The 69,774-nt window shown below is 40.1% G+C and overlaps 2 protein-coding genes and 1 pseudogene across 3 annotated transcripts; 1 reads left to right on the top strand and 2 right to left on the bottom strand.

The window, feature by feature from the left end:
• The first annotated feature begins 11,645 nt into the window (after window positions 1-11,645).
• On the top strand, window positions 11,646-13,983 carry LOC132099222 (vespryn-like). The gene is made up of 3 exons (XM_059505664.1): window positions 11,646-11,782; window positions 13,563-13,589; window positions 13,658-13,983. Exons 1-3 carry the CDS (start codon window positions 11,716-11,718, stop codon window positions 13,981-13,983), a joined length of 420 nt encoding a protein of 139 aa, XP_059361647.1. The 5' UTR covers window positions 11,646-11,715.
• Window positions 13,984-21,099: 7,116 nt separating this feature from the next.
• Window positions 21,100-23,392, bottom strand: LOC132099209 (E3 ubiquitin/ISG15 ligase TRIM25-like; annotated as a pseudogene).
• A 2,210-nt stretch (window positions 23,393-25,602) lies between these two features.
• On the bottom strand, window positions 25,603-41,102 carry LOC132111412 (E3 ubiquitin-protein ligase TRIM39-like). Of its 2 annotated transcripts, none has more exons than XM_059518684.1 (7): window positions 40,990-41,102; window positions 38,035-38,651; window positions 37,184-37,279; window positions 35,338-35,571; window positions 34,762-34,909; window positions 34,627-34,653; window positions 25,603-26,473 (listed from the first exon to the last, which is right to left on the bottom strand). In XM_059518684.1, the coding sequence occupies exons 1-7, from the start codon at window positions 40,994-40,996 to the stop codon at window positions 25,929-25,931; spliced, it is 1,674 nt and encodes a 557-aa protein (XP_059374667.1). In that variant the 5' UTR covers window positions 40,997-41,102; the 3' UTR covers window positions 25,603-25,928. The 2 variants fall into 2 exon arrangements, with proteins under 2 accessions (XP_059374667.1, XP_059374674.1); XM_059518691.1 differs by lacking the exon at window positions 40,990-41,102 and adding an exon at window positions 39,487-39,504.
• Window positions 41,103-69,774: the final 28,672 nt, after the last annotated feature.

The raw sequence follows: 69,774 nt of genomic DNA, 5'->3' as shown, positions 1-69,774 counted from the left end.
AATAAGTAAATCTAGGGGGAAAAAATACAACATTTTGGACCACCAACACTCAGTTCTGACCATAATGTGATGTATACGATGCCAGTTTATAAATGTCAGTATATAAGACTAAGCTAAAATGGTGAAAACTGGAAAAGAAATTAGTTTGATTATGGTCAAATTAAAGCAGAGTGAAAGCTTGTTTTGATTACCCAAACTGGGAAATGTTTCATGAAGTATCAATAGATGATAGAACTGTAAGTAATTAATGACTAAATAATTTTTTGATATTGAAGTTTATCCAAATAATAAATCTCATGTTACCAGGGACACAAAAATAAAAACTTTAAGGGACTTATATTGACAGATAAACAACTAAAAGGTAAAATGAAGAAAGCAAATTAAGTTCATAAATAGCACCTATAAGAAGCCTTTAGAACTAAAAACAACAAGAAGGACTGGGATGGTGTGAAAAATATGACCAGTTTATCATCATCTAATAAATCTATTATGACAGATAATGAAGTTAAATTTGCCAACAAAATAAATATTAAATAATGAAGTGGAGAATCCCTCATTTCCCATCATGCATTTGCATTTACAATAAAAACATGAATACAATGAATTGTTGTAAAATCTATTGTAAAAATTAAACAATTGCTAACAGTGCACAGCTCTAGCATCAGCAATAATGACATGTTTAGAAAGAAAATTACTTAAATAACTGGTGAATAAAATTAAAGGAAAACTTGATCAGAATCAGTTCGCGTATAAACAAGGCTGCAGTGCTAAAGACAAGTAGCTGCTCTAGTGCACATAATCTACAAACTTCTAGATAAAAGTACAATGTTAAAAACTTATTGTAATTTTAAAGGAAATTTCTGACAACTAATTACCATGTATTTATAGTAAATAATATACAAATAAAGTATGTTTACACAACAATGCTACTGTGATTACAGTAGCATTATAACACTAAAATACTGTATTTTCTATTATTGGCATACAATCCTTAACAATGGTGACAATAAAAAAGAAAATGCAACAAGGCATACTGGGAGCCATGAATGTGTTTTGTATGCTGACATGAAGCATGTCACCGCTGATGTGTTTCATATGCCAAATGTTGATGTCTGTGACTGTATATATCACTCAAAAGATAAAAAAAAAAAAAAAAAAAAGATTTGTACTCTCTTAAAAATTAAGTATTTTCAACACAACAGCAGCTCTTTTTTATACATCTGTTAAGCTATTTGAACTTCTTCAATGTAGTCATTTGGCTGTTATAAAAGCAGACACGTAAATCTACTGTAATTGAGACAGAAATGTTTTCTGATAACAACTGCAATATCTGCAAAAGGAGCAACTTAACAGAATTCAATGATCAAGAGCTCAACTGAAGCAAATGCTGATCTCCATGATGGTGATCTAAAAAAAAACATTTTCAATTAGACATCGACATATAAACCTCAATATGACCTTATTTAGACATCTAACAAAAATAAAGTCAATCTGGTTACTAATAACTGAAGCTGGTATTGCTGTTTGCGGAGTTGTTAAATCAGATCTTGATAATTGTAAAGTCTTGTATTTGCAGTTCATCTAAGGCTGTGACTGAAGATAGTTGTAGTGTGTGTTCTTATTTCTCTTTCTTTCAGTGCTTGTTCACAGCAGGTGTTTGAATGATTGAATTAATGTTTTTCAGAAACATTATAATAACCTATAAATTACATTCTACTAACATTAAGGAAACTGGACATTTTTATGTTCTTGGTTACAAATCAATGTTCCTAGAATGTTCAATTTTAAATCAAAATTAAGTTGAAAGAACATTTGAGGAACGTCATACCTTTTAAAAACATTCCTTTATGTTCCCAGAACAAACACTCAATATGTGGACAATGCTCTTATAACAAAAATATGTTAGCTGGGAAAGTACCAATTTTAATGCTATCCCACAATGCTATGTGGTGGCTGTAAAATAATGCTTCTACATGTATTGTAAAAAATACATCAATTACTAACAGTGTACCTATGCTAGAGCTTTATTTCTTGAAGATTCTTCTTAATTCGACACGATCCAATTTAATGCTCTTGTGTCCAAACTTATAAAGTTAGATGTGAATCCATGTCCGATTAAATGGAACATTTCCTTTTTTTTATTAATAGAACTCAAAGAGTTAAAGTGAATGATGTTTTGTCAACAGAAGTAAAAACTAATGTGGGTGTACCTCAGGACTATGTAAGCCCTGTTATTCACTTTGTACATAGATGACTGTTGACTTTAGTGTGCTTTTGTTCGTTTTTCATTATTTTGAGTGAAGTGACGTGACATACAACCAAGTATGGTGACCCATATTTGGAATTCGTGCTCTGCTTTTAACCTATCCAAAGTGCACACACACAGAGCAGTGATAACACACACACTGTGAACACACACCCAGAAGAGTGGGCAGCCATTTATGCTGCGGCGCCCGGGGAGCAGTTGGGGGTTCAGTGCCTTGCTCAATGGCACCCAAGTCATGGTATTGAAGGTGGAGAGAGAACTGTACATGCACTCCCCCCACCTACAATTCCTGCTGGCCCAAGACTCAAACTCACAACCTTTTGATTGTGAGTCCGACCCTCTAACCATTAGGCCACGACTTCCCACACAAATTGTTTATTATCTGTGGCTTTTTGAATGTGAAAGTCATTAGCCCTGTTCCTTTTACTGTCCTTAAAGATCAGGTTTTCTGAAGTGGGGTCAGAGGCACAAAGAGCACGGAAGGAAGTGACAGGATTACAAGTAATCTCTGCTTCCATTGAAATGAAGGTCACAAAGTCTATAAACTTTGGAAAGTCATGAATCTCATTCAGTGTCTATGTGACCTTACGGTTCCAACGTGCTGCTGCCCAATCTGGTAATTTGTGTACAAGTTTCTGATTTCCATCACAATCATTTAGTATTTCAAACCCTTTGACATGAGGCATAGCTTGAGGACATGCATTCAAGAAGTCAAAGAATTTTCGGAAACCTTCAACATCCCTAGGCTGAATCTTAGGCCAGTTGGCTAGTTTTCCCCAGAATGCCTTCTTTATACCAAATGGCCGTCCATACCGTTGGGTTCAGCTTGTTCCACGCATCATTATAAGCCTCATTATCATTCCTGTAGAAGATACCATGAAGAGACTTATGAGCTGGACCACCAACTTACATTTTTAAATAGTGCAGCTTGTCAGCAGAATAAATGGGCTTTCCATCAATGAGCGACTCAAATGCAGCCTTCCTCTCAATCAACTGGACAGGAACACCGCTCAAAACAGATGGTTCTGTTGCAGACAACCTGTTCAGAGCTATGCTATTTTGGACAGCTTGTGCAAGATAAGATATATCAGATTTTGGAGTTGAGGATTTTTCTTGGATGTTGGTACACTTTTAATCTCTGTAAAAAATGTTGACAGCAATATGCTGTTTTTCATTAAGACAGTGCATTCTTGGTATTTTTTATTATTATTTTATTTTTTATGCAGACTTTTATACTATTTTTACTTTCCTTTAGTGATTCTGTTTGTTAATAGCAGGTGTTCATCACTAATGCTCAATCATCAATTAGTCACAGAATTATCTAATTATCTTTACTGATTCAGTGTTACTCTAACACTCTGTAGTGTGCACACATTATAAGTGTTCATTTAAAACTGAGGATTTTGTAGTGGGGTTTAAAGGGTAAAATATTTAAGATGAAGAAAAATTAATTAACTTAATTAATTTAGAAGAAAAAAACTGTTGAAAAAAACAACAGTTATTTACTGGCACCCGTGCTGCCAGTAAATAACTGTTTTTCTACAGTTTGTCACCATAAATTAAAGAGGGGTTGTTGCGTTGGCGCAGTGGATAAGACACATGCCTTTGGTGTTAGAGACCCAGGTTCGAATCCACTGTGAGACACCAATGTGTCCCTGAGCAAGACACTTAACCCCTAGTTGCTCCAGAGGCGTGCGACCTCTGACATATATAGCAATTGTAAGTCGCTTTGGATAAAAGCGTCAGCTAAATGAATTAATGTAAATGTAATGGTTGCCAGCAAATAACTCTTTTTCTACAGTTTGTTGCGGTTAAGTCAAGGAAAAAACAGCAATATACTGTAAAACATAAAAGTCAGATTTATCAAAAGATACACTGATAAGGATAGTAAATACTGAACTCAACAGTATTGATGTGTTTTGCACAAGAGATATCTGTTAGTTTAATGTAGTTTTGTGGTTCACCATTGTCCTGGAGAGTAGAGCCTGTGCTTCAGTCAATGATGAGCCAGTAAATTACTGTTATTTAATGGCACAATTTTTTACAGTGATTTTTTACAGACATTGAATAGGAAATGGAACGACGTGCTGTTACGGTGTTACACTTACATCCTGCTGTTCCTCTAAATTTGAATCTGAAGAATGAATTCTGTCTTCTTGTGCCATTTCTTGGTCATAGGCCCAGAGGCAGACTGGGACCAATAAGTGGCCCTGGACTTTCTGGCCCACAGCAGCCCACCACATCATAACCCATCTGCCCCTGTTTTGATGTCATTTATTAATTTAATATTTAAGTAAACAGTTTGGGGATTTTAACCAATAGGGCAACTGATCCTCCTAAATTTCGTGTGCGATTCATGCGCATGCTTCTCATCACGACACAAACAGTATTCTAGAACTCACACTTTGCATTCAGTTAACAGATCCATATGAATCATGCATGAAATATTAGTTTATAAACTCAAATGATAGCTTTATGTGCTTTACACATGAACTTCAAGTCTTTATTTATTCAAGATGTTCAATAATAGATCATCTTTGGCTCGGTAATACAAGTTCATGATCTGATTCATGAACAGATTATTCTTTTGAGTAAAATAATCATTTACGAAACCAGTGTGGAAACCAATGGTTCAGAAACTGGATAGATCTGAGGTGCAGGGTTCGTAAAATCGCTAGCCCAACGTCCCGGGGTTATTGTTTTCCAGTGGGGCTCCAAAATATATCACCGCCCTGCCCGACGGACTATCTTGAATAGTGATGTAAAACTCTTAACTTGATTTGCGTTGTTCACTGGCTTGAAGGGGTGAAAGGGATCGTAGTTGATTGTTTGCACTTGTTTCTAAATCTTGCCGATTTAAGCGTTTTAAACAATTCACGCACATTCGAAGCTTGTGCGCACTCGTTCAAAGCACGTGCTGAGAGCAGCATTTCAGACAATGCGCATACATATAATAAATTCATCTTTCGCGTATCGTAACTTCTGAATGAACACATACACACACAATTATCTCAAAATAATTGCCTCTGCAAGTATTCTCGTATTTTCGTAAACGCAGTTGGTTATGTTTTAAGTGAACGTACTGTATACAGTGGCCTGCTGCTCAGAGAAATTCACTGTACCGGATAAATCTGTCTCTCTCTCTGCAAATTAGACGACGTGAAAGGGGGCGTGTTTCAAGATACGCAATGGTGTATACCAAACTAAACCGGGAGGGAGGGCAAAACACTCACATGCAAACAAAACACACTCCTTGTTGGCCGCGGCCTCGCGTTCGACTCACACATCCATTTGCGTAGATGTAATATTATGATTTCCGTCATTTAAAAAAATATATATATATTTGTGTACCGGGTGGGCCGGCCCACATTGGCCAGCGTCCCACCAGGAAAAGTCCCGGTGCTCCAGATGGCCAGTCAGCCCCTGCATAGGCCTGCAGTCTGGCTTTAGCTGCTTTTAGATCCTTCTCTGCCTTTAGTTTTTCCAGTTCTAACTTCTGAGCTTCGATCTCTTGTATCGTTGAATATTCCACTTCTTTGGCTACTAATTCAGCTGCTGCATCCGCTTGCTTAGTTGCAATGGACATAACTGCAGACCTTGATGATGTGGGGTGTGAGACTGTGCATCTGTAGACAGAGCGAGCATAATCGTGATGGAGTTACTCACGAAGACTGTGTTTTAAACGTCCTCAAGGCATGCCATTGAATTCTGTCAAAAATGATCTTCAAAAGTATCTTTATCATTCACAAGTATCAATTCTGTGTCTAGTGTCACTGGATGGAGCAATGTGATCTCTGATTTCCAGGTAGACATGCATGACATCATTCATTCCCTTCTCAAGTGTATTAATATGTGCTACTAGTTGGCTCTCACTTACGTCTGCTTTTAGCTCTTACCTTGTGTCGCAAGCCAGGACCTTCCATTGTTCCATTCCGAGATACACAGTCGTTAGCTAATGTCTACAAATATAAAAGTGTAAATAAAGAAAAAAAAGCATATACATAGACCAAAATAGGAAATAAAACGGTTATCGAATAAGCATGAGTCCTATTCTGGGTCCTCAACTCCTGAAACATTGGTGTCTCATATTTTAAATATGTACATGTGTAAGAATATTCAGATGTAACTACCTTTGTAATCATTAACACATTCATAAGTATGCCTAACTATATTTAATTACACATTTTTTTCTCAGTCATTAACAGTTTACAGTAACATTTATTTTGTAATTAAATTATGTAATTTAGTTACATGTAGTTGGGCTCCTCCCCAACACTGGTCTGATGTTAAAGGCCCACGCATGGGTGACTGGATTTTTCAAGTGTTGTAATGGAAATGGCAGATGAGGGACGTTCGCAAACTGTCACGTACGGTGTTACAGATAACACAGGAGAGGGAACCAATTGCAGGTAAGTCCTTTATTTGAATTGTAATCCAAAGGGGTAAACAGTCCAGGCAGGGTCAAAACCAGAATATCCAAACATAACATAAACCAAACAAGAAGACAAGGCAAGGGCAAGAACTGACGGACATGAATTAACATTCAACAAGGAACATTAAACAAGGACTCCGTCACACAGACTCAGACAGACCGGGTATAAATACACAGAAGGATAATGAGGGAACAGGAGACAGGTTGGGAACAATCAATTACTAACAAGGAGGAAGGTGACCAAATAAGGGAACAGGAAGTGATAAGGTGACAGACACCGTGAGAAAGGGGGACATCTAGTGGAAACCCAGGGACACAACCCAGACACTGTGACAGTACCCCCCCTCTACGGAGCGGCTCCCAGACGCTCCACGACAGACACAAAACAGAGACCAGGAGGGAGGCAGACAGGTGGAGGCTCAGGGGGAGGGACGGAGGGCCAGACTCACTGAGGGGAACAGACAGAAACATAACAGAAACCAAGAAACACAAAACAGAAATCCATAAGGACATCATGTGGCGCCCCCCAGGGCAGAGCAGAAGACCACCACAACCGTGTGGTCAGGACGGAAGCCCCCCAGGGCGGAGCAGAAGACCACCACAACCGTGTGGTCAGGACGGAAGCCCCCCAGGGTGGAGCAGAAGACCACCACGTCCTTGTGGATGAAGCCAGAGTCCTCCAGGGCGGAGCGGAAGACCCCCACAGCCGTGTGGTCAGGGCGGAAGGCCCCCAGGGCGGAGCAGAAGACCACCACAGCCATGTGGTCAGGACCAGAGCCCCCCAAGGCGGAGCAGACCTCCGTGCGGCTGGACCAACGGGACGACGAAACTCTGGTAATTCCCTGGTGTCCTTACTGGACTCCAGAAGATTGGTGCTGGCCTGACACTGCTCATGAAGATCAATGGTGACTTGCCTTTGTTCATGAAGATCAGAGGTGACTTGCCTTTGTTCATGAAGATCAGAGGTGACTTGACTCAATCCTTGAAGATCACCGGTGACTTGACTCAGTCCTTGAAGATCACCGGTGACTTGACTCAGTCCTTGAAGATCACCGGTGACTTGACTCAGTCCTTGAAGATCACCGGTGACTTGACTCAGTCCTTGAAGATCACCGGGGACTTGACTCAGTCCTTGAAGATCACCGGGGACTTGACTCAGTCCTTGAAGATCACCGGGGACTTGACTCAGTCCTTGAAGATCACCGGTGACTTGACTCAGTCCTTGAAGATCACCGGTGACTTGACTCAGTCCTTGAAGATCACCGGGGACTTGACTCAGTCCTTGAAGATCACCGGGGACTAGCCCTGACTCTGGAGGATCAGCGGTGACTAGCCCTGACTCTGGAGGATCAGCGGTGACTAGCCCTGACTCTGGAGGATCAGCGGTGACTAGCCCTGACTCTGGAGGATCAGCGGTGACTAGCCCTGACTCTGGAGGATCAGCGGTGACTTGCCCTGACTCTGGAGGATATGCGGTGACTTGCCCTGACTCTGGAGGATATGCGGTGACTTGCCCTGACTCTGGAGGATCAGCGGTGACTTGCCCTGACTCTGGAAGGTCATCGGTGACTGGCCCTGACTCTGGAAGGTCATCGGTGACTGGCCCTGACTCTGGAAGGCCATCGGTGACTGGCCCTGACTCTGGAAGGCCATCGGTGACTGGCCCTGACTCTGGAAGGCCATCGGTGACTGGCCCTGACTCTGGAAGGCCATCGGTGACTGGCCCTGACTCTGGAAGGCCATCGGTGACTGGCCCTGACTCTGGAGGGTCATCTGTGACTGGCCCTGAATCTGGAGGGTCCACAAGCACCTGACTAGCCTCTGGAAGGTCAACCGGAACCTCACTCAAGTTCGCTGGCACCTGACTCAACTCTGGAGAGTTCACTGGCACCTGACTCGACTCTGGAGAGTTTGCTGGCACCTGACTCGACTCTGGAGGGTCCACTGGCACCTGACTCGACTCTGTAGGGTCCGCTGGCACCTGACTCGACTCTGGAGGGTCCGCCGGCACCTGACTCGACTCTGGAGGGTCCGCCGGCACCTGACTCGACTCTGGAGGGTCCACCGGCACCTGACTCGACTCTGGAGGGTCCACCGGCACCTGAATCGACTCTGGAGGGTCCACCGGCACCTGACTCGACTCTGGAGGGTCCACCGGCACCTGACTCGACTCTGGAGGGTCCACCGGCACCTGACTCGACTCTGGAGGGTCCACCGGCACCTGACTCGACTCTGTAGGGTCCACCGGCACCTGACTCGACTCTGGAGGGTCCACCGGCACCTGACTCGACTCACTGGCACCTGACTCGACTCTGGAGGGTCAACTGGAACCTGACTCGACTCTGGAGGGTCAACTGGAACCTGACTCGACTCTGGAGGGTCAACTGGAACCTGACTCGACTTTGGAGGGTCAGCTGAGACTCTCATCCTGTGCAGCGGCGCTGGGCAAGTAGCCATCTTGGGCCATGACTCTGGACAGGCGGCCATCTTGTACTGTGGTGCTGGGCTGGTGGCCATCTGGGGTTGTGGCACTGAACCGGTGGCCAATGTGGGCATTGGCGCTGGGCTGGCGGCCATCTTGTACTGTGGCGCTGGACTGGTGGCCAATTTGGGCATTGGCGCTGGGTTAGCGGCCATCTTGTGCTGTGGCGCTGGACTGACGGCCATCTTGTGCTGTGGCGCTGGGCTGACGGCCATCTTGGGCTGTGGCGCTTGGCTGGTAGCCATCCTGGGCAGTGGTGCTGGACTGGCGGCCATCTTGGGTTGTGGCGCTTGGCTGGTTGCCATCCTGGGCAGTGGTGCTGGGCTGACGACAACCCCGCCGGAAGAGACAGCAGTGGCTGGGGCATCCCACAGAAGCCGATGCTGCAAATAGTACACAAACTCCCAGAACTCCAAAGTTTCTAAATGCGCCATCTCCTCCTGAGAAACTGGATCATCTAGCCCGCTGTTAAAATAATCTTTAAGGGCTGCGTCATTGTATCCCATGCCCTCGGCCAGGGACCAGAACACCTGTGCCAGGGCACCCACCTCATTGCCCTCTTGGCGGAGGGCGATCAACTTCAGATACTTCGCCCTCCGCTCAGCCATCCTGGCTGGGGAGCGGGAAAAAGACATACCGCTGATTCCTTGCATGACGGAGTCCTTCTGTCACGTACGGTGTTACAGATAACACAGGAGAGGGAACCAATTGCAGGTAAGTCCTTTATTTGAAGGGTAATCCAAAGGGGTAAACAGTCCAGGCAGGGTCAAAACCAGAATATCCAAACATAACATAAACCAAAAAAGAAGACAAGGCAAGGCAAGGGCAAGAACTGACGGACATGAATTAACATTCAACAAGGAACATTAAACAAGGACTCCGTCACACAGACTCAGACAGACAGGGTATAAATACACAGAAGGATAATGAGGGAACAGGAGACAGGTGGGGAACAATCAATTACTAACAAGGAGGAAGGTGACCAAATAAGGGAACAGGAAGTGATAAGGTGACAGACACCGTGAGAAAGGGGGACATCTAGTGGAAACCCAGGGACACAACCCAGACACTGTGACACAAACTGGTTTCGGACGAATGTCCTCCAAAAGTCCGCCAATGAACGTCTAAAAGAGGATCAAACATCCTCAAATGTTCGCCGGCGAACGTTACACAGCAGACCAAATCCAGACGTCCCTCGAACGTTACAAAGCGGACGTACTGCGGACCTACACAGTCCAGGGGACGTCCCCTGTTTGCTGGGTATAAAGCACCAATGAAAAAAATTAATTTGAAACAATTGACAAACTTCTTTCAAAGTTCTAATATGACCCATTTGATTTTATAAATCACACCAATCTCTTTAATTAACTAGTTTTGGTACAACTGATGAGATCAATTTAGTGAGAAAAAAAATATAAAACATAAAATGACCAAATAAAGACCTGATTTACTCTAAACAATCTATCTGGAGTGCAAACCAAGACAAACTATAACATTGACGAGGAAATAATACACTGCGTTCTGCTTAAGACAGTAACAATGAATCACACTCTCTCTCTCACACTCACTATTTTTTGCTGCGCCACCTGGGGAGCAGTTAGGGGTTCGGTGCCTTGCTCAAGGGCACCTCAGTCATGGTATTGAAGATAAGAGAGAGCACAGTGCATTCACTCCCCTCACCTACAATTCCTGACTCAAACTCACATCTTTGGGTTAGGAGGTGGAATCTCTAACCATTAGGCCATGACTTCACCTAGGAATGTGAGGAGTTAGGTTTCAAATTGTGGTGCAAAAAAAGGGAAAAACTGGTATTTGGCCAGTTTGTCATAAGATTATCTTTTAATTTTTCAAGACATATGGAGTACAAAAACATAGATACTGTAGTTGAATGTCACCCATTTGTTATTTGGTCAAAAAATACTATATTTAAAGAACAATTTGAAATATTTGTTCAAAACTTAATGTTTCTTTGGCACTGTGCCCCAAAGGTACCTATGAAGTTTTGGGTCAGCACAAGAAGTAATTCTTATAGTTTTTATGAATTTCATCCAATTACCAAAAATCTCACTTCATTGGATCTTACAGAATCCAACAGTATATATATATATATATATATATATATATATATATATATATATATATATAGGCTCTACTAGAGAAATAGCAGCAAGAGATACAGGAGGTGTTTGCTGCACTGATGGAGAGGCTGATGGAAACAGAGAGGGTACTGCTCACTCCTCTGGAGGAAGGAAGAAGGTGTTTGGAGAAAGAGATGGATGAGAAGACACAACAAATACAAATATACATCCTCAAGTACAAGGAGATCATCAACACTTTGCATCACACTAAGCGTGAGGAACATGACATCCTCATTATCCAGGTTAGTCAAACATGATGCACTCATATTTTTACTATAATAATTTTAGTAAATATTTAATCCATGTTTTGCCCTTTCTCGGTCTTACCCCGGCTGTGCCAGCTGAGTTCACAGATGACTAGAACGTTTCCAATGACACCGAGTTAAACTTTGGCACAATGAGAAATGGAAAGACAGCCTTAATGGCAGCAATTGAGACGCATCTGGAGAAACTCTGCACTGTCGGTGAGTGATCATATCGGAGAGTTGAGATGTAATTAGAGTTAGGTGTTTGGACAAGCTTATTTGAACTCATACTACTCTTGTTTGCCTTAATGGAAAATAAATACACTTAAGCATAAATTTAGAAAGAGTACTTTTATGGAAATTATATACTTTCAAATATATACATGAATCTCAATAAATTAGAATGTGGTGGAAAAGATAATTTCAGTAATTCAACTCAAATTGTGAAACTTGTGTATTAAATGAATTCAATCACACAGACCGGAGTAGTTTAAGTCTTTGGTTCTTTTAACTGTGATGATTTTGACTCACATTTAACAAAATCTCAAAAACTTAGAATACATCATTTAAAAAAAAATAAATAAATAAATGCGTGGGGAGGTGCCAAATCCTGCTGGACAATAAAATCAGCATCTTTAAAAAGCTGGTCAGCTGCTCTCATCTGAAAAGAGGACTTTGCACCACTGGACAACTTCTGCTTAGCCCAGGTAAGATGTCTCTGACGTTGTCTGTGTGGTGGCTCTTGATGCCTTGACCCCCCACCTCAGTCCATTCCTTGTGAAGTTATAAATTTTGAATACATTTTGCTTGACAATCCTCATAAGGCTGTGTTTCTCTAGGTTGGTTGAGCATCTTTTTCTTAAACACGTTTTCCTTCCACTCAACTTTCTATTAACATGCTTGGATACAGCACTCTGTGAACAGCCAGCTTCTCTGGCAATGATTGTTTGTGGCGTACCCTCTTTGTGAAGGGTGTCAATGATTGTCTTCTGGACAACTGCCAGATCAGCAGTCTTCCCCATGATTGTGTAGCCTAGTGAACCAAACTGAGAACGTTTTGAAGGCTCAGGAAACCTTTGCAGGTGTTTTGAGTTGATCAGCTAATTGGCATGTCACCAGATTCTAATTTGTTGAGTTTTTGAATTGGTGGGATTTTGTTAAATGTGAGCTAAAATCATCACAATTAAAAGTACCAAAGACTTTAACTACTTAAATCTGTGTGCACTGAATTTATTTAATACATGAGTTTCAAAATTTGAGTTGATTTACTGAAATAAATGAACTTTTCCATGACATTCTAATTTATTGAGCTGTACCTGTTTACTGAAGTGTGAACTGACTGTTACATTTTCAGACACAACTGCATGTTAAATGCAATTAAATGATAATATATTGTAGTTTAAATTTATATTCAATGCAATTTTGTTAAACTTTAAAGTGTTTTGACTTAAGTATGACTTAAGTACTTAAGTATGATACGTCATTTCATATTTACTTTAAGTTTTTAAAAATATGGTTAAAGTCTTGACAAGCTGACAAACAATTATGATAAACTTAATATACTTTAATGACATTTCTATTAAAACTTTAATTTGTACTTTAAAGTAAAACCTTTAATCTGACATTATTACAAAGCATTATTGCTTTTAAGTGTACTTAAGTGTCTTTAGAAACAGTCATAAAAAAGTGTCTCGCTTTACTATAAGTCATTTAAGTTACCTTTTATTCTATTTATATTATATTATCTGCAAATGCATTTTTTAAATATACTTTTAAGATTTAAAGTCCACATTTAACACAATTAAGTGTGCTTAATTAATTGCACAGGCAAGAATGACACTTCAGATCTTGTGTTTTGTTGAGAAGAGGTGGACATACTTTACAGTAACATCGAACTATCATTGTTCATGAATATGGTTATTGAACAGTATCAGGACAGTCTTGTGATTGTAAATTTGATTCGTAAATTTGTTTACCATTTAATCTTTTATTACTACAGAAATTAGAAGGATCCACAGCTTCTCAGGTATGTGTAGGAATCATTTCTGAACTAGTTCTTCATGCTGCATATTTCTGAATCTTTCAAACACGCAGTGAATGTGACTCTGGACGCAGAAACGGCACATCCGAACTTACAGGTGTCCACAGACAGTAAAGAGGTGCGAGACACCGGAGAGAGTCACGTCATCCCGGGCAGCCCGCAACAGTTCGACCTGGTCGGAGGGATCCTGGGAAAACCACGCATCATGTCGGGAAGAGCTTTCTGGGTTGTGGAGGTGGGGAATAAGGTGGGCTGGGAGCTGGGGGTGATGAGGTATGGAGCGAATCGGTCAAAGCATGTATGGAGCTTTGGAAGACCCTCCCATCCAGCTTCAGCTCTCCTCCAAACCCCGGAAGCTAGGAGTGTTGGTGGACTGTGAGGAGGCTCTGGTCTCCTTTTATGATACGGAGGCTCTGTTACATATTTACACGTTCACTAAGTGCAGCTTTAATGGAGCCATCTGTCCATACTTCAATCCTCATCCCAACAAAGACGGAACCAACTCAAACCCATTGGTTATTTGTCCTCTCTGTGTGAAAGTGAGGCCTAATTTTGAGATTTTGAAACTATGAGGTATCCGAATATTAATATTTATTGACATGATTGTCTTTCGTTTGTAAAGGTTTTTTTTTTTTGTATATATATATATATATATATATATATATATATATATATATATATATATATATATATATATATATATATATATATATATATGAACAGGGTGCTGTCCTTCTAAATGTAATTTCTCCATATTTAAAGATAATTTAAAAAATAATTTATAGAAATATTTTATCTATCTATCTATCTATCTATCTTTAAATGTAACTTACATCTTTAAACAGACTACATTTAACTGTGAGATGGCAATTAAACTATTAAACTAGCCAGTTGTGTATTAATGTGAAATGTTGCATATATGCATTTATTTAATAAATAAATAAAAATAATAATAATAATAATAATAATAATATTGTGAAATAGTATTACAATTTAAAACTGTTTTCTATAATAATATATTTAATTATAGATGTTATATTTTAATATTTTTAGGCATTGAGAGGGAGAGCTTGTCTATACACACACACTCATGAACAACTCGAGATCTTCTCACCTTTCACATCTTACATGTAAATCACGGCCGAAATGATAGCTGATTAACAACCCTGTAGAAGCACCTAACTCTGATTGTATGCCTAAAACAGATATTTTCTGAAAAGTTATCCCTCAATTCTGATTGATTGGAATGTTGTTCCAGGATCAACAAGAATGTTGTTTTCGACTTACAGTACACATGCAAGTCCATAGGGAAGTGTTTTTGCTTGCTCCAGAGACTGGAGAAGAGTGCTGAGCATTCTCAAAAAAAAATAATGAATTTTATTTCTAACTGCTTGCATTAGTCACTTTCTGAAGTGTGGGCTTGAGTTTAATATCTGAATGAGGGAAAAAAAAATCTGTAATGTTTGATAAAACTCTGCTGAGGAAAAAATCCTGACAATGGTTTTTAAGATGAAAACATTTGAAATGTCAGCATTTGAGTGTTTCTAAAGACTTCTAACGACGCAAACTTCTCTCAGAAATGATGAGTCAGCCGGTGCCTGACACTCCTCGCAGAGTTATCTGTGGTTTCCTGGCAGCCAGAGTTGATGATGGGTTCTGTGCAGAATCTGTGTCAGGGTCAGGTTAGGTGAGACATTGTGGTAAAATTATCACATTCACTTTATTGGTTCAGTTTAAAGTTCACAGATTATTGTGTTTTTTGATCTCAGAAAAGTAGTATCATCAAAGCAACGCAATTTTAACCCTGTCTGTCACCCCAACCCAGGGGCAGACTGAGACTAAAACGTGGACTAACACACTGGAACATTATGCAAAGAGTATTTTTCAGCACCACTTACCAAATTAAAATCAGAACATAAATGATGTTTAACATTTTTAACCATATTTGTCCAGCTTTTAAAAAAAAACATGCCTAAGGTGAGCAGTAGTTTGCATCTCTGGTTATTAGAGATGGACATTTCTATAACCCCAAAAAGGAGAACACTTAGCGGGATACATGGCCAAGCTAAAAACTGAATAAATAATCCCAAACATTAAGCAGAGACTTCATTAAAAATGCTGAATCATTCAACAGCAAAACACCACTGTGCTAATCTGAGATGCAATCAGTCTTCTGTGATTGCAATTTGCTAGGATATGACAATATTTGGCTGAGAATTATTTGAAAATCTGGAATCTGAAGGTCCTAAAAAATAATAAATAAATAATGATAATAATCATTTGATAATAAACTATTGAGAAAATCTCAAAATTGTCCAAATGACATTCTTAGCAATGCATATTACTATTAAAAAATGAAGTTTTGATATATTTATGATAGGAAATTTACAAAATATCTTTATGGAAAATATTTACTTAATATCCTAATGATTTTTGGCATAAAAGAAAAAGCTATTATTTTGAACTATACTATGCATTTTTGGCTATTGCTACAAATATACCTGTGCTTCTTATGACTGCTTTTGTGTTCCAGGGACACATATAATATAAGCTTAAACTTAGCCTATGTTTTAATTCATTAACTTTATTTATTAATTATATAACATATAATAATGTGGCGGGGTTAAGAAGGACACGACGCGAGGATGCAGGTAAGTTCTCCGAAGGGTGGATTTTATTAAGGGTATGGTGGTGAAAGGGCGTGGTATGAGGCGGTTTGGTGCTCGGCTTCCTCTTCGATTGGTGCGCTTGTGCGGTGTGGGTCCGTGCTCTCCCATGTGCAGTGGTGCTGGCGGTCACACACTGCTCTCTGCAGAAACAATAGAACAAGGGGGTTAGCCGAGTCTTGTGGAGACATCTCTCACCTCTGTGTTCGTTTGCTGGGTTTATGCCAGAGCTTGATGGGGCGCAGGTGTGTCCGCTCAGACCATGACGAGCAGGTGCAGGTGTGACTGCTCGGTTTCCAGGGTGACGCTGGTGAGAGCTCAGGACATGTGTCACCCCCCCCCCCCCCCCAAGCTTCGACCTGTTCCTGTGGAGAAGCGGGGAGATTGGGGGAGGGTAGGGAGTGTACCCTGACAGACCTGCGAAAGCTGCCCATATCCTGGAGAGTCCGTTGGCGTTTGCGTTGGCCATCCCTGCTTGGTGTTGCACAGTGAAGAAGAGGTCCCGGAGCGCGAGGGACCACCGCGTCACCCTGGCATTCGTCTCCTTGGCCCAGGCCTTCCTGGTCAGGTCTGTCAGGGGAGAAGCTAAGGAGGAGAAGTTAGGGATGAAGCAGTAGCAGTACCCCGCCAACCCCAAAAAGTCCCGTACCTGAGTTTTGGAGGTAGGCTGCGGCATGGAGAGGATAGCTGCCTCCTTCTTCTCTTGCGGTCTTATGAGGCCACGGCCAGGGTTCTAAATTAACTTTTTTGATCACCAGCCAATGTGGCTGGTAACTTTCTAAAGTTACCAGCCAATCAGAATTTCCACTAGCCATTTTTTTTTCTGTAAAAATAACAAATTATGAGTGCCACTGAATGCATTTGATAATTTTATTAACATTGTTAGCATGAAAAACACATATAAAGTACAATGCATACAACAAAATATACACTGACTGAAATTTAAAATTATTAGTTCCCACCACGAAATTGCTTGTTTTTTTTTTTCTTTCGCGTAACTTACATGCGGAAATCCTGAAAAAGCATTACGACATTCTTGTGATCAAACACAAGCCATTCATGACCCGGATTAACAAACCGTGCCCACGAATTCCCAATCCGTGCGCTCAGATTTTGTAAACCGTACCCTCGGTTTTTGAATCCGTACTCACGAATTCATAATCCATGCGCACGCTTTCGCAATCCATTCCCACGGATTTGGAAACTGACACGCATTTGTGGCTCCGCCCCCACCGGCAGATTCATTTCTGTTTATTAAATATTATTTTTCATAGTATCCAACGAGACCACGATCAGCATTCACAAAATAGTCTTCTTTTACAGCCGCCTGTGTTTTATGGCCAAAAAAATTAACGCTAAAAAGAAGAAGAAAATAAGGGTAAAAAGCAAAAGTAAACAAATAATATGCCGATTATGTTTTCATTCCTTTTCTCTCTAACTGAATGCAATGTTATTTTTGGCCTAATTATTTAATAATAACATTAACAGTGAAGCATGCATCTAACTCCGGCAGGTGGGGTGGGGTGGATGGAGCTTAGTATAATAAAATCACAAAAATAAGTCTTCATGTTAAGAAAGAATTGTACACAAGCATTTCCAAAACTGTCAAAGGTTATTTAGAAATAAAGCAATTCATGAATTATTTTATGACAAACATTTTTACTGTCTTGTAATAATTTATTTAGCCTACAAATTTAAATTATAAAAATGACTATCTTTTTATTTTTATCATTATTATATATTATTATACAGGTTATGCATAAGAATCCAAAACAACTTACAAATAGGAAAAATAATGGCAGGTTTATTATACATTAATAAACAAATGCTATTATAAGATTATCACAAATTTAACAAGATGTTGATGCACATCTTTCTTATTAAATCTTTGTATTCCACCTCGTACTACACTCGATAGAGAATCACTTACGACACTTTGCTGTAGACCCATTCCACATAATAATATTCATTAAAACTGTATGTTATCACGTAGGAGCTTGCTGCATGAATCTGTGAGCACGGTTTACAAATCCATGGGAACGGATTGCGAAAGTGTGCGCGCAGATTATGAATTCGTGGGTACCGATTCAAAAACCGAGGTGCGGTTTACAAAATCTGAGCGCACGGATTGGAAATTCGTGGGCACGGTTTGTTAAACCTAAGAAACAGTTTATTAATTCGTGAGTACGGTTTATAAACTGAGGGGACGGATTGCAAAACCGTCGCCACGGATTGATTGTTTTTTCTCCTACAGGTGACGTGCGGGGCTCCGTAATATCCTCATCCCCTGCCTCGTTCCTCTTTTCGCCCCCAGAAATCTGCCCCAACCACCGCCGCATTTAGTTTAATCTTAATTTTTTTCTTTAATAGATAACTCCCTCCTCTTTCAGTCTATGTTCCCTGCTCTGGCTCCATTCGTTCTTCTTCCTTGTGTTTTCTGATGGACGCTCTATTCGTTTCCATGTATTTTCGCGCAGGTTTAACTGCAAACTGCGTGCAGCCAATGGGAATATGAAACGTCATCACGTAGCTTTACAGCACAGTGTTCATGGGAAATGTAGGAAGTTCTGCCAGGAGGATAAATGACCGAGAACAGAGCCTCATGCCATGGATCACCAGCCAAACTGGCTAGTAAGTTTTAATTAACACCCGCCAAAATTAATTTTAACCCGAATTTGGCGGGTTGGCGGGTGTTAATTTAGAACCCTGGCCACGACCCACCTGGTACCCCAGGTACTTAGCTTCGGCGAAGGCCAGGTGACACTTCCGGGGTTTGGCGGTCAGGCCAGACCAGCGTAGTTCCAACAGCACCCTCCACAGCCGCTCCAGATGGTCCTCCAAAGCCTCAGAGTGAATGATGAAATCATTGAGGTAGGCTGCCGCGTATGATTGGTGAGGCTGTAGGAGGACGTCCATCATTCGTTGGAAGGTGGCCGAAGGGAAGTACCCGGACCTGCTAGTGACGTTTGGAGTCGAGAAGGCCGTCTTCGGTTTGGCCTGTTCCATTAATAGGACCTGCCAGTAGCCCTTGGTGAGGTCGAGGGTCGAGAATAACCAAGCCCTTCCCAAACGGTCCAAAAACTCATCCACATGGGGCATTGGGTAGCAGTCAAACTCAGAGACTTCGTTAAGGTGGCGGAAGTCGTTACAGAAGCGGAGGGTGCCGTCGGGCTTTGGAACCATGACGATGGGGCTGGACCATGGGCTGCGTGATGGTTCAATAGCCTCAGCTCTCATCTCCTGTACCTCTTCATCGATGGCGTGTGGCCAAGCCTCCAGGACACAGTAGGGCTGCTCTTTGGTAAAAAGCCCCGGCCCCAGTCACCTGCTGGTAGAGATCAAAGTAGAGGTTAGGAGATGGAGGGGGTGACTCATCACCCCTGGGGCTGTCCGAGGCCAGCAACATGGGACGCCGTCGGGACTTCTTGATGGACTTCCAGTTGGGCGGTTCCCGGCGGGGCTGGCAGGCTGAGTGATGGCAGCGAGTAAGAGGTCAAACCTCGGCCAGGCGCTGGTTGGCGCAGCGATGGTAACCCAGTAACGGTAACGCAGGCACTTCTCGCGTGTCGCCATGCACACAGGTGATGGGCAGCTTTGATTTGGCTTTGGCCCGGGGGGGTAGGACCTACGTTTTGACTAGGCTGACCGCACTGCCGGAGTACAGAAGGACAAGGTATGGGCAGCCATTTACTTTCACTTCCGCCCACGGCGCATTCTCTGTGTGCACGGCGCAGCCTGCCAGCCAAGGTCGTCCCGGAGAGCGGGGTGCTTCAGTGGGCATGGGCTCATCTTGAGGGCCGGGAACCACCGGCCTGCTCATCGGTCGCTGGGTGCCCTCCGGCATGTGTCGCTCCTGGATCAACCTTCGGGGAAACTCTCTCCCCAACCTCCCAGTGTTGGGTTGCCTCTGCCAGCTCAATGGCCTCGACCAGCTCATCCACGTTGGTTGGGTTCCGCATACAGGCTGCCTGACGAAGCGGGCGGGGAAGGGCCTGCAGAAGGTGGTCGACCACGATGCGCTCCGCTACCTGGTGTATGGTGGGACCCCTGGCCAGTAACCAGTGCTGGGCGAGGCGGGAGAAGCTAGCCGCTTGAGCTCGGGCCAGCTGCCACAGGTAGATGGTCCACTCGTTGAAAAGTTGGGCGGCACTGATTGGTGATAGCCCCATACGGACCAGGATCTCCTTCCTTAATTCCTTGTAGGAAGCGCTTTGTTCCGGGGATATAAATATAAATAATATATAAATAATATATAAATACAAATATAAATAGTTTAATCAATAAAACTGTAATGACTCGAAGAAGGGGAGGAAGCAAGTTCGAGTTAAATGAATTTTTTAATGAATAGTTAGACAAAGTAACAAGAAGACAGGAGGCTGGGTGAGTGCTGTAGGTCTGGTAGCGATCCATGGAGTGACAATGTTCAATGATCAGGTAATGAGTAGCAGATGGTGAAGATGAACAATTAACGGAGACGCCCACATGAAACAATCAGTGCTGACGCGAGACACACACCAACTCCACCCACATAGTGCAAAACCCAAGGCCACGGTTTACCAACCGTGACAAAAAAAAGTAAAGGAAACTTTATTTGTTTCACACGTTGGATTTTACATAAGAATCTGTTTTACTGTTTCAGGCGTGTTTAATTATGGTTGGAACTATATTCTGCAGGACAGTGACCCTCCAGAAGCAGGTTTCAACAGTCTTTTAACAGTACAAGTTTTAACTGTACTGCTTGATGACAAAATATTATTATTATATAATGATGTAAAATGCTTTCATGTAAACTTTTAATTTGATATCACAAAGGGCACTTTAAAGTGTGCTTAATTGTGTCCGTTGGCCAAGCTCTCGGTTTTCCTTTGTTTCTCCTCGATGTCCAGCACCAGCTCTACCTGGGCTTTCTGGACGGCACGGATCAAGTCCGAGAACACCTGCATGCTGTCCTCGATTTCTGCCTGAGCACTGCTCTGTGATCAGAAGGAGAGACACAGAAATCATTTGCGGACAAAAAAAAAATGTTTGTATGAAATTTCTAGGACATGCATAACTGTGTTTACACACACACACACAAAATAAAAATCCCATAATACATTCAACATCAGAGACATCTCTGCTTTTCAGAGACAGCAACAAATCCAAGATTTGAAAGGATTTCAAACAAGCCCAGAAATTGCCTTTTCTCGCTCCACAGCTAAGATATTTCACAATCACTAGTTTGAAAGTCAGCTTTTCAACTTTTGTTGCTGTGTTTGTTTTAAAACCCTTGCTTTCATAGAGTCAGGCAACAGTGTAAGGCACGTGTTTACATGCTCAAAGGAAATTCAGATATTAGCGTTTATAGAGTATATGTGTATTGTCTTATGAAGCTAGGAGAATACTTTTTGTGGGCAAACAAAACACAAATAATGACTTTATTCAACAATTTCTTCTCTTCTGCTTCAGTCTCCACTGCATTCATGACAGAATGTACATTTTTGCATGAAGTAACCCTTTAAGTCACAAAGATCACTAAACTGAGGAAATGAAAGGCTAACATCTGTCCATGACAGACATAGAGAAATGCTTAAACTTACTTTGTTCAACTCTATGGAGTGTTTGATGTCATCAGCTTTCTTCAGTCGCTTGTGGATCATCTGCTGGAATTCAGCTTCAGTTTTCCTCAGCAAGGCCTGTCAATCAGAATACACAGTGTTAAACATTTTAAATCACCTCGCATAGCTCTACTTGGTGATGTTTGAATATGTGTGTTTGTGTGTGCATGTGTTTCCATATAAATTGTAATAATCTTCACTGTACAGCCCTGCTTGCCATATTGGTTTTTATTTTTTATTTCTTTTTAATTTTTGTAGCAGTTATTTACATTAAATGCAAATAACAATAGATTATATTTACACTATGTACAAATAGTAGCATTTTCTGTGCAATACATGTAAATAGTAGATTGATTTTCAGTATTTATTAAACTATAAAACAATATGCAATAATAATGTGGCGAGTGTAAATGTATCATTTTTATTCAAATTATTAAATGGCTGCCACCACATTGGGACAGTAATGCCCTCCATATACCTACTCCTAACCCTACCCAATAAACATCCGTGAGGCACTTTATTTCCACTTTTGAAATATGTACTTCATTTTATTCAAATGAATGCCTTTCTGATCTGATATGTGATGTGAAAAGGGAGAGGAACAAGCTCAGCAAATGGCGAATTTGAAATCAAGTCAGTAGCAGCAAAAGTTTCCTACATACACCTTACTCTATACTATTATTTCATTTTATACGTGTCATGCTCATCAGAGAGATACAGAGTGAGTATTTGTCTTTCCAGTCCATCCTGAGATTTGTAATAAATCCAAGCACCAAGCACATCCAAGATGTCATCCATCTGGTCTTTATATGTAGTGGACAAAAATAAGAGCATCAGCCACCAAAAACATTTGCTGTTGTCATGACACGTGACACAGCTACCCTTTTCTCGGCCCACTCTCGTTCAACAGGAATGGTATAATTTGCCCTGTGGTCCATCTCTGTGCACAGCACACACACTATGGTCTGATGCTTCTTACAAAACAGCTCTAGTAACCTCTCATTCTTTTTACAAATACAGTCCTCCAGATTCTGCACGGGTTCAATCAGCTTGTGTTTGGGGAAGCGGGAAGTGTGAGTCTTTGAGTGCTCCTCACAGTGAGGTGTCAAACAAACCAAGCAGGACTTTACTGCCTGTCGCTGAGGCCAGTGCATAAGTCTCAGGACACCTCCAGGGTCCATACTCCATTAGCAGGTATCAGTTTAGGCATTTCCGTGGGGAGTTCCACAGGGCTCTGTCCTGGCTCTGATTGTGTTCTCTTCTGAAGTCACACAACTGGGTTTGTTAAAATTTTCTTAAACTTCTCAGTGATTTCCCTTAGCACTGTGTTGATGCTGATGTGGTGCTGCTTGAAGAAAGTCTTTGGACACATGAAGAGGGCACTGGACTTCCAGTATCTGCCAATGCAGGCCATGCAGAAGTTGTGTCCACAAGGTATATACGTAGGGACAGGGTTGGTAAATACATCAAGACAGATGGAACAGTGCACCTGCTCCTCCACTAAAATTTTGGTGGGAGATATCATTCCTGTAAAGACAGAGGGAGAATCATGTGCCTTCCAAACAGATGTAGACTTCCAACTTTGAATAAAAATAATTTTTAGAATGTATAGAAAGCATTGAGGGGGTGTAAATATATATATATATATATATATATATATGAAAATTAGTTGTTAGACAAATAACTGATTTTAGAAAACTCTCTAAACTTGTTTATCCCTGAATAATAATAATAATAATAATAATAATAAAATAAGCTTCTTGAGATTTGTATATGGGAAACCCTGTATTCAAAATTGCTACTTTCGGAAGTTATATTATTAATATGTAACCAAAATCAAGCAGAAATGTGCTTTATCCTTTGTTGAATGTATTTCCTGTCTTTGAATGGCCAGAATATCACGTAATAGAATATTAGGAGCTATCCACTATTTAAAACTGTAATGTCTATGGAAAGAAGAGTGTCTTAGTCAAGCAAGTGCCAAGATACATAAAGTTTTAGCTGTTAAGGGCATAGTGTTTTAGTGAAGAAATCACTATTTAAACACTATCAAAAAAGTTATTTATCAATCCATGCTTTGCAAACAAGCAGAGACTGTCCAAACTATGTGTGACAGGGTCTAATGGAGTTATGAGGTTTATTTACAAGCTGTTTAATACTTTTCATGTGCTTTCATCTATAATATGTAATTATGCATGTATATTAAAGTCAAAATGAACCTGCATTCACAGCCCATTTTACTTCCATAATGATTATGATATTAACATTATGACAAAAATGGTTGATGTTTGAGATCATCCATCAGGAATTTACTGTATCGCGAGAAGTAGATGTTCCATGTCAGAACTGAGCAGGGCCTAAATGCAGTTTTCACAATCTAGGTAATCAACATATTTCAATGGAAAACAGTTATTTTAGCGGCTTTGCAGTCTTAGCAATATGCAGCAGTCTTTGACACAGAAAGACTTCAATATATTCATAGGACCTAAGATTAACATCACTCCAAAAATACCAGGCTTCCCAGACTCCTGCTCCTTTTTGGATCCATAACACCATTCAGTCTATAGTTTTTAAAAGTGGATTATTAAATACATTTTTGCAGACTTAGCAATAATTGTCCATTATTGTTTGGCAGCAGAAGAGATTCAAGATGTTTGAGCATGCTTTCATTAGCAAATAAGTCACTTTCTACACATCTTGGCTATGAATTTGCTAATATGACATGCAGAACATGCAGTTTCTTCATTCACTCTACATTAGCTTTTTTGACTTGAAGAGTCACAGTGTTTTAAAGAGAGACTCACCAGAGGTTTGCAGTAGTCTAATGGCACCGACCACAATGACTGTCCTGTTCTGGACAGCAGAGACACGCAGGACAGCTGACACCCTGAAATATCCCCCCTCGCCCCTCACCCATAGCCTAGTTTTGCTTTTACACCCCTGATTACATAGAGGCTCTTCTAGTTTCAGGAAATATTAACCACTCACTGACTGTTGTTTTTATTCAGCAGTTATTTATTATATATTCATTCATGGCATAGAATGACAAATTATTATTATATATTTTATTCAAAAGTTCTGAAAAACTCATTACAAACCTGTATCCAAACATGTAAAATTTAACCCAGGGAATATATAAGTGATCTGATCTATACTGTTGGTATATTCTCCATTTAGCTTATACATATCGTCGTATCACCCATACAAATTCATTACATTTTTCATAGAGTAAAACAAATTCAGATGGATAAATGATTGGTTAAGAGTGTGACTTTTTACAAGTTGTTACAATTCTATACTTTTATTCACAAGTTGTAAAATGGTCAAACTTCAATTTAGCGTTCATATTAATAGTAACATGGAGCCAAAGTGGACCAGGAACTACCATTCCAAGGTCTGGAGTCAATAACTTCAAATAATATTATATGAAAAAAAAATAAGGTAATGCAAATATATTGGAAACAATAAAGGAAAGGAAAGCAACAGACACATCAGATCAGAAGTTGGTTGCCAGTAAGATATTATGGTAACTAAGGCTGCATTTATTTGATCAAAGATGCAGTAAAAACAACAATACTGTGAAATAATTGTTTTCTGTGTCAATATGTGTTTAACTGTAATTGATTGCTGTGATCAAAGCTAAATTTTCAGCATCATTCCTCCAGTCTTCAGTGTCACTTGATCCTTCAGAAATCATTTAAATATGGTGATTTGCTGCTAAAGAAACAATTCTGATTTTTATCAATGTTGAAACAATATAAATCTTTTGTAACAATATAAATGTATTTACTATCACTTTTGATCAATGTAATGCATCCTTTCTGAATAAGACTACATTTCTTTCTAACTGACCCCAAACGTTTTAACAGTAGTGTATATGTATTTTGAAGTGTCTGTATCCTTCAAAGTAGCATATTGTCTTCTTACACTAGATGCATGCTGGTTCCCACACTGTGTTTTTCGATTTACAGATAAAACTTATAAAAAGTGTTTTATTTGTCCAGAATCCATTTTGAAAGACCATTTAGACAGAATATCATGCATCGGATAAGTTTGCCGGCTCAGCTGTGTTTAACGGCGGTGATGGCCAGCGCTCCGGGGTTCTTTCCATCCTGATTGATGCAAGGGCTGAAAATGGGATAGACACTCTCAGTGAACACATCAGTGAATGTGTAGAGATGAGAGCATGTCTTCACGTCATAGAAGGACACCTGTCCAGCTTCGTAGTCCAGGAAGATGCCCAGCTTCTGAGGCAGTGTGGCGAGATGCAGAGGAACTCTGTTACAACTGAGAGCTTTCACTTCTCCACTCTTCAGCCATAAACACCAGAAGCCTCCTTCTGGACTGAGGCGGATCTCTCCTTTGCGTCGCGCTGACCCCCGGGCCACTCCTACTGTCCAAGCGGTCTTGTGTCCCATGTCCACCTCCCAGTAGTGTCTGCCGGAGGAAAGACCGTCTCGCGCCAGGACAAACAGCGCTGGGCTGAAGCGGCGCGGCGTGTCTGAGTGTGTGGAGCTCTTACGCTGCTCATCATAGCGCACCTGCCGGCCGTCCTCGGACAGACAGAGATCACGCTGAGCTGTGGCAGGATCCAAGATCACTTCACCTAGAGAGGATACCCAAATCAGTTATGTCTCTCATTGGTGAACGCAAAAAATAGACAGAAATGAGTGAGTCATTGAATTATTCTTTCAACCAATTTGTTCAACAATGCTGGTACATTCAGAGACAAAACACCACTGCTGTGTTGCTCCCAACAGTGCATTGAACAGACATATATATATATATATATATTAGTACTGTCGATCGATTAAAAAATTTAACTAGATTAATCACACATTTTTTCTGTGATTAATCGCAATTAATCGCAATAAAAAAAGAAATGTTTTTGTACGTTTTTAATATATTTTTTATGTCATAATTTCACAGTTAATCAAATTAATGTAGAAACAAGAAAGACAGTATATTTTAAATACTTGTTTAAATGGCATCTTTTTATGAATGAAGGCCAGTATTACTGATATTAATACAGCTACTGATTTTTTTTATTTTTTACATTTATTATTAGGCTTGAAAAATATAACAGTTTTTAATTTAAGTAAACTTAAAACAATGCTAACATAAACCCATAATAAATGTCATGTTTACTCCTGCCTTCCTGTCTTAACAGTTAGGAAATATACAGAAATTTAATAAAGTTATCAAAGTTATATGCAGTCTGCACTGCATAAACTATAAAATTAAATAGTTAATCCTTATTAAAGCTACAAAAGTTATTTAGTCAAGAGCAGCGAGTCATTTTCTCTGTTCCCTTTGTTCTTTAACTTTACTGACAGGAAGCTTTATTGGCTGCTGTCCCTTTAAGAGCAGACAGACACGCGGATCTCACCGTTTATATACTGTCTATGGATCTCGCCTCATTCTCTCACAACTTTTTTTGTTCATTTTAGACTTTATATAAATCATTTAAGATTGCTCTTATGAGGATAATCGACAAAACTGGCACTTTGGGATGTTTATTGTTAGTTCAAGCGCTTAAGAGAACTGGATTCTGGTATGGAAGGCCAAGAGGGTCAAATTCATGTGAATTTTAACGCGTCAACAACACGTTAAATACGTGTATTTAACACGTAAACAACACGTATACACGTGAAGTACGCGTTAAAAATCAGTTTGAACAGGTCAATGTCATTGGCTGCTGAGGACTTGGGTCAAACCACTTCTGTGAGCTTAGAGGGGTGTACCATTCATAGACAGGCAACCACCATTTAACATGCTATAGATCAGCTTATTCAGCCTTATTATTTAGTCTTTTTTTGTATAGCCTATAGAAATACTATATTTAAATAGCAGTTTTATGAAATATTTATTTTTTAATAAATATTAATTAAAATTTTGTGGTGATAGTATAAAGTTTATAAAAGTTACAGTATTTTGTAATGAAACAGGACTTTTTGTTTAGCTCTTGACTCGCCGAAGTATACTATTTAAATACTGTTGCTTTCTGAGTGCCATTCACAAAAATACCAACTCATAACTCCACGAATATAGCAAGGAGAGTCAAAAGTTATAGTCTGATTCTACTGTGATGATCCAAGGGGCTGTACTTTATTTTGTCCAGCAGGTGTCATGGGGTAACACTTTTTGTGTCTTTAGGTTAAGTGCTGTGATGCAGGTGTGGAAAATTGATTGTGATTAACCATGCTGCTTATAAGATGCTGGCTTTCTTACCCTCGGGAGGGAAGGAGATTGGGGCTTGGTCTCTGCTGGTCTTGCTGTTTGGTGGTCAGGCGGACTTTCTCACGCTCTCCAGTCCAAGGCTTCATGTTGTGTTTTTGTATCTATATTTTTTCTGTTTTACCTTAATGTAGTTATGTCTGTTTTCTGATTAAAATACATATTTGTGCAAATTTGATTATGCTGTATGGACTCTCCATTCATGTTGCTCCTCCTTGAGCCAAGGGGTTGTAACACTATGTTCTGTCAAAAGTTTAATAGAGTTCTCCAACTGATTTATGACATACATATGAAAGATCGTAATGGATTGTTTTTATTTTGGACTGGAATCTGCTGTAAATAATGATATGTCATTTTTCACAATCAGAGCATGTTTCATGAAGTTATAAAGGTAAAACTATGAAAATATTGCTGCATGTGCGCATTTGGAGGTTTTTTTTTTTGTTATAATTCAATGACGAATACCTTCAAATCTAAATGACAGATTATTGTATAATTGGGCTCATTTTAATCTAAAGAAATTTAAATTTTCCATGAGCTATGCATGTTTCATGAAGTTATGAATGGAAACGTAACATGTTTTTTTTTTTCTCAATTGAATGGTTTCATGTGTGTGACAATATTGTAAGTAATATATTTAGATCAAGTGAACAAATTACGATGAATTTGAGCTACTTTTAATCTGGAAAATTTTCTGAAAAAAATGACGTATGATTTTGCATGATATATGAATGTTTCATGAAGGTATTAATAAAAGCGCAAAGTGAAACTAAAGTTATTTGTTGTGCTGTGTCTGTTGGGTTTTATGTGTTATAGCAATATGAGTAATATATTTGGATCTCATCCATGGATTACAGTATCTCTGGGCTCATTTTAATTGGGATAATTTTCTGAAAATAATGATCTATGCATGATTCCTGAAGCTATGAATGAAAACGAAACGTGGAGTATCGAGCTGTTTTACTTTGCACCCTTAGTGCGCCAGTCTGCTTTCATGCTCTATGAACGAAATCTTTCGATCGGATCAAAGGATCTATGCATGTTTGGTGAAGTTAAGAGCTAAAGCGGCACGGGACTGAAACCTCTGATTTTTTTTTTTTTTTTGCAAAGATACATTACCTAATTTTTTTCTATGTGTTATAGCTTTATGAAACATATATTTAGATTTAAATTATGTTTTATGGTGAGTTTCGACAGTTTTTAATCTGCAAATAGTGACGTATCTTTTTTATGATATAGCCTATGCTTTTTCCATGAAGTTATGAGTGAAAAGCCTACATGACAGCTACCACAGATTTTTGGCTAAACTACATGCTCTCTGTGCAGTTTTATGTGTGTTATAAATCTTTAGATATAAATGACAGATTTGACAGATAGTTTTGGGCTCTTTTAATCAGGAGAATCTAGGCTACTATAAAATTCTGGTGCATAATTGTACACTGAAATCTTGTTTTATGAAGTTACAAGTAAAACGGTGACATCAATAGGCCTATTATTATTATTATATCGGTCTGGGGTTGACTTCTTGTACAAAACTTGCTCGTTTATTCAAAGCCTCAAAAATTTCTCAATGGTGCGACTAAAAAGACTCTGAGGTCGCACTGGTGCAACGAGCCATTCAAGGGGAAAAAAAGTCTCTGCGACTCTGAAGGTCTCCCTGTGGTTCAACAACAGACATTAGAATCCTGCATTTTAGCCTGGGCCCGACGGGCTTTTTACCCCCTCGAGCCGGGCTTCGATTGTTCAGATGTGGGCCGGGCCTCCAGTCTGTTTAGACTTCTTATTACTTTAATATTTTAGACATTCATCAATTAGCGATGAAAAAAAAACTTGCTGCACTGGTGGAAACAACACCAGACCATGATGCCACGACTGTAAGGAGAGGCTCGATGCTGTTTTGTGTCCCGCAGCAGCGCAGCTGAACAGTTCTGCGTTCAAACAATAGGCTTAAGAAGAAGATATTTTAATTATTTACTAATAAACTAGTGTTTTCTGAATCTGTGTCACAAGGATGAAGTTGCAATCCCGACTCGTCATCCCCTCATTAGAAGCGCTTTTAGAGATAAGTACATCTTTATGGGTTATGATTATAATGAAAGAGTTTTTGTTTTTGATTTGTTTTATTTCGTTAAGTACTTATTTAAAGCTTGTATATATATATATATATATATAAGCTTTAAATAACTACTTAACAAAATAAAACAAAACAAAAACTGAAAAAATGTTTTCACTGAGTTTCGGTTAATTTTTGTACTCCTATTAAAGACAACACGGCAGAACGAGCAACTGTTTTGTTGATATTGTGTGTGCAGTTACGAATAATGTATTATTCTTACCTTTATGAGCAAAAATGATGGCATATCCACGGAAAAAAATGCAAGTGATCATGCTGCCGTCTCCCTGTCCTGAAGCATCTCTACACAAACTATTGGATATAGCTTACATTTATCTGGGTCTAACGTTTAAACATTGTCATATGCTTCAACTGTTTTATATCTATAGATTTTATTTTAGGTAAGTCGTGATGATTTGATAAGGCTAAATTGATCAAACATAGGCTCACTGTCTGCCGCTGGCAGCTTGGACGTTACTTAAAAAAACCTAAAACTTATATTTAACAAACATAAAATGCTCCAAATGATTTTCTAACTTAACTTAATAAAATATATTATATTAACAAAATATAATCACTTTGCTATTACATACAAAACTGAACTATTTTAATAGCTGATCCAATAAGTACAAGCTGTTTAGGGACTGTTCACCAGGTTTGTCTGATTTGTCCCATTTTTTCAGACACAGTGAAGATCTGATCAGAATCAGTGTAGAGGACCAAGTCTGGAAGATTTTGATGCTAGAGAGAGTGTGAACAGCTGGATAAGCCAAGACCAAAGATCAAGAAGGATAAACTACAGGAGTTGGCCATCCGAGGGGCATGTGACTGCAGTGGAGGAGAGTCCATAAGACATTGAGCCATGAGATGTTCAGTTTGAAGCCCTTAAAACCCTTAATTTAGATTTTCTTTTTATTTCATATATCTTGAGATGTTTTAAGTTTAAATTTCACCTCAGTGAAACACTTTAAGCACCAAAACTTTTTCAGTAAGTTACCTTTCTTGTAGAATTGTGCTTCAAATAAAGAACATTATGTTGACCAGATTGTTAGTTAATCTTTTAGGCTACAAGTCAATATTGTTTATATGGACAGCGATTTAAAAAAAGTGGACTTGTAAGAAAAAAGTTAGGCGCACTAATGTAACAAAAAATTAGCCTAGAACCCTGTTGTTTTATTCTACTTCATGAGACCTTTCAGATGACATATGGCACATGAGTATCCGAGTTGTGTGATATTTTTATAAATATTAGAGTACACGGCAAAATGATTATTATTATTTTTCTCAGCAAATAACTTGCCAATATTTTGGAGTTGATCAACATGCTATATGCATTGTAATGCTCAGACTCTAAGCTTTCAAATGATATCTATTTTTTCTTGATTTTAATTCAGCAGTTTGAAAAATATGATTAGTAATATTGATGCGATGGGGGGTTGGGGGGGCTCACGGTGGTATGGTGGTAGCAGTAGAATACTTCTGTTGTCCTGACCCTAGTACAAGCTCTCATTCTAATCCTGAAAGTCTTAAATGCTTACGTCTTATAACATCACCTGTGTACCTAATTACTGATTGTCTGATGAGTGCATAATCGCTGAACAAAAAGTGCAGAATTGCTGAACAAAAAGAGGTTTCAATAAGTGCCACCTGCTGGCGATAGCTGTAAATGTAAGCACAATAAAAGCTGTTGATTACTAAGATGATTGTTTTCTAAAGACATATATTGATTTCAATGGTTTGTATCTTAAACCTGAATTGATTGCTTACCTCCATTGTAACTATTTCCCCCACACAAATGTTAATGCTTGATGCTAACTTAAGTCTTATACTATCACCAAAACATTTGAAACAGATAAACTTTAACTAACCTCATTTATGTCCTGAGATATTGAATATCAAATAAGACGGATATAAATAATTTTTCTTGAACACTAAATTTTTTCTTACATTTTTATCAGTTATTTCTCAGCAGGAGAATGTCTATATAGAAAATATATATATTTTTTTTTACTGAAAGTCAGAGTTGAGCAGTAAGTAGTTACTAGTAATTTAGTTATTTTAATTATATTACTTTTGCATTAACTAGTAGTGTAACTAATTACTAATTATATTTCAGTAATAATTTTACAGTTACCATCCATAAAACTTGTTGCTTTACTTCTAACCCTTTAAGAGTGACCACTATTAAAGCTAAAATATACACTAATGTGTTTATTTACACAAAGGCATGAGTGGTAAAAAAATAAGTTTTTCATATAACTGAAACTTAAATATATTATTTCTATAGGCTATATAAAAAAAGAAAATAAAAAAAGACTAAATAATAAGGCTGAATAAGCTGATCTATAGCATGTTAAATGGTGGTTGCCTGTCTATGAATGGTACACCCCTCTAAGCTCACAGAAGTGGTTTGACCCAAGTCCTCAGCAGCCAATGACATTGACCCGTTCAAACTGATTTTTAACGCGTACTTCACGTGTATTTCACATGTATTTAACGTGTATTTAACACGTGAAATACACATTAAATATGCGCTGATTTTTAACACGTAAACAACACATATTTAATGCGTTAAATACGTGTTGTTTACGTGTGAAATACACGTATTTAACGTGTTGTTGACGCGTTAAAATTCACGTGAATTTGACCCTCTTGGCCTTCCATATTCTGGCGCCCTGTCTATGCATTGTATATGTGTGTGTGTGTGTGTGTGTGTGTGTATGTGTCACATAAGGGCATTCACAGACAGCGCATTCTCTTTTGTCTTGCCGCGCTTGAAATGTTTAAAAGCATTTAAATGAATAAGAGCGTGATCATATAATGTAAAGCTAGCCAACGGATGGCAGAAAATACGGATGCTGCGGTAATTGCGTTAAATATTTTGACACGTTAGACCAGACAAAAATTAATCACATGCGTTAACGCGTTAACGTTGACAGCACTAATATATATATATATATATATATGGTAACACTTTATTTTAGTGGCCAATTCTCACTATTAGCTAGTTGCTTATTAGCATGTCTAATTATTAACATATAGGTGGTTTATTAATACAGTTATTCTGCATGATCAGATTCTACTTTCCTAATCCTACCCCAAACCTAAACTTAACAACTACCTTACTAACTATTAATAAGCAGCAAATTGGGAGTTGTCTGAGGCAAAATCATAGTTAATGGTTTGTAAATAACTTACCATTAATTATTTACTAGCATTTTCACTCAGAAAATGCTAGTAAATAATTACAAAGTAACATTGAATTAGATGTGACATTTTGAAGTAGGAAGACTGTAATAATACTAATAGTACTCTGGTGATCAGTATAGATTTTGTAGCTTTTTTTACGATTGGCAGAGCAAAAAAAATATACAAAATAACTGGCAGGGTTGTGCCTAAAATACAAGTTGCTCAATATTTACTGACCTGTGGTTAAAAACTTGTGCCGCGTTGCACTCTAATTGTTTATATTTATCATCAGTTGATTGAATTATGATGCTGAGTATTGTTCTTTACAACTCAATTTGTGTTTAATTTTAAAGCAGGTACTTTCTTTAGGTCAAGGTCTGTGATTGTAAAGCAACCAGCCAAGCAAGCATGAGATCTCCCTTTGATGATGGATTTTCACAGTTATCTCACAGAAACCGGATGTGAGAGAGTGATTTATAAGAGATCAAGATGTCATGATGACCTGTGAAATCTGTCACTTTGTGAAGGTATTGTGAGATCTGTTTGTTAATGGGTGTCTCCTGTTGAGCTGTTATGTGGTTTCTAGGGAGTTTTATGATTATGTAGTTGTTGTTGGGGTGGTTTGGCTGTGTGCTGCTTCATCACTGTATTCTACACTGATTCTCATTAAAGCAACTGTACTACAGTTCATCAGTCAAGAGCAGTCAGTGATATTTCTCTCTGTGTTTTGTTGTTTTATTAACATTAAAAGCTGTGGTGGATGGTGGAAAATTTTCTAGGTAGAGTGCCACATCCAACAATTTTAGCATACCTCCCGGTATGATTTATTCCAGCAAGTATTATGACATGAAACATTTTAAACAATTGGTTTAACAATTCTAGTCTCATATTCTCTTTTGCAGATGCATATTCCTTAAAATAATAGTGAAGCATAGAAATGAGGTACAGATACAATTACAATCACTTAATTAGGAAAGTTACTTCTCTGCTTTTGTCATTAATCAGTGTAACACTTGACCATGCAGTGGCAGTGCACTCAAGCCTGCCCTCTAGAGGAACAGATTGAGCTTGGACTTGCATTAATCTAAAAATAACTATGTGTCTTTTATATCTTAATCTATGTGATAAAATATGTATTCAGCTGAAAAAGATTGAAACATGGACATGATCCATACAGTCAGCAGTGTTCGGTTACTAATGGAAATATGAATGGCTCTTACTTGCATAGTTTTGCAGCTTCCTGAGTTCTGAAAGGAAATTAACATTTCATGAAGGTTACACAGATCATGTAAATTAGCAGTTTGAAATTTTTTTTTTTTTTAAAGTGCAGGGAAAACCTAGACATGCTTCTTCACCTTTCCCATAAAGTCGTTTGACCTCGTGTTGGAACTTGTCCACCAGAGAGCAGACAGACTTCCTGATGGTGCTGAGATACAGATCCGTGTTCACGGACACAGAGGACCAATCAGACGGCTCCGCTGGAGGAGGAAGAGATGGCAGAAACTGGAAGAAAAATACGATGTTTAATCAGCAAAGCTCTTTTGTGTCAATCTAGAAACTGGAAGCTGTATATATATATATATATATATATTTGTGGGACGTCATATAAAAAATGGTTTGATTGTGTTTTTGTGTTTTTCAGACCAGCTGCAAAAAAAAAAAAAGTTTTTCATTCAAATACTTTCAAATGATACTTTCAATAATATTTTCTTGAATTGAAAATATCAGGTGATTCTGATGTTGTGTTACTAGTCAATAAACAAAACAGTACTGAAAAACAAAAAATTATATAATTATTAGAATACAATAATTCAACTCAACTTGTGAAAATTGTGTATTAAATAAATTCAATGCACACAGACCGCAACAAACAAACAAAAAAAAACAAAACAAAAAAAACAGTCAAGCTTTGAATGGCAGTGTATGCTGACCTGTAGAAAGAGCACCCTGTCCTGTGTCTGAGCGAGAGCGTCCAGCTCGCTGCTCCTCTTCCTCAGGGTGTTGAGCTCGTGCTCCACGCCGCTGGCCAGGTCTTTGGCCTGCTGCTCCGCTTGTTTCTGCCGCGTGGTGATGAGCTCCAGCAGCTCGGCCTGAGACTGTTCCAGCAGCCGCTGCAGCTCCGCGTACACCGTCCAGCTCTCCTCCACCTCTCTCTGACCGCTGTCCTGAACACAGAGAGGATGCCATGTGTCATCATACAGCAGCTGACCAAAGAACCCTTATTTAAGAGTGATCATGTATTATTTTTTCTCCTTTCTCCACATATTTACACTTGTGTATGACTATTATGTTCCAGCAATATTATTTTCCTTCTTACACATTTGTATTTTCCCCTTTGCATTAAATCCCCATTCTATTCCATAGAAATATGGAACATTAAAACAATAATTTACAGCTCAAATACATTTAATATTTGTATTCATTATTTTACTGTAAGAAATATCTCACAACACCGCTATCATGCATCAGGTTATGTTTGCAGGATCATGTTGGTAACTGATTTTGAGACTTACATGGATCAGATTTTTCTGGTTTCTCTGTTCCAGGACAGAGACCAGAGAGGCCCGTGACAAACCCATGCAGAATCCCAGTGTTTTGACAGGACAAACCGGTCGAACCGCTGAAACTTATACTGAAGAACTATTGATTCTAATACATCTATACATGTACACCTGACATCTTTTTCTCTGTCTACAGTAATTACTGTAATCGTTAATGCATACATGAGCATTAATGAGGCTAATATGAGTTATTTCTCATGTAATTGGATCCTTTTAAATGTGACTCAAGATGGCCCTGTGATCTATTTACAGTTACTGAAAAGACAAAACCCTGACATATTAACCTTGCATGTCACTGACACAAACCCGAATCCGATCTCACAGGAAGGATAAAATATCACAGATGGAAATTTTTTGAGGTCTTTGTCAATAGTGATGTCATACGTGCCACTCACTTCAGTTCTGATTCCACTTTAAGACAGAAACACTTCCTCTAACTCGAGTTAAATATTTATCTCCAGCCAAAAACAAAAGGCTTTTCTGTTTCCTTTTATCCTGAATTGCTTGTGTTGTTCACCATTTGAAGGGAAATGTTCTCAGGTAAAGAGGGGTGTGACAGCATGGGCAAATATTTGCAGTGCTCTAACTGGTTTTGTCAGATGATGAAACAAGAGGTAAACAGATATTCTCAACAGTCTAAGGTAGAAGCAGCGTTCACCATGGGTCTGTACTGGGACTTTTTCAGTTTTTGATTCCCCCTCTCAACATTTTATTAATTTCCTTGAACTCTCCAGGTCTAGGTCTGTGAAGTTCTATAATATCTTCAGGTTTTCAAACCCATGAACTTGCCACAGTCTGTTAACTGAATCCTTACAGGGACAGGGCTTTGATGACAGCTAATTACTATTCATGATTACTGATTATTATCAAATAGTTTGTGACCAACTGTTTATGTGTTGCTTTGCCATGCATAATAAATATAGCTGCATGCTGCAATTACAGTTTTTAATTTATCATCTATTATGATTTGCTGATGCGTTACAGATTAATAGATATAGGTCAAAAGCATTTAGTTACTTTTGATCGATTATCTGAAGTTTGAAGACTTGTAAAAGTAGCTTTTTAGCAAAAAAAAAATCCTAATGGCAGAAATTTAAACTTAATTTAAAATTACAAAGCATATATAATATTCGTACAAGAACTAATGAAAGAAAAATGATCAAAGACCACTCAGCCTTTCGAGAAAAGAAGCGTCACACAGTATAAATGGACTCACTTTGAGCACTTTGATGGACTGCTTGATCTCCTCCAGTTTCTTTTCTCGCTCCTTGATCAGATGTTTCAGTTCTGACCTTTTCTTTCCCAGCAGACTCTGTGAACCAAACAATAAGATCCACAAGTCGCATTTCTTGAATTTTCAAGCTCCAAAAATACATTTGAGTACTTATATGGCGAGTCAGTTTGACCTATTTTGATGTTTGAGTTGTCTGAAGTACTGGTTAACACACTATGATACAGTGCTGTGCTAAAGTCTTAGGTCATTAGTATTATCACCAATAAAACTGGTTTCAAGTCAGCTATTTCTATCTTTTGCACATTACTGTGTTTTGCTATGTCTGTTTCTTAACTACTCTATGAAAGAGTTCTAATATTCATGCAACTTAAATGAATAATTTTTGTTAAATTAATGCATTCCCAGGGAATCACACCCAACAAATTGGCATTGCTGCTGACATGCTCTACGATGTGAACTACAAGAAATCATTGTAACACTTTAGTGTAAGGACCAGTTCTCCTAGTTGTTCATTAGCATGCATATTGCCTATTTATTAGTACTTATAAACACATACTATTCATGACCATTTTTATGCACCACTAATCCTAAACTTAACAACTACCTTACTAACTATTAATAAACAGCAAAAAGGCAAAATTTTAGCTAATAATTAGTTAAAAATGAGAATTTGACCTTAAAATACTGTTTTATAATTCATACGTTCTTATGTTTTTACAATTTAATACTAATATTTTTGTTGTTGTTGTTTTTATAGACTTTTGAAGAGTTGTATTGAATCTAATTGCATGGAGTACCTTAAAGAACATACCTCACAAAGGGTTAAATCTCACCGTTTTTTTCTTCCACTCTCGTTCAGTGGAGACAAGCTCGTGGCCTTTATGCGAGGACCCTGCGCACTCCCTACACACGCACACGTGTTCGTTTCGGCAGTACGCGTCCAGGAGGCGCTTGTGTGTCTTGCACATCTTGTCCTCCAGGTTGTGTATGGGCTCCACCAGCTTGTGCGAGTTCATCGCCTTCCCCTTCTTGTGATGTCGCAGGTGAGCTTCGCAGAACGATCCCGGGCAGCTCAGACATGACTTCATGGCCTTCATCTTCCGGCCGATGCAGGCGTCGCAGGGCACCTCTCCCGCTTTAGCGAAGTCTCCCCAGTCGTCCTCTTTCTGTGGGGAATTTGGAAACTCAGGAACCAAGGACATCGTGGACAGACCCTGAAACTGTTCTGCGATCTCGGCCAGCACACAGTTGACGCTGAGCTCTGGTTTTCTGGAGAAGGTTTTCTTGCACATGGGACACATGAACTTCTTGCTGTGATTCCAGAAGCCCTGCAGACAGGCCTTACAGAAAGTGTGGCCGCAGGGAGTGGAGACGGGCTCGATGAAGACCTCCAGACAGATGGAGCAGGAGAACTGCTCCTCCGACAGGATTCGCCCTGGAGATTGTGGGCCTGCGAAGGGTTGAGGGAGAAAGAGATGGAGTTAGATTGGAAGCACCAAAAAGTAGAATACAAAAGAGCAGGAAGAAGGAAGGTTTGTGCAGCTTTGTCTGACTACACTGTATGCTTCCATGCACTCATTTTCATCATTTAGAATGAATCAAATCCAATTTTGGATTCTTAAAGTATAATTGCCATTTTTGATAACGTGTCAGCGTTGTTTTTAAGTTATTTCAGAAGAGCTTATTTTTTTGGCAAATCTATCCTCCACTGACTGGCGTAAAAAAAAGGTGAAAAAAATGCATGTTCGTAAGGCATAAACCAGCACATCACAGCAATGTGCATGTGTGCAAAGTATATGAAATTAAGTGACATACAGCCAAGTATGGTGACCCATACTCAGAATTCATGCTCTGCATTTAACCCATCCAAAGTGCACACACACACAGCAGTGAACACACACACACACACACTTTGAACACACACCCAGAGCAGTGGGCATCATTTGTGCTGCGGCGCCCGGGTAGCAGTTGGGGATTCAGTGCCTTGCTCACGGGCACCTCAGAGACTCGAACCCACAACCTTAGGGTTAGGAGTCAAACTCTCTAACCACTAGGCCACAACTCAAGCCCCTTTAATCAGTCCGATCGATTTGAATTTCTTTATGCACATCTGAAGATTTTTTTTGCACATCTTGATGTTTTCAACCAAGGTTTTTCTTTTTTATTTATTTTTAATTTTTTTTATGAAATGACTGCTATTCAAAGGACTTTTGGGAAAACCCATCACCATACAAGAATCAAAGACATAGATATTGAAAAAAAAAACAGAAGAAAAACAGCATCACCTAATAACAATCACAGAAACTAACAATGATGCTGAACAGTGATTAAAGTGAAACAGCTCTCCAAGCAAATGTGAAGGTATCAGATGAGAATGGACGGCCAGGCATTGGATCGGGAGTGTTAGCGTAGGCGCTAAACGTGTGGGCTGTTAACACAAAAGTCACATGCTTAGTTTCAGGTGAGCGTGGCCCATTATCTGATGAGTTACTCAAGCTCTCAGTCACTCTTCTGTCCTTAACCAAATCACTTCAGTTTCCAGACTGTAAAAAGATTTTTTGTAAATTGATGTGCTGGAATAAAGACTGAATTAAAAGTGGAGGTTTATTTGAGAGGTATAGTCTGTCTTGGAAGGGAAGATGCAAAATTTTAGGACTCTGATGAACATAAACAAAGTTTTGGAGAGTGTGTAAACATTCGTACAAAAGTACAAGTCACTCATCCCTTATTTTAGCACTCTGCCTGACAAAAGTCCCTTTTAATGAAACGTGCCAACCAAAAAGAATCAAACTTAGTTCATAGTTAACGTAAAATATTAAAGCTTTCAAAAATAATCATATAACGACTACATAATGAACAAATCTTTGACAGGTTTGCTAAGCCCAATGGATCCTTCCTGATTCACCAGCCTCAGTCAGTAACAGCAACATCAGTATGAACTCAGAGAGTCACAGCTTCTTATCAGACGTGTGGAGGACGTGCAAACAGCACAATGCACACATCACCATGTCATCGCAGGAATGCTGTACAACCGGCTTTTCTTTGACTTCGGCAACATTCAAATCCAAACAACCATCTGTTCCTGTCTGCTCTTTTTACTCACGTCCAAATAAATACAAAAACTTCTGACATACTTAAGTCTATCTTTATATCTTCATGACCATGTATAGTAAACTATAATGCAACTTATGTTGAAACTTTAATGTCATATATGTAAGATATTTGTAATTACATTTGTAATTACATAAGTTGTGTAATGGTGAAGTTGCAATTTAGCACATTCAATATATATTAACTTTAAATCTAATATTGCATAACACTACAGTTAAAATGATAATCAAATACTTTACATGTGCTTTAGTATGTTAGTCAACACATCAAAATAAGTGTACTTCTTTAAAAGCATTATTAAAAGGTTATTAAAACATAATTATTTAAAATGTGCTTGAAAGTAAAACGTTTCAGTTGTTGAAAAGGGGCTAAAGTGTGCATAAACAGCATAAAGTACATTAAAGTGTACTAAAAGTGTGTTTAAGTCACTTCAGTAGCATTTGTTTCATAAATCTACAAGAACATTTTGATATATTTAAATGTATAATAAACAAGTGCACAATACAATTAAGCACTTATTTTTCACTAGGGCCGTGCAAGTGGCTTCATCCAAGTAAGCAACAAATCAAAGAGTAATGTTTGTCGGAAACAACCACCATGTATTCAGTCATTTACTAGAGAATGATAAACTAAGAAAAGACTTTGTGTAGAATGAATAAACAGAGATTGTGACTTACACTGCATGATCTTCTTGTAGCTTCCTTCAAAGTAATCCTGGCTTGTGAAGGGTGTGTGAGAATAAAACCTGATCAAAACCTGTTCTCACGCTCTTTCTCCAGCCTCTGTTTGCTATGGGTGTGTCTTCAGCTACCCGTGACCGGAGCTACAGTGTGTGTCGCTGACTTGAGCCTTGTATTTTGAAATGTGTCATTACAGAACTGTTTGTGCAAGTCACTATACGATTATTGCTTGACACTGCATGATCACCCTGATTATTAAATTAAATGTTGTCATGATGCAAGATTACAGTAAGAAAAAAGTTTTGTTAAATAGCAGCAGAGAAAAATCAAAGATTTTAGAGAAATGCTTTGGATGATCTTCTAAGATTGTGTCACAGTTGGTAAACCGTGATCTCTGGGTTTTGCACTTTGTGGGTGAAGTCTGTGTGTTACGCGTCTGCACTGATTAGTTTGTGGGCGTCTCCGTTAATTGTCATCAGCAGCAGCTGTCACTCATTACCCTCTCTATATAATGGCGTGTCTTGTGTTTGTGAGAGCATTGTTTCATGTTGGTAACTGTTCTTTGCTTCTGTGTTGTTCTGCGTTTGGATGTCCATGTCTTCCCCCGGAACCTCATCCACTCATCGCACCTTCACAAGCATCACCCACTTACCTTCGGCTCGATTCCACGCAGTTCCTGTGCCATCCTCTCCTGCTGCCAGCTCTCCACCACCCTCTGGATTACTCACCGCCTTCACCATCTTGGATTGTCGTCTTCCCAGCGTTGTTTGTATTCTTGTTTGTTTTGTTTTGTTTTCATTAAATATTGTTCATACTCGCACTTGTTTCCAGCTTCTCCTTCACCCAGTCGTCACAGAACGCTCTCACCCAAAATGGAAGCAGCCAGCACCACCTCTTTATCTGACTTTATCCACCACAGCGTCAACCGCATGGATCAGCAGCAGGAGAGCATCACTAACACCGGACGCGCTATCCAAGCTCTGGTAGCACAGGTGTCCGAACTCACCCAGCAGATCCACCAGCTCACCTCTCCCACTGAGCCCATCGCACCGACTGCGCCCCCCGTCCCCAAGGAGACCCCCAGGATCACTTCCGGTCAGAGCCACGACTCTCGGCACCAGAAAACTATTCCGGTGAGCCAACCTTCTGCAGAACTTTCCTTAATAAGTGTTCCATGCACTTTGCCTTACAGCCCCGCACCTTCGCCACCGAGGAGTCGAAGGTTGCGTTCACCCTGACTCTACTATCCGGCAAAGCCGCCCTATGGGGGACGGCGGTGTGGGAGAACCAACATCCGTGTTGCGCCTTGTTCCACACCCTCTCGGAGGAGATGAGAAGGGTCTTCAATCGAGCTGCGGCCGGCAGGGAAGCCGCCCATCAGCTCTCAGACCTACATCAATGGAAATCTTCTGTCACGGATTACTCCATCCAGTTCCGCACCCTGGCGGCTGCGTGCCAGTGGAACGAGGCAGCGCAGTGGGATTGATTCCTGCATGGGCTGGCCGACCGTGTTCAGAAGGAGATCTACCTACTCGAGCTGCCCCCTACACTCAACGGTCTGATCGACCTAGCTCTTCGAGTTGATGCCCGGATTAATCGGCTGGATAGACAGACCAGTCCTACACGCCATCCCATCTCTCCGGAAAGGGGCCGCTCGAGTCGAGGGAACACGGTCGGTCCCGTCGACGACCACGAACCCATGCAGGTGGGTAGAGCTCGGCTGTCCCGGAGGGAGAGAGAGCGGCGGAGGTCCCAAGGACTGTGTTTATACTACGGAGGCTCAGGACATTCCATCTATTCCTGCCCGGTAAAAGAGCCAGCCTAAAGGTAAAGATGAGGCTACTATCGGGTGGGATCTCCGCTGGGAAGTCCTCAAATACATCATCAACTCTCCTTTCGGTGAAACTGCGGTGGGAGAATCACACTCATGACTGCCACGCCCTTCTGGACTCCGGAGACGAAGGTAATTTTATCGACTCACTCCTTGCACGTCACCTGAACATTCCTGTCCTACCTGTGTCTCTTCCCATCCATGTCACCCCACTCAACGGCCAGGAACTGCCTCACGTCACCCACTATACTGAACCCATCACTCTGCTCACTTCAGGCAATCGTTGCGAAGCCATATCCTTTTTTCTCATGGACTCCCCCATAGCTCCCATTGTCTTAGGTCACCCCAGGTTAATTAAACATAATCCACGAGTGGATTGGGGTTCCAACAATGTCACATTGTGGAGTGAAAGTTGTCATAAGTCTTGTCTGGTTTCTGCTTGTCCTGTTGTCCCTGTCTCTGTCTTTCAGAAGGAGAAAATAGTATTATCAAACGTTCAGTAAGTCCCGTGCTGGTTCTCTTCCTCCGCATCGTCCCTACGACTGTGCCATAGACTTAGTGCCAGGTAAGTCTCCGTCTAAAGGCAAACTATACTCTCTTTCTATTCCAGAGAGGGAGGCCATGAAATACATTTCTGATTCCTTGGCATCCAGGTTCATCCGCCCTTCCTCTTCTCTAACGGGGGCGGGATTATTTTTTGTGGGTAAGAAGGATGGTTCTCTGCGACCTTGTATTGATTACCGAGAGCTGAACAACATTAGGATAAAAAACACCTATCCATTACCACTTATGTCTTCAGCTTTTGAGAGGTTACAGGGAGCATCCGTATTCACAAAATTGGATTTACGTAATGCTTATCATTTGGTCCGCATCAGGAAGGGGGATGAATGGAAAACTGCCTTTAATACCCCTAGAGGGCACTTTGAATACTTGGTGATGCCGTTCGGCCTCTCCAACTCGCCAGGGGTTTTCCAAGCACTCGTTAATGACGTGTTGAGAGATATGGTAGATCAGTTTATATATGTTTACCTGGATGACATACTGATTTTTTCTTCATCTCTCCAGGAACACGTTCAACATGTCAGACGAGTGCTCCAGAGATTACTTGAGAATGGGCTTTTTGTCAAGGCGGAGAAATGCGTATTCCATGCACAGTCTGTTCCCTTCCTAGGTTATATCGTCTCGTCCGAGGGAATACGTATGGACCCTGAAAAGGTAAAGCTGTGATAGATTGGCCATCTCCAGATTCCCGTAAGGCCCTACAGCCTGCCCGGTGACTCCCGAGTGTATTTTACCTGAGAAAGTAGTGGTCTCAGCACTCGTATGGCACCGCCCCCCCCTGAAATTCGATTGGCCACCCCAGGTGCCCCCCCTATAAGATGTCTTGTGATTGGTTCATTTTATGGCCAATCATTTTATAGACTCTACTGAAGTTTGCGATTCAAACATGGGGGCAGGGTTTCATATTTTATTGAAGCATCCCTGGGCGCCGCCATTGGCTTGCGGACCCCCACCTGCTGTTAGCATTCCATTGAATCCCATTCATTTTGGCGTCACTTTGACATCGAATAACTTTACATCTGAGGTGTTTAAAGACTCCATTTATCCATTAATTATTTATAAAGAAACACGAAAATGTATAAAAGGCTCCATTACCTTGTATCTTACGTTATGGTCCCGTAGAAGCAGTTTTTGTAAAAAATAGGCTAACGATTGCGTCATAACCAGTGACTCTCTGTCGCACAGTAGAGAAATTACTGTATGGACAGGAGGAGAAGCTCGCAGGCAATCTTTTACTGTCTATGACGCTATCGGGGGGACGTGCAGGCATAAAGTCAAGGGAGATAATTAATCTGAATACTTACCAAAATTTGCTCCTGTTCACGCTCGCCTTCTCTGCAAGATTCGGTGGGTGATTCAGATTTCTCTTGGCACAGCGATTAGAAGACTTACAGGTTGCTCACGTGACATCTACGTCATCAAGCTCAGTTTGAGTCTGCGCAGTACGCTCGACCCCCAGGAAGTGCATGCTTCTAATTGACTTCACTTGTCTCCGTTGAATCCAATGGGGTCGCTGTGTCCATTTCTTTTACTGTCTATGGATTCAAAGAAGTGCAGCGTCGTCAGAGAAACAACGCTCGTCGCGGATTTGGACTTGTAGTTTATCAAGTGAGGGAAGTCAAGACACTAGTGATGGGAAGTTCGGATCATTATACCGACTCAGACTTTTGAGTCGCGTTCAGCAAAATGAACTAATCTTTTTTCGAGTCATTTCGTTCATTTTAGCAAAATGTAATTAAAATGTTACGTGTTACTTCCCCAACACATCTAGTACTTACGCAAACGTTGATCACACTACAAACAATACAAAACTAAAATGCTATAAAGATACAGAAAAGATTAATTAATTTTTTATTAGGGTCTTCAGTTTGTGATTAACTCCCCTCTTGTCATACAAGTCTTCGGGTTCAAGTCATTCCTTAATCACGTGACAGACCCATGCGCTATTTCTGTCACTGTGTTTTTGTTACTGTTTTTTGAGGATTTGTGGTGTGTTATTATTTTAAAAATAAATAAAACCTTGGTATAAATAAATATTGATTAATTTGTCTTTTTGACTGTCTATCAGTAAATAAACACTAGGCTATATAATAATATAATAATACAAGTATTTGTAGCCTAGTTTAATTTTTAATCCAATTCTGAGTTTGCTGGTATAATAAGTGCTTTTCCACAAATTGGTCTAATATATGAATCTAATCTGAAGGGTGAACTCAAAAGACATAAATCATACAACAAGGTAATTTTTGAAGATTAGAATCCACTGTAAAAAAAAAAATAATAATAATAAAATCAAAGTGATTTCGCCGTCATAGAGATGACTCGTTCTTCCCTAGTCACATTAAATATTCATTAAGAACGACACATCACAAGCCACCAAACAAAGAGCTGGTATGTAACCTTTATGTATGGTTTAATATGTTTGTATGGTTTTCTCAGATCAATGTTTTTACCCCGTCAGCTCTGCTCGCGTTGGTCGTGGTTGATTTCAATCGAATGTTCAGTCAACGTTTAATAAAACACAATAAAAGTAAAACACGCTGAGCACTATGAAACAATAAACAGTCATGGTGATTTACATATTTTGTATCAGTTTATTTTGTAACAGTGAACACATAGCAAGATTCCACCAAATGACAATATGCACAGAATGTACCATAATAATAATTGTCTGGTGACACGTTATTTGTTAATGCATGAGAGTAAGTCAGTTAGATAGTCAGTTAAATTGTCAGGCCTAACTTAGTCATTTACACATGACATGTATGTTTTCTGTGCATTTCATTCACAATTTGATTTTTTTTTAGACACACATAAATGTTTATTTTGAAGGCAGGGAAGAGAGCAGTGCCAAGCCATGAAAAGAAGTAGGGATATAGGGAGTTTCTTTCAAAGAAAAAAACAAAAAAATATTTATTCTCAAATTTAACTTAATTGATATATATACAGGGATGACAAAAAACTAAATTAATAAAAATGTGCTTTATTACTACATTTGTTTACTGCAAGTAACTTTATTCAAGTTAAAAAAAGAATAAAATCAATAGGATTTATGTAATATACTTTAGAATTTAGCTTTTTTTTTTTTCGTCACTGGCGGCCACCCCATTTGGAGGCAGTGCCCCAGCATGGCCCCCCCACTGAAAATGCTCTAGACACGCCCTTGCAGGCTTATATATGAAACATTGCAATGCATATCCATGTTTAATGTTTTGAAAAGGAGTCTTTTCTGCTAACTAAAGCAATGTAATTTATTTCTGTGATCAGAGCTGTATTTTCAGCATCATTACTCAAGTCTTCAGTGTCACATGATCTTCAGAAAGCATTCTTATATGATGATTTGCTGCCCAAGAAGCTGTGCTGTGAATATTGTTTGTGGAAACTGTGATGGATGTATTTTTTTCAGAATCCGTAACATTATAAATACATAAAAAATCTGTTCTCATGTCAGATGTATATTTATTTATGTACGTACCAGAAAGCATTGCGGTTTAAAAATGTTGATTTTAAGCCACTGAACTGCAATCAGTGGCAAAAGATAAAACTCCTGCTACTAATGTAACTTCGGTTCTCTGAGATAAGGGAACAAGTGTTGCATTTGACACTCTTAAACAGAAGCCTGATTTGTTCACATTCATGTAGCTTCACAATCAAATGATGCTTCAACCTGCCAAAAGGGGTGGAGCGGACCTCTATACAAGTAATTAAAGCATGCCATTTCATCAGAATCTTTAGACTGTCAAAAACAGCCATCGACTCACGTACAGTCTTAAAACACAACAGCCTTCACAATGCTTGTTTCCCTTATCTCAGGGAACTGAGGTTACGTTAGTAACCAGCACATTCCCTTTCAAACGGTATCTCCCATTGCGTTTGACAAATATATGGGGAATGCATCCAATAGCACCATGCTAAAAGCAAATGCAGAAATAAGCCACTCTGCGAGCCTAGTCCGGAGTGCCTGTAATGAAGGCTCCTATAAAATGCATGAGCTGAATATGAGACCCAAGCCACATGGCTGCGGACTACTATTAGGGAAGTGAGGAGAAAAAAAATAACACCCAGACTATGCTCCTTTTGGGAGTACAGTATGGGAACCGAAAAAACACCTCAGCAACAAAAGCACATACACCATAAACACAAGACTTTGCAACTGGGGATGGAAATTTTAAGGGAGAGGAGAGGGAGAGAAAATGCGACCAGCGGATATAGCGGATGGCTGTACCCTTTTTGGCGTGTTGAAGGATCATTTGTCCAAGCAGTTACAAGAACGTGAACAAATCAGGCTTCAGTATCAATGACTACATTTACATGCTGTTAAAATTCGGGTTATGGTCGGGTTAAGGTCACTATTCGGGTTTCTGAAACATTCGGGATAACCCGTTTACATGAGTGAGCAGAGAGAGTTACTCCTGTATGCATGGAATGTGTAATCAGTCGCCAATCCCGATGTAAACGCCGACGCACGGTTAGCGTCTGGACGTACGGACAACAAGACGCAATATGCGTCATTTCCGATTCTTCTTCCTGCATCCAAAGACAACAACAACAACAGCAGCAGCAGGCGGATAATGAATAGTTTGGGGCAGATAGCGATAGTCTTTGTTTGCGCTTTGGCACTGGTACTGATCCACCAGCAGCACTTGACACTACTGTGCCTCTATACTGCACGCAGGGTTTTTTATGCGCCGTCTCTACTCAAAAGACCAAGATTCCTTGCGAATAGAACATGCGCAGAACACACATTTTGATGGGGATATGCCGAAACGCGTTTACAAGACCAATATTCGGGTTAGAAAAGGGGTACCCCAGGTATAATATCCCGGTTTTTAAAAACCCGGATATGAGCATATCCGGGTTTTTGCCGGTGTTTACATGGCCGTGCGCGACCGGGTTATTGCTAATATCCCGGTTTTGAACGGGTTATTGGCTGCATGTAAACGTAGTCAATGTAAACAGGAGTTTCCCCATAACCATGTCAAGCACAACAGGAGAAATTGTTTGAAAGGGAACTCATTTCACTATATGCACACGCTGTCTGAGAGATGAGTGCTGTCAGAGGGGTGCATGCATGTGAAGACGAAGTTCATAGAGCGTAGAAGTTTTTTATCTGCTTTATAGGTCTTGGACAGCTAAGTGCACACACTATGTATCAAAATACACGTCTTTGCAAGTATCCAAGTAACACATTAATTAAGGTTTAAGTGAAAGCAAACAACTGAGAAAGAAAATGCATGTGTAACAGTATATTGAATCCTGGCAGCTCTTAAAGTGACAGCAGTCTAATATTCCTCCTGTCTGTCATTCAATTTAATCAAACAACAAATATGAGAAAATCTCTCACTGCTCTTAACTAAATCCCTTTTGCAACTTTAATAAGAAGAAATATATTTAATTTACACTGTGAATAATACAATAATTTTATACATTTGATTACTTTATACAGTGTATATAGTAGTTTGTATTATTTATTCTACTGCATTTTTGTCCTATTGCTTGCAGTTTGTTTGTTATTGTTATTTAATCACTGACTGTTTACTTGTCTTCAGTGAGCTTGAGTTTATTATTATTATTTTATTTAGGCTAGTATTATTATTATTATTATTATTATTATTATTAATTGTGTGTGTGTGATATTGACACTTTCACATTATGAAATGTCTATGGTATCAAAAAAAAACTATTTTTTTTTTTTTGTGTATTTATACCTGGTCTGTCTGAGTCTTTGTCACGGAGTCCTTGTTGTATGTTTGATACTTCCCAGAGTCTGCTCTTCCCATATGTTCTTGTTTTGTTTCTATGTGTTTGGATTTTCTGGTTTTGACCCTGCCTGGACTGTTTACCCCGTTTGGATTTGCCCTTGTAATAAATCTCACACCTGCAATTGGATCTCTCCTTGTTTCTTGTATCACCGTACGTGACAGAAGGACTCCGTCATGCCTAGATCCAGCGGTGTGGGATTTCGAATCTGTTCCCCAGCCACCATGGAGGAACGGAGGGAGAGATTCCGAAACTTAACCACCCCTCGTCAAAGGGGGAGTGAGGTGGGTGGCCTGGCACAATTGTTTTGGACCCTGGCGGTCGGATTAGGGTATAATGACGCAGCACTGAAAGACTTATTTAATGATTGCCTGGATGACCCTTTGCCTCAATGGGAGATGAAGGGGTTGGAGATCCTGGACTTTTGGGGGTTTACCCATTACCTGCGCCATCGTGCTCAGTGGGATGCAGCAACCACAACTGAGTCTCCAGACAAGATGGCCGCCAGCTCAGAGCCACAGCACAAGATGGCCGCCAGCTCAGAGCCACAGCACAAGATGGCCGCCAGCTCAGAGCCACAGCACAAGATGGCCGCCAGCCCAGCGCCACAGCACAAGATGGCCGACTCAACGCCTGAGTCTCCAGACAAGGTGCCACCGACTCGCCATCATAGAGGGCGGAGGAGGAGGAGACAGACGTCTACCGTTCCTCAAAGTCTGGAGAACGTTCCTGAGCAGGCCGCTGCCATCCAGGAGGACGTTCCCGAGCGGGCCGCTGCCCGAGCAGGCCATTGCCATCCCCGAGGCGTTGCCCGATGCTGCTCCGGAGGCCGAGGCGGTGCCCGATGCTGCTCCGGAGGCCGAGGCGGTGCCCGATGCTGCTCCGGAGGCCGAGGCGGTGAGCGATGCTGCTCCCGAGGCCGAGGTGGTGCCCAATGCCGAGGCGGTGCCCGAGACCGCTCCCAAGGCCGAGGCGGTGCCCGAGACCGCTCCCGAGGCCGAGGCGGTGCCCGAGACCACTCCCGAGGCCGTTACCGAGGCAGTGCCCGAGGCCGTTCCAGAGGCGGTGTCCGAAGCCGAGGCGTCTCACGTCTCCACAGGCAGTCCAAAGTCAAGTCAGGTGCCCATTGACTTTCCAGAGTTGAGTCAGTTCCCGGTTGACCCTCGAGAGTCGAGTCAGGTGTTCATGGACCCTCCTGAGTCAGGGTTAGTCACCATCGACCATCTAGAGTCAGGGCTAGTTCCTGTTGACCATCCAGAGTCGAGTCATGTTCCAGTTGTTCCTCTTGAATCAAGTCATGTTCCTGTTGACCCTCCAGAGTCGAGTCAAGTTCCTGTTGACCTTCCAGAGTCGAGTCAGGTGACTGTTGAATTTTCAGAGTTGAGTGAGGTTCCGGTTGACCTTCCAGAGGCTAGTCAGGTGCTTGTGGACCCTCCAGATTCAGGGCTCGTCACCGATGACCCTCCAGAGTCAGGGCTAGTCACCGATGACCCTCCAGAGTCAGGGCTAGTCACCGATGACTGTCCGGAGTCAGGGCCAGTCACCAATGACCTTCAAGAGTCAGGGCTAGTCACTGATGACCTTCCAGAGCCAGGGCTAGGTACCATGGACTTTCCAGAGACAAGGCTAGTCATCGTGGACCTTTCAGAATCAAGTCAAGTCACTGATGACCTTCCTGAGTCAGGGCTAGTCACTGATGACCTTCCAGAGCCAGGGCTAGGTACCATGGACTGTCCAGATACAAGGCTGGTTACCGTTGAACTTTCTGAGTCAGGTCAAGTCACTGGGTGGCCTTCTGCTCCGCCCTGTTGGACTCCGGCATCGACCACAGGGGCGTGGTGGTCATCTGCTCCGCCCTGGGGGACTCTGGCGTCGACCATGAGGACGTGGTGGTCCTCTGCTCCACCCTGGGGGGCGCTTGCCTTGACTACACGGTTGTGGTGGTCTTCCGCTCCGCCCTGGAGGATTCTGGCGTTGACCACAAGGGTGTGGTGGTCTTCTGCTCCACCCTGGGGGGCTTCATGTTGTTGTTTTTTCCTTTTTTTGTGTGTGTGTTTATTTCTGTCCCTGTTCCTTTCTGTTAGTCTGGCCCTCCGTCCCTCCCCCTGAACCTCCTCCGGTCCTCCTCCCTCCTGGTCTTCCTGTTTTGTGTTTACATTCTGGTGTCTGTTCCCCATGTTTTTCTTTTCTGACCCTCCATCCCTCCCCCTGAGCCTCCACCTGTCCGCCTCCCTCCTGGTCTCTGTTTTGTGTCTGCCCTGGCGTCTGGGAGCCGCTCCGTAGAGGGGGGGTACTGTCACAGTGTCTGGGTTGTGTTCCCTGGGTATCAACTAGGTGTCCTCAGTTCCCACGGTGTTTATCATATTATCACTTCCTGTCTCTTTATTTGGTCACCTTCCTCCTTGTTTAGTTAATTGATTGTTCCCCATCTGTCTCCTGTTTCCCCATTATCCTTTTGTGTATTTATACCTGGTCTGTCTGAGTCTTTTTCACGGAGTCCTTGTTGCATGTTTGATACTTCCCAGAGAATTATATTGTTAACATTGTGATATAAGATTTTGGTCATATCGCCCCCACCCCTACTTTGTCTCATATATCCACAAGTATCTTACTTTTTTTTTTTGCTTTTGAACATTCAGGATACACATCATTCAACTGTGAGACTGTGAGGCTATATTAAATACTGTCTCAGATGTTTTTTCAGATGTTCCTGGCAGTCTTGAGAGAGAGAGGAGGATGTTTAACCTTCATCACACCAGAGGGCAGCACTAAGCCATCTTCATTCCCTTCACAGCATTGCCGCAATCCTGTAAATATTTCAGAGCCCTGACATTACACACATGCACCTGACCGGTGTTCAAACACTTCATCTGGAGTGACTGGTGTTTGTTTTGAGACACCTTTACAGGTGTTGATGGACAAATACAGCCCTGATAAAGTATTTTTGCTAGGCATGATTGAATGATACTGTATCACAGTGTAATTGAACAGAAGAGCTCTGAAATATGCTCTGACAGATGTTTTAAAAACATAATTCCACATCTGATCCTCTTTTCCGCTCGTCAACCATGTTTTATTCCATTTGCCATTTAACATGAAGTCTTTCTCTGTAATCTACTCTGAGCTTTATTTTCTGCTTTCACTTTGTATTTTACTCTTCTGTCCGTGTCTTCAGTGCTTCAATCACTGTGTTCCCTCTCAGGGTTATTATTAGAAGCTCTGTTCTCTCTCTCACTTATTTTCTCCCTCTGTCTCTCCACCCCCTCGTAACAGCACTTTACGCTGCTGCTGTGATTGCACACACACATTTTCTTCCCCCCAGATCCTGTGTCGATGTATTCTTTAGGTGTACACTTAGACACAACCCATTATGTCCCCTCATTTCTCCTCCCCCCTCTCCCTTTTTCACTCTCACCCTCTATGATCCCAGAAAAAAAACATACAGTCGAGATTTCCCATGACATCATGTTGAGTCACACAGATGCTTTAAACTGTATAGAAAATCTGCTGGTGAAAAGAGGGATTCCTAACATAATACAGACAAAACAGCATTATCTGTTTTATTATGAAACCTTGAGCCTCAGTCAGGTTCTTCTCATACCAATCTTATTAGACAACATAACTGTTTCATATCATGTGATTTCGTTCGATGTGATTTTTAGAAGAGAGAGAAAAAAATGTAAGTTGATGAGTTAAAAAATATGTATGAACAGATCACAGATTATTGCTGAGAAGAACCTGACTGGACCTGCTTAACTTCTGTCACCTTAAAGTCAATGTTTTATTGTTTTTTTCAATTGTATTTACTTTATTTATTTAATTCCAGGTGTTCCCCCGTTTAGTTAATTTGGTTCCAGGTGTTTCCCATCAGTGTCACATGTATAATTAGTATTTCCTGTGTTCCTTTCAGCGTCCGGTATTGTTCATATCTATACTATACTATACATGTTCTATGTGTTTTCCTTGTTATCATTAATCTGCTCTGGATTGATGTACTCCTCGTCTCCCTCCATTCCTTGCTCTGCGATCCACTCAGAAGTGCACCCGCGACAGAATATCTGACCCAAAACAAAGTAAGTGGCACCCCCTTTCCCCACTTTTAATTTTAATTTTTTTGAGAAGTTTTTTTTGTTTTGTTTTTCCTGCTCGTTTCCGCTGCGCTGAAAAAGACGAACAAGTGCCAGCCCCAGAGTTTGCTTCATCATCGGCCCAGCCTCAGAGCAAAGCCCAGGAGGGGCTCCTGTTCCTGAGCTAAGCCCACAGAGGGCTCCAGATTCCCCGTTAAGCAAAGGGAGGGCTTCTGTTTCCCAGTTCCACCCAGGAAGGGCTCCAGATCCCCAGTTCCGCCCAGGAAGGGTTCCGAATCTCCAGTCAGCCCAAGAGCTTGCTCCAGTGTTGGCTCCAGCGCCAGAGCACCCTCAAGTGCCCGGTGCTCCAGAGCGCCCACCACAGCCAGCTCCTCCAGAACTCCCATTGAGATACCTAGTTTTTCCCAAGAAAATTTTGAGGTGCATATGCCCTAATGACGGTCATAATGACTGAGTACCCGCCATTGCCTCCCGAGTCCCCTTATCTGCCATGGCCTCCCGAATCCCCTGATCCATCATGGCTTCCCGAGTCCCCTGATCCATCATGGCCTCCAGAGTCCCCTGATCCATCATGGCCTCCCGAGTCCCGTGATCCATCATGGCCTCCCGAGTCCCCTGATCCATCATGGCTTCCCGAGTCCCCTGATCCATCATGGCCTCCCGAGTCCCCTGATCCATCATGGCCTCCCGAGTCCCCTGATCCATCATGGCCTCCCGAGTCCCCTGATCCATCATGGCCTCCCGAGTCCCCTGATCCATCATGGCCTCCCGAGTCCCCTGATCCATCATGGCCTCCCGAGTCCCCTGATCCATCATGGCTTCCCGAGTCCCCTGATCCATCATGGCTTCCCGAGTCCCCCGATCCATCATGGCCTCCCGAGTCCCCCGATCCATCATGGCCTCCCGAGTCCCCCGATCCATCATGGCCTCCCGAGTCCCCCGATCCATCATGGCCTCCCGAGTCCCCCGATCCATCATGGCCTCCCGAGTCCCCCGATCCATCATGGCCTCCCGAGTCCCCCGATCCATCATGGCCTCCCGAGTCCCCCGATCCATCATGGCCTCCCGAGTCCCCCGATCCATCATGGCCTTCCGAGTCCCCCGATCCATCATGGCCTTCCGAGTCCCCCGATCCATCATGGCCCTCCGAGTCCCCCGATCCATCATGGCCCCCCGAGTCCCCCGATCCATCATGGCCCCCCGAGTCCCCCGATCCATCATGGCCTCCCGAGTCCCCCGGTCCATCATGGCCTCCCGAGTCCCCTGATCCATCATGGCTTCCCGAGTCCCCTGATCTGCCATGGCCTCGCAAGTCTCCTGATCCACCATGGTAACCCGAACACCCTGCTCTGCTATGGCTCCCTGATCGCCCACTCTCCACGATGATAATTTAAGGTGTGGGACGCGCTGTCAGGGAGGGGGAGCTATCTGTCACATGTATGTTCCTGTTATCCTCATTTGATTTTCCTGTTCCTCTCCTCAGTTTAATCAGTTCCAGGTTTTCCCCATTTAGTTAATTTGGTTCCAGGTGTGTCCCGTCAGTCTCACATGTATAAATGGTATTTCCTGTGTTCTTTTCAGCATCCAGTATTGTTCATGTCTACATGTTCTATGTGAGTTTTTCTTGTTATCATTAAACTGCTCTGGATTAATGTACTCCTCATATCCCTCAATTCAGTGACAGTTATATGCCTATAATAGGGTTAACACAAGCTCAAGATATTTTCTGTAATTTATTCTGTTACATTATATAATACCATTGTTGTTGGGGGACAGTTAACGCAATCACATCAAACTGGTAAACTCTACCCACTAGTCGCTTTTTCAGCCTTGCTGTATTTAACTATTGTATTCACAAACCCAATGCAGTTCTTACGTTAAGCCAAGTTTGTGAAAACCTTATTATAATGCTTAATGCTCTTCATGATGTTGATTTAAAAATTGAATATGTTTTGTGTCTTTACTTTTTTATATCAATATGGTGCGTTTACTAGTCAATTTACAGTTTTTGCCCGTTGCTTGAACACATTTTGCAAAACTTCGCTCATTGTGCCAAAACTCTGCACACAAGTAAACATGACACAACACTGGGTAATATACCATTCACATCTGTGTCAAATTGAAACTCTAATACCAAAAACTAACATTCTTTGTCAAAATGTAACTCTGATGACAAAAGGACCCATACTTGCATCATATGCATACACTTTCAGATCAGGGGGAACACACTAGTCTACTTTATATAAAACATTGCAGTCTTTGATTTTCACTGTTTATTCAGAAGGCATATTTTGAGGAGGCACATTTTCAAACAACCAAAAAAGCAAATAGGCCTACTCAATATTGTACATTGTAGCACTGTACATTGCAGTAACATGAATTCAGATAAAGCAAAAAAAAAAATAATAATAATAATATGAAAAACACTATACTGTAAACACAGAAAATCATGGCAATTGTGCATTTGTGGGCTCATGGATCCCTCCGTCTGTTGGCCTCATCGACATCGCAAGCAATGTCTTCTCCCGCTAGGCACAGGGGAAAATATCCCCTTGCATGTCGAAACCATCCATGGATTGCTGTCACCTGGATGTCATCACAGGTCTGTTCCATTGCCTGCAGAAGAGACATGCGGGTGTGTGGGTGGACTCTCTGCCCAGCTTTCCTCACAGTCAGGCCATGGTTGATGACATGGTCCACCAAAGTTGCTCTTATATCATCAGAAATAGGGGTCCGTGCATGGCCTCTTCGACCTCCTCTTCCTCCTCCTCCTCCTCCTCCTCTTCCTCCTCCTCCTCCTCCTCCTCCTCTTCCTCTTGCTCTTGCTCTTCCTCTTGCTCTCCCTCCATCCATGCTTGCAAAGTTCTTGAAATGGCTAAACTGAGGGCTCTTTGTAGCTGGCTGATTGGTGTTCAGTTTTGCAAGTAAGTGCCTTCAGTTGTGTATTTGAGTGGTAGCAATTACCCGATGTGTATTGTATTTTGGATACATGTGTTTTCCAAACGGCACTCTGAGATTTCATTTTTGAACGAAGTGTCTTATGTATAAAATAGAGTGTAGTATGCAGGACCAAGTGTGTTGCATAAAGGAGTAAGTGTGTTGCAGAATTGCAACTAGAGTGCAAATAGCGCTTTGTTTAAGGTATGGGTACATGTGTTTGAGGTATGGTAACAAAAGCTTCAAGTTGTGTTACTTTAGTCTAAGCATGGGTCTATAGTGTTCAAGCAAGGGGCAAAAACTGTAAAACAAGTTAGATAAAAAGTCATTTAAAAATTTGTCAGAATACATTACCTAAAACAAGTACCTAGATTACATCACTAAATGGTAATTCTCCAAAACAACTTAATCAAAAACTTGATTTGAAAAATTTAAATAAAATCTGTAGTTTTTACAAAATAATTTTGGCAGCAGTAGTTTCCATGAATAATTTTGTATAAATAATAATAATAACACAAAACAGAAAACTTGTAAAAAAAAATTACAAACCAAACAAAATTTTACAGTATAAGACTCTAATGTACAAGCAAGAAAATTTGTATTGTATTTTTAACATAAATTGACAACCACCATAATAATGCAGGTGATACAATATACAGTAATATGAAGAATCAGTTCAGCACAAGTAGCTTTTCCACAAGCTCAAGTATATACCAATATAACAAAAGGTGCACAGTCATTAACACAAACACTAAACACCATCATGGTACACATGACACTTAAATAATGCAATAAACATTTAATAAACAAAATGAGATGTAACATAAACCCACATGTACATAACTGATAACAAACATGACAAAACTATTAAGAAATATGATTATTTAAACAAAATACCAGTCACACAGGGATTCTGGGAATGTCAGTTTACAGTTTTTTTTTTTTTTACTGTAAATTATACGTTGACTTGTTCTTTTTACTTTAAAAAAATGTACAGTTAACAGCATTTTACTGTAAAATTACATGAAATGTCTGGTTAGATCTCTTACAGTTTTCCATGTATATAGTAAGGGATCTTACTGTTAACCTATTAACATTTTTTTCGTACCATTTTTACAATATTTTACAGTTAAAATTACATTAATTTTTACAGTGTTGAAAATGTGATAAAATTTTCTAAAGAAGATATTGGTAAAGTGCAGTCTGCAGCATCAGTTAAACACGTAGCAGTGCACTAAAGGGAAAAACATTCATCAAAAGGATGATGCAATATAATGAGCCATGAGACCACTTCAGACAGCCCTTATGGCTATCACATTGAAATTAAACATGCCGTAACACCATATCACCCTCTACTCAGAAACATCCCTGGAGGGGTGTGAAGAGAGACCACAGCCTCAACAGACTAAGGCATGCTGTTTGAAAGGTAAAATATGGTAAGATTAGCATACGCAGTCTGTGGTGGAGAACTGCCCAGTGTTTACTAAATCATGATCAGTGACAGACGTGAAACAGAAATGATAATGACCTTGATTTGGAATCAAGTTTTCATTTTAAGGCCTGAAAACAGCTATCGGTTGGTATTCCCATTCATCTCATTGTCAGCATCCAATCTGTCACCTCTCTGATTATCCCCAGTTTCTTAGGTGTTCCATACTGTTAACCCAGTAGCGCTCTGTCTCTTCCCATTGTGCTACTTTTGGGAGATTACACAAAGACCCGAGGCGGTTGCTGATGGGCTCTTGTACTCTAGAGACAGTGGCTAATGAAGCTGATGTCTATACCCATTATCCGTGAAGCCAAACATATTGACTCTGGGGATGGAGAGGCGGAAACAAACCTCTTTTGGGAATAACAACATAAACTGGGAGTAAGTTTTCCTTCACAACTGATCTTGAACCAATTTCCCCTGTTTGGAATCGCACAGGTAACTGATATAGGGAACATAGCACTGTTCACGGATCACCTTGAAAAAATCGCACAGATGGGAGATGATGGAGGGGAACATTTTAGCACAAGCAATGTCAAAGCCTCAGAACAAATGGTTCACTGATTTGAAACCACAAGTCAGGAGGCCTTTTTTATCTTAAGTTTGCTCCAGTTTCCCCCACAATCCCTGTGTTTGACCGGCCATCCATCCAGAGTGTTTCCCTGCCTATGGCCTGAGACACTGGTAAAGGCTCCAGCATTCATGTTATCCTACATAGAATAGAACAAAAGTTTTGATGAATTTATAGAGAAACAATAGCAAGACCAAGTTGCCTTTGCTCTACTCTTCTATTGTTCTACTCTTCTTAAGCTCCACAAACTTATGGACTGTACCATGTTTAACAGTGGCGACTCTACAGAGTTGCACAAACTGATCACATTAAAAGTTCCAATAGCTTCAGGTTTTTTTAAGGGTAGGGTAAAAATAGACAATTGATAATACAAGAATAACACAAAACAACCATGGTGGAGGTTTTCTTAAGCAAGTTTTAATTGTGCAGAGTTAAAAGAACAGAGGGCTGTTTAAGTGTTGTATCTCTCACTCCTCCACACATAGAGTACAGTCATTTAAAACAGAAAATTCAGGGTTCTGCACACCAGAAAGATGATTTGTCACAAGCATTTCCACATTTCTTCTCTAGGACACAGAAAAAGCAGCAACATACTGTAATCCCCAACATTTCCAATACACACCCTTGCAGAACCTCACTGTGAACCAGAGTCATAAAATATCAAATCAATGGATTGTCAGGCATATTCAAACAGGACTAACAATGGCAGATTACAGTGTGATTGACGTCTATCTTGTTCAATCTGATGTTCAGCCCAGTGATTAAAGAATACAAGCAATATGAAAGAGAATGATGCAACCTGGTTTGAGGTTAAACCAGAAGAGACCAAAACCAAAGAGGTTAGCAGATAAGCAAGGCTGGGTTCGGGATGCATTTGATGGCGATTCTTGACTTTGGTGGATTCCCTGCAGTGGATGTGGAGGTCTATCACTGTCTCTGGCACTTGGAGATGCTCTCGTCTCTCATAGCATCGCCGTTATTGCTAAAGGTTCAAGCAGATTTCAAGAAAATGTCTCCCTTTTGATGCCTTCTCTAACCCTCAGCTGGCTGTAAAGGTTTAGAAACATGCGGAATGTGGCTGTAGTACTACACGCTCAATGAATGGTGAGGTTCTTTTCTTGGTGAGCCAAATTCTATCACGCATCATTTCTGAGCCCTTAACCGGATTAGCTTCCAATGAAGGGCGAGAAGGAGAAAGCAGACTGCTGAAAAATTGGAACTAGACTGATGTTAATCACTCAAGTGCAGGATTGAATCAAGGCTATTGAATGGAACTGAGAAATATCATAAAACAGGGTGTTTAAGATATACAGCTGCATGCTTTCAATACACAGTACCCTATATATTTTGTCTCTGAATTGAATAATATTATGTTCTAGTTGTAATATAGTATATATGACATCAGTATGGACCACAGCTGCTCTGTCATATATTCCATCAAACTCTAAAAATCCCAGTTGACATGCCATACAATAGAGACTGAGGATTGAAAAGCCTTCAGGGGAAGCAGAATGAGGCCATGCTTAAAATGGGCCATGAAGAACCACAGAGGGGCAAATGAAAGCGGTCTTGTGGGTACAAAGAGTTAATGAAAAGTAAAAACAAAATGAGAAACCAATGGGGCTGGGGTTGAATTTGTTTTTTAACTCTTTTGAATTTTACCATAAATGGTGTCTGAGTGGGAATTTTGACTATGTAAATTGGCCCATTTGGTTATGAAGGTAGCTTTCATACAAAGCTGAGTCTTAGTAAAGAGATTTTGTTCTTTTATTAGAAAAAGAGGTTACATTCCAATAATAATTAATAGAGCATTAATTAGTTTGAGACAAGAGACTTAGGTGTAGATAGAGGTCTGACTTTTCAGAGCAGGTCAGTGTGCCACATGCATATTTTAATGTGAGGAAAAGTGTGAATGCCCGGAAGTTGTGCACTGGGGATTTGGAGGTACTATTCGTGGTGAACAATATTGTGCGTTTTTTTTTTTTCTACTCACATCTTACACGTGTTTCTCTTGTCTGATCTCTCCAGTGACTTTAAATCTGTGGTTATGTGTTGGGAAGCACAGTCAGTCAATACCGCGTATGTACCTTGACTCACGTTACCACTGTTGTAACACGATAGCTGTATCCTGATCCTGTCCGATGACTTGCTAACACTGATCAATGTTTTCATTTCAGGGACCATTGGGACTCGCTCAACATACTATTTTGATAAAATGTCATCAAGAGAACAGAATCGATTGTTAGGATGAGGGCAACATTTCTTGTGAACGACTACTTTGTTATTTAAACATCTCTTCCACTAGCTGCAGATATTATCCTTCTATGTAGACAATTTCTGAAGCAGTATGTCCTGTTTTCTTCCAGATCCTTTTGGCTCTTGTCTGTTGATTCTGTGTAAACCGCAGGTGCATGAATACATTCCTTTGTTAAGGAAAATGCATACCTTTTGGGTTAAGTGTTTTTTTTTTTACTAGAACAGGCACTAGACACTTGTCAATACTATCAATTGTGCTAGTGTTCGTACGTTTTAACCATTTTGGCATCAATCTGGGAGTCGAGTCCCAACTGACACATGGTTTTCAGTGACTAAAACTGAACCAATCCTGAAATGTTTTTACCATGCTTCACTCAAAACCACAGACAAAAAATGGAAAGAAGAGACAAGAGAAGATGTAAGGTGGACATTTGCACTGTGCTTTTCTTAAGCAACTGTAGTGTGCTGTGCTTACTCTATGTGTGAAAGAAAGAAGATTATTTTTCTCAGAATGGCTTCTCATATGGGACAAAGATAAAGCGGGATCTTAAAGATTAGTTTTTTGGGTTCTGGGGGGTAGATTCCGTATGTGGCTTTAGGAGCAGCAGAGGGGAGTGTAGTTACATTTCATGCTCGATTAAGTTATGCTTCTCTCTCTTTCTCTTGTTTTCTACCCCTTCTCACATTTTCTTCCTAAACCATGTGTAAGATGTCCTAATTGTTCAAGTATGTCTACTTCTTCTTCTTTTGAAAGCGTCTGAACTGGTTCTGGATGGCAAGGGCTGCTTTCTCTGTTTCCGGGGCTTCCAGGTCGATATCAATCTCTTCGTCCTGCTCAGGTTTTCCTGCAGAGTCAGGTGCCTTTTCTAGAACACAAGGACCAAACCATTGTGTGAATTAACTCATAAGAAGACCCTTGTGAAAAAGAAGTAAACTAGCATACTTTTAGTATAGTAAGTATAATTATGGAAATAACATTAAATGATGAAGTTGCAATTTAATACATTTAAAACATATTTACTTATTCTAACATTGAATAACACACTACAGTTCAAACTAAAATTACATTACAAGAACTTATTTCAAGCACGACAAAAGATTAAAACATTTTCCAAATATAAAAAATGTTTTTTATATATTATTACACAGTGCACTTTTTTAAAAGTGTACTTAAGTGTTTAAACAAAGTCATGAAAGTGTCTCTCTTTAAGTCACTTAAGTGGGCTTTTATTTAGTTTATTACATGCAGGTGCATATATAGTTGAAGTACACTACAAATGCTTTGTCAAACCGGTTCTTATTCACAAGGGCACACATGACACTAGATTTGTACATTTTCTTATGTGCCTATGCAAAACTGTGTGTAATGAAGCTGTGGTGTTTGTGAATGGATGGTGGGTGGCTTAATGCACAAAGACGGTTTGTGTAATACATTGTCCCAGCATTTCACATTAAATGTAAGAGCGGCTGTATACAGAGAGACATGTGGAGAGGCAGACAGACCTTTGTTGTCTGTGGCAGACATTTGGCTGCTGTTGGCCTCCCCTGTGTGTCCACGCTGGAGGGCAGAGAGACAGAGAGAGCGAGAGAAAAGGTCAGACACACACCAGTGATTTACTGCCTGCTTTGGCAACAAGCGCTTGTTTGAGATCAAAACTTTGAACACTCCCAAGTGTTGCCCTTTGCTCGATAATTCTGTAGGCACTCCAGAACATTTTTACATACAATCAATAACTTGACTACAAACAGGCCTGCGGAGGATGTTTAAAAGAATAGTTCCCTCCAGAATGAAAGCTAAATAATCATTTATTCTTCCTTTTGTCACTTTAAACCCATGCGACTGAAGCCTTTCTTTTCCATAGAAACAAATGCATGCAGTGACCAGGAGATGTCAAACTTTAAAAAGTACCATAAAGCACCATAACAGCAGGATTCAGTGAACACACAGCCCATCCAGTCCTATAAAGCCACTGGCAGTGTAATGCTGCTCAGTCCTCCTGGGAAGCTCCTATTTATGAGTTTGACATAATTACGGCATGTGCGTTGAAAGTGATTTTGCATGGAATGAAATGACCTCAAACATTCATATTTTAATCTTATTTTTCACTTCCTGAAAAAGACAGGAAGCTTTTTTTAGCACTAATGAAACATAATGAAGAGTAAAGAATAGGCATTTGGTGTATTTTTATTCAGTATCAATCTGCTAAATGTGACTATAAAGCATGACAATATTATAAACATGATTGTCTTTAAACCTGCTTTGAAGCAACATGTGTGAAAAGTGCTATATGAATAAATTTGACTTGACTTGTATTTTATCATTTTCATGCTGTCACAAATAATTATGGGAAATAATGTAGTTTTGTTGTGTAAACTAGCTAAATTAGTAGTGTTTCTGTCAATCTCTATGGCTATTCTTAATCAACAGAACAGAAAATGAGTATATAATTTGATTTTGCCATTATTCTGTAATTGACATACCCTGACACCCTTGAAAGACCACTCTCTGTCACTGCTTGTGCACTGTAGAACATATGATAGCTATGTGCGAGGAACAATAACATTTTACTGTGAATAACTGTTTATTACACAGTTATTGTATGGATCAAAAAATATAGTCATATTTATATACTAATATAGTCCTAACCCTGCTCACTGCATGCCTTCAATTTATAAAAAAAGCACATACTGCCAGACCTGAAGGTGCTCAAATGATAACAGAAGACTATTACTTTATTAATTGTCAAAGAGAGCATTTATTAGTGATTCAATATTTTAATAAAGACTCGCATTATAGTTAATATTATTAAAACTACTAATGTCAAAAGGGAATTTTTCTCTCATCAAATATTTGCTTTAAGGTGGTGAATGTGTGGGTTTGTAAACCATATGTAGTGAGCTATTGCAGCCGTATGAAAACTTCAAAGCTTGTCCATACAGAAACAAATAAGGACATACAACGTGACCTAATTTTATCATATGTGTTCATATCAGTCATATCAGTGTTGCCTACATTTCAGTCTCTATTTATCACATTTGCATGACTCACTCCATGTGTATCCATGTATGTACTGTAATAACTACTTTTGTATAATTCAGTAAAATATATAGCTAGTTTACAAATGAAAGGAGCTCCATCTCATTTATTTTTTTATTTGGAAACAAACCATATTATGAAATGCTTGAATTTAAAATAAAAATACATTATAAATCTGATTGGATGAGCCGATATACAAGCAACACGTGATGACAAATCATTTGAACTGTACATTTTAATTAGCTCTGATGCTTAGAAATGATTATAGAAATGATACCATACTATTGGTTAAAAAAAGAAAAAAATTAAGATACGTCCAATATCATCAAAGGTATTACTCAAGGTAATATTCTTTAGAATTGCCCCAGCCGAAATTTAAAGCCATCATTGTCAATTCTGTAGAGGAAAAACCTGGCAAGAACAAAATGTACCAAGAAAAGGAGAGAGGACTCAGAGACTGAGTCAGTGTTGTAGTTGCCCATCCCCATCAATGTCTCAGCAACATTGCCACAACGTTGCTGTTATGTCATGTGACTGCAGCCGCTGGAACTGTACGATGAGATTTGCAGTGGAGCAGTAAAGCCCACTAATGCATTTGTTTTTATTCACCTCTGCTATCTTAACCCAGTACTCTGCCTGGAGAGACGGAGTTTATTCGGCACTTTTCCCTTCCCATTTAAAAGCAAGACTGCGGAAGAGACGTCTTTGGAGTGGCTTCACTTCAAATAGCAGAAATAGAGGAAACAGACATCTGTGTTCAGGGTGAAATGTGGCTGAAAATTGAGATGAATAAAATGAAGGAGGGAGAAATCTCAAGGGAAGGAGAAGGGAAAAGCAAGGTCACAGACAACATGAAAGAAAGACGGGAGTAGAAAAGCAGCCCACACATTTAATGCTTTACGTCCTTTTACCGACTCTCTCTTCACATCCTCCCCTTTACTCTCTTTCTGCATCTCCTGGCCGATTCTGCAATAAAGTTCTGTCTCGTTTCATTCTGTAAGAACTGCAGTTGGAGAACAGGTGAAATGAGGGAGGGAGGGAGGGAGGGAGGGAGGAAGGGAGTGAAAGCGTGCCTGCGAGAGAGAGAGATGCCTGTGAGACAGAGACAGATTGCAGCATTTAAGTGCCGCCCCAGGGAGCTGCTGTAGGTTGAGAGGGGAGGAAGAGAGAGAGAGAGAGATCAGGGAAACCTGCAGAAGTTGATGTTGCCATTTATGCAAAAGCTGATCGAGTGTTTCCGTGTGCGTGGCTCTTTCTCCATTTTTGTAACGCATATTGCAATCTCTCTTTCTGATTGTCTCTATTAGGGCTGGCTGTGTGGTGAGCCATTTATACCATGGACCGCTTAGCGTTATCTGCACATGAGCAGTCAAAAAACTTCCTCACAGCACAAAAGAGAGTTTGTTTCTCTCACAATCATTGTATAATTGTATGTAAGTCATTTCAGATATGCCTCAACCAATCTGAATTTTGTCTGTTAGTCCATCTTTTGAGTTTTTTATTACAAATCTCAATTGCTTGATTGTTTCTACATTATTGCATGGTAAACTATTAAAAGTTAATTATATAGAGAGTTGCACATCCTACTTTACCAGCATACGATATACTAACGTAAAGTGATACTATATAGCAAATCTCGGCTGTGTGATTGTTTTTAATCATTGTAAAATGTAAGCTGTTGTCACAGAATCACCAGGCTCCACCCTCACTAACTATCAGCCCTCTAAATTACTAACTGTCACAAGCCGATCACTCCAGCACCATACACAAGGACTTGCCACACACACACACACACACACACACACACACTTTGTCTGGTCTCGCCTATGGCTAAAATGGCAACCATTCGGATTGTTACTTACCTGAAGATTACTTACCTCCTTGATCCTATCCTCATCCCGGTTTCCAGTCTCCAACTCATCTTCTCCTTCCAGTCTCTTGGTAATCCTCCTACAAGACCACTGGAAAGTGTTCAGTATCTCTCAGTGATTGTTTACTAGTGTGTGTGGCTACTCACTATTATTCTCCCAACACCTTATTATCACCTGCCCTGTTGCTATATATTTCATTCAGCTTCATTCATTCATTCAGTTTCTGGATTGTTTGGAAACTTGTGTGTCTCCCTGACCGAAGATCAGACGGACAACAGAATCCGGCAGAATGAGCACTTCACAACACGAACCATTTCAGGAATTGGTGGATTCGCTTTGCCATTCTCTCTCTCACCCTACCACCATTACATCAGTCACTGCACCGAGCACTTCTTCGACCTCCTTGACCTCTGGTGAGTGTTGTCCAAGCAAACTATGTTAGTTCATTGCCTCTTACTACCAAAACTCTTGTTGATCTCTGCTGCCAGTTCCACCGACTCTGTGTGAGAGACATAACAAAGCACAATCCATCATTTGAAAACCCCTGAACGGTGAGGACATCCGGTATAGAGTGGGTCCACTTCTTTCACGTGTTGGAATCCTTCACTGAGAAGAAATTAACTTACTGGTTCTAGAGAATTTCACTGCTGGTGTCATCCTATGGCAACTGTGGTTAATACATCATCCAGAGCTCTCTTGGGAAAAGGGTAAGAGAAAGAAATGGAGCAAGTGATGTTTGCCTACGTTACCACTTCAACTCTAGAAAGGGCCGTGATCAGTAGTCGTCTACTCTACCTCCATTCAGAATCCCGTGAGTCAGCAATCCGTTAACATCCCCGACTTGTACCTCCAGTTCAAAGATGTCTTCTGTCCTAAGAGAGCTTCCCAGTTACCACCACACCGACCATGGGACTGTGCTATTGATCTTCCATGGAAACCAGTACCCAGAGGCAAAATCTATCCTTTGACACTACCTGAACATGAGTACATTGAGTAATACATCTATGAGGCAGGGTTCCATCAGACCATCTACTTCCCCTACTGCTTTTAGCTTCTTTGTGGCTAAAAAAGATGGAGGCGTGCTGCCCTGCATCGATTATTGTGCCTTCGACACCATTTAATTCAGATACCCCCTTCCTCTCATCCCAGCTGCCTTACAAGATTTTCACTAAGCTGGACCTCCAACCTTTTGCAGGAGAAAAAAAGGTGAATGTCCTTGCATATCCTAGTCTCTTATACTCCTCTGCAAATCTGTGGATTGACTTGATGACTGCAGTCCAGAAATGGTCACCATTAAATTTAAATGAACTTGGGCAGTTCTTCAAAGAAGAGTGAGCAAATATTGCTAAGTCTAGATGTGCAGGTAGTAGAGACAAAGTTAGTAGAGACAAATCCAGACTGTAAATAAAGCGAAAGGTGCTTCAACAAAATACTGACACAAGGGGGTGGTCCTTCTTCCAACTCGGTGGAAAGCGGTTCCGTTTCCGTTCCGTTACACTGATGAAATGCAGCTGGCTAAAACAAAAATTATGTCCATCTTCATTTCAGGCTGCAAAGCAACAAAATGTGATTATTTTAAAAGGGGGTGATTTCTGTTTTTTTATACCCATTGTAATACTATACAGTAAATCTCAACTGATTGATTACTGTTGTTTCCTCACAAAATTTAACTATATTATCACCAAGCTCTAATCTGCCAAATGTGGCTATAAGGCATGATAATATTAAGATATTATAAACATTAATATTTTAACCAAATTTGTTGTAAAGCTGCTTATGTATATGTATATGTATCCTGAAAAGCGATAAATATATTAATAGATTTGACCTGACTATTTATTTCAGTTTTGAACTCAAATGTTTTAGAATAGGAAGGTGTCTTAGTCATGTTTTATTAATTAGTAATGAATAATTAATCTTTTTTTAAATTAGTTAAAAACAACTATCTATACCAATAATTAGAGAGTATTGTGTCTGAAGATGGATTTTTTTTTTTTTTTTTTTTTTACTTGAAATTTAAAATTTACTAAAATAAAATCTGAAATATTAATATAATATGCTGCAATATATTATAAAAAAAATACTATAGGTAAATTGGGGAATTCACACAAGGGAAATTTCACTCGCGATCTTTACAATACATTACATTACGTATTTCATGGCACACTCGTTTTATACATTTTTGACACCACCTATTGTCGTGGGTGTATTGTTGACATATCAAAGACTCGACCCTGAATATAAGATGACCGCGTTTTTTTTCCAGATATATTTCCAAGAAAAAAAAAACAGTCTCATATTTGGGTCAATACGCAGTGTTGGGAAGGTTACTTTGGAAATGTAATAGGTTACAGATTACAAGTTACCCTGTTTAAAATGTAATAGTAGTGTAACTTTTTCAATTACTTTATTAAAGTAATGTAACTAATTACTTTTGAGTACTTTTTGATTACTTTTCTAAATTTGTGAAAATTAAAGAATAATAAATAAAAGCATATACATCAACTTAAATACAGTTATCTAATAAGCATGTGACGTATTCTGTGTAATAAACTCCTGAAACATTGGTGTTTTTTTTTAACTGCTGTCTCTTTGTATATGATGATAGTTTTCTCAAAATAAGTAAAATGCACATGAAGTGACACAGAGCAGTTCTAGAAATTGTGTTTATGTGCCTTCTTTACTCCTATATTGAGGCAGCAGGGGTTGAAAACACTGCGAGCTTCAGTAGGCCTATGTGTAGAAAATGAAACCATGTCTTTGCCATTAATTTACAGGAGGGGCGGACTGGGAAAAAAATTCAGACTGGAAAATTCAAACTCATACAAACAAATTCATGGACAAAACTATTTTTTATCTATTTTAAATCTTTAATTTGGGGACATGCAAAATAATTAAAAGTTCTCTCCTGAGCTGCACCTTCACTTCCATTTTTCTCTTCAGTCTCTTTATTTTGCCCTGTTATCCATCTCTCTCATGACTTTAATACTCAAGATTGAACAAAACTATACTTTACAATACAATACTCTACTATACTACAATATCTTTATAGAAAAATCCTAATACTGTACACGAGTCATGTTTTTCCCTTACAAAAATTAACCATGCTTTTATTAGCCTATATAAAAGTAAAATAACCTTGTTTATTTTTTTATTTTATTTTATTTTTTTTGCAAATGGATTTGTATTTATTTTTAAATAAATACATTTGTAAAATAATTTTACATTTTTGGTTATCACAGTTAAACAATAGTAACCATTTTCTCTGGATTTATAGTTAAAGATTAAAATGTTAATTTTCGTAAGGGTTGTGGTGAACACAACCCTAAACCTATAAAAAAATCTTTCAGCTAAATTCCTACTGTAACATTAAAACAGATAATAATGATGTCCTTTATATAGTATTTTGAGTGATGACTGGTGAGCAACGTGCTGCTGCTTGATTAAATAAATAAAAAAACAAAGACAAAAAAGCATCTTTACAGATGAAACTGACCTGAAACCCTGAACAGTATAGTTCTGCTTCTCTGCTTCTCTGCTTCTCTGCTTCTCTCTCTCTCTCTCTCGCATTGATTACTCGGAGTCTGATCCAAACCGTTTGGCGGAGGCGCGGAGAGCGCGCGAGTCATGACTAACAATTCATGACTTAGAGATTTAATTATCAAATGGCGGATTCGCAAATGATCGCTTTAGTACATTCGGCAGGCAATTATACAATAATGATATTAAATAGTGGGGCAAAATCGGCTGCCAGGCCACCGGGAATTGCCCCGGTTCTCCCGGTGTCCAGTCCGCGCCTGATTTCCACAGACACGCAGAATGTGCAAGTCATATATTGCATTTTTGGGGCTTAATATTCACAGACACTAGTCGATGTCATGTTTTGATTCAAGTGTACTGGCCTACTTTTGATTTAGTCATCCAAAATGTGGCATATTCCGTCCGCGATAGGCATTCCGTTTTTATGATTGGATTCTTCGAACCAGACTGTATTTCCGCATCCCGGGAATTATTAGGGCGGTATGTCTCAGAATAGTCAGTGCAATTTGGGAAAGATATCAGTTAAATCTGTATGTGGATGTGTGTAAATATTCAAATGTAATCCCCTTTGTAATCGTTAAAAATTTCATAAGTAACTGTAATTTAGTTACTCATTTTTTCGTAGTAATTGTAACTAATTACAGTTACAATAATTTTGCAATTAAATTACGTAACGCCGTTACATGTAACTAGTTACTCCCCAACACTGTCAATACGGTACTGTTTTTTTATCGAGATGAATACTTTTTATTAGGGATGCACCGGTTGACCGGCCATGAATCGGAACCGGCCGTTTTTTTCTTAAAATACACAATCGGCAATCGGCCGGTTTTTGGTCTTT

This window comes from Carassius carassius, chromosome 2 (assembly GCF_963082965.1).
Source record: "Carassius carassius chromosome 2, fCarCar2.1, whole genome shotgun sequence".
Taxonomy (NCBI): Eukaryota; Metazoa; Chordata; class Actinopteri; order Cypriniformes; family Cyprinidae; genus Carassius; species Carassius carassius.
The sequence above is the reverse complement of the archived record's forward strand: the minus strand, read 5'-3'. Positions and strand labels throughout refer to the sequence as shown.

Excerpts from the sequence above, each read along its gene's own strand:
- LOC132099222 (XM_059505664.1), top strand. The coding sequence starts at position 11,716 with ATGAGAAATGGAAAGACAGCCTTAATGGCAGCAATTGAGACGCATCTG. Across the intron at positions 11,783-13,562 it reads GGAGAAACTCTGCACTGTCG|AAATTAGAAGGATCCACAGC; the intron begins GTGAGTGATCAT and ends TTATTACTACAG. Across the intron at positions 13,590-13,657 it reads AAGGATCCACAGCTTCTCAG|TGAATGTGACTCTGGACGCA; the intron begins GTATGTGTAGGA and ends TCAAACACGCAG.
- LOC132111412 (XM_059518684.1), bottom strand. Across the intron at positions 35,572-37,183 it reads AGTCCATCAAAGTGCTCAAA|GACAGCGGTCAGAGAGAGGT; the intron begins GTGAGTCCATTT and ends CTCTGTGTTCAG. Across the intron at positions 34,910-35,337 it reads ACAGGGTGCTCTTTCTACAG|TTTCTGCCATCTCTTCCTCC; the intron begins GTCAGCATACAC and ends TTTTTCTTCCAG.